General features: G+C 39.0%; 9 protein-coding genes across 9 annotated transcripts; 2 read left to right on the top strand and 7 right to left on the bottom strand.

Annotated features, from left to right (window-relative positions):
• Nucleotides 1–2,063: 2,063 nt before the first annotated feature.
• On the bottom strand, nt 2,064–3,035 carry LOC113036683 (olfactory receptor 1500-like). The gene has a single exon (XM_026193113.1). The coding sequence runs from the start codon at nt 3,033–3,035 to the stop codon at nt 2,064–2,066; it is 972 nt and encodes a 323-aa protein (XP_026048898.1).
• Nucleotides 3,036–11,609: 8,574 nt separating this feature from the next.
• LOC113036405 (olfactory receptor 52E8-like) lies at nt 11,610–12,643 on the bottom strand. The gene has a single exon (XM_026192736.1). It carries the CDS (start codon nt 12,587–12,589, stop codon nt 11,624–11,626), a length of 966 nt encoding a protein of 321 aa, XP_026048521.1. The 5' UTR covers nt 12,590–12,643; the 3' UTR covers nt 11,610–11,623.
• A 2,541-nt stretch (nt 12,644–15,184) lies between these two features.
• Nucleotides 15,185–16,232, bottom strand: LOC113036358 (olfactory receptor 52E8-like). The gene has a single exon (XM_026192675.1). The coding sequence runs from the start codon at nt 16,203–16,205 to the stop codon at nt 15,240–15,242; it is 966 nt and encodes a 321-aa protein (XP_026048460.1). The 5' UTR covers nt 16,206–16,232; the 3' UTR covers nt 15,185–15,239.
• Nucleotides 16,233–25,206: 8,974 nt separating this feature from the next.
• On the bottom strand, nt 25,207–26,646 carry LOC113037021 (olfactory receptor 2AT4-like). Its single transcript, XM_026193715.1, has one exon. It carries the CDS (start codon nt 26,501–26,503, stop codon nt 25,511–25,513), a length of 993 nt encoding a protein of 330 aa, XP_026049500.1. The 5' UTR covers nt 26,504–26,646; the 3' UTR covers nt 25,207–25,510.
• Nucleotides 26,647–31,165: 4,519 nt separating this feature from the next.
• Nucleotides 31,166–32,143, bottom strand: LOC113036529 (olfactory receptor 2AT4-like). The gene has a single exon (XM_026192938.1). It carries the CDS (start codon nt 32,141–32,143, stop codon nt 31,166–31,168), a length of 978 nt encoding a protein of 325 aa, XP_026048723.1.
• A 2,191-nt stretch (nt 32,144–34,334) lies between these two features.
• Nucleotides 34,335–37,379, bottom strand: LOC113036369 (olfactory receptor 2AT4-like). The gene is made up of 2 exons (XM_026192689.1): nt 36,455–37,379; nt 34,335–34,740 (listed from the first exon to the last, which is right to left on the bottom strand). The coding sequence occupies exons 1-2, from the start codon at nt 37,377–37,379 to the stop codon at nt 34,670–34,672; spliced, it is 996 nt and encodes a 331-aa protein (XP_026048474.1). The 3' UTR covers nt 34,335–34,669.
• A 3,684-nt stretch (nt 37,380–41,063) lies between these two features.
• On the bottom strand, nt 41,064–42,041 carry LOC113036530 (olfactory receptor 2AT4-like). Its single transcript, XM_026192939.1, has one exon. The coding sequence runs from the start codon at nt 42,039–42,041 to the stop codon at nt 41,064–41,066; it is 978 nt and encodes a 325-aa protein (XP_026048724.1).
• A 13,376-nt stretch (nt 42,042–55,417) lies between these two features.
• LOC113036581 (olfactory receptor 5V1-like) lies at nt 55,418–56,356 on the top strand. The gene has a single exon (XM_026192994.1). It carries the CDS (start codon nt 55,418–55,420, stop codon nt 56,354–56,356), a length of 939 nt encoding a protein of 312 aa, XP_026048779.1.
• Nucleotides 56,357–70,321: 13,965 nt separating this feature from the next.
• LOC113036580 (olfactory receptor 867-like) lies at nt 70,322–71,260 on the top strand. Its single transcript, XM_026192993.1, has one exon. The coding sequence runs from the start codon at nt 70,322–70,324 to the stop codon at nt 71,258–71,260; it is 939 nt and encodes a 312-aa protein (XP_026048778.1).
• Nucleotides 71,261–71,555: the final 295 nt, after the last annotated feature.

Consider the following 71,555-nt stretch of genomic DNA (forward strand, 5'->3'; position numbering starts at 1 on the left):
CAAGTGGAGGAGTTTAAGTGTCTCTGGGTCTCGTTCAGAAGTGCTGGGAGAAAGGAGCAGGAGATCAAAAAGCGGATTGGTGGTGCAGCTGCACTGATGCAGTGATGAAGATGATGTACTGGTCCGTTGTAGTGAAGAGAGAGTCGAGTGTAAAAATCGAAGCTCTCAATGTCCTAGTCGATCCACGCCTCTACCCTCACCTATGGTTGCAAGCTGTGGGTAGTGACAGAAAGAACGAGACCGTGGATACAAGCGGCAGAAATTAGCTTCCTTCGGAGGGTGGCTGGCTTCTCCCTTAGAAATAGGGTGAGGAGTTCAGTCATTTGGGAGGGGCTCAGAGTAGAGCTGCTACTCTTCCACATTGACAGGAACAAGTTGAGGTGGTTTGGCATTTCACAAGGATGCCTCCTGGGCACCTCCTGGGTGAGGTGTTCTGGGCATTTCCCACCGGGGGGAGGCCCTGGGGCAGACCCAGGACATACTGGAGAGATTATATCTCTCGGCTGGCCTGGGAACACCCTTGTGTTCCCCCTGACAAGCCGGATGAAGTGGTCGGGGAGAGGGAGGTCTGGACTTCTCTGCTTAGGCTCCTGCTCCCTCAAACCAGCCAAGGATAAGCAGAAGTGGATGGATGGATAGATAGTTCAAGCCAATATATATCTGAATTGCCCACTAATTGCAATCTAGTCAGATTTTTCAGTTCATCAGCTGCACATCTTATAACTATTTCCAGAATTAGATCAAAGTGTGCTAATGATGCTTTCAGTTATTGTGGTCCCATTCCTTGAAACAAGAGGCCCCTACATGGATTCAAAAACAGACTCAAAATCTTTTTATTCACACAGGCTTATACTTTGTAGGTGTTGTTGTTTTGTTTTGTTTCATTTCGCAGTTTTTCTAGCTTCAAGGCATCGTAAAACTACATGTTTTCTATGTTTTTGTCTTCTGTGAAAAGCACATAGAGTTAACATGTTATGAAATGTGTCAAAGTTTGAGAATGAGTATGGACAATTTTTGTTATCCCAGACAAGAATGATAAATATATGATGTTTGATTAGTTTCCGTTTGGAACTTAAGGCAACAAGAGACCTACCTTTCAAACCATTTTCAAAAGAACTACAATGGTGTGAAAAAGTCTTTATTTTTTTGTTTGTCACGCTTAAATGTTTCAGATCATCAAACAAATTTAAATATTAAACAAAAACAAAGGTAAACATAAAAAACATAAAATGAAGTTTCTAAATGAAGGTATTTATCAATAAGGCAAAAAAATAAAATCTTAACCACATGACCCTGTGTGAAAAAGTGATTACACCTACTAACTGGTTGGGAAACCCTTAGCAGCAACAACTGCAATCAAACATTTGCGATAACTGGTTATGAGTCTTTTACAGCACTGTAGAAGAATTTTGGCCTACTCATCTGCGCAGATTTCTAGAGGGTTAGAGAGGGTTTTCAAGCATAAAACATTGTCATGCCACACAATCTCAATAGAATTCAGGTCAGGATGTTTTCCCCCCTGATAATAAACGCCTTGGTTTAGAAACTGCATTTTGTGTTAACTTGTGTTTTCTTTGTCTAATATTTAAAGGTTTTGGTGAGATGAAGAATTTAAGTGTGACAAACCTTTAAAAATGAACGATCATCATATTACTCATATAAGGATTAATGCAGTTTAAGTGCGGAGAAGCGAAAAATTCAGTTTTAAAAAGATGCAAAAAAATTGATATCAGAAGAAGACTTGATAAAGTTATCACATTAAGACATGTCAGCAGTTAATGTTTCTCTGTTTCATTCTGTAAGTTAATTTGAGTATCAAAAACCTTTCTAAAAATATTATTAAACTAAACATTTGACATAAAAACACATTTTAAAATGATATATATTAATAAAGACCCAAATATTTCATTTGACAACTTACATATAATGCAATGAATGCAATTGCAATTAATAACTTATGAGCATCGTTATCAGTTGTTAGTATTCCTAAATAAAATTCTTAAATAAAATAAAATAATACAAAAAACATATTTGTTTTGTTGAAGCAGGAAAATATTAACAATTTATTTGCATTCAGTTTTTAATCCAGTGCTCACTTTTCCTTTTTTAAATCTCTGCATCAAAACATTTTTTATTTCTTTAGTCTTGAAACAGTATATGATTGGATTAACAGCAGCAGGTATGAGGCTGTACATCATTGTAATAATAATCCGAATAACAAGATTAAAATTGAATCCCACACCAGTAGCAATATAAACAAAGCATCTTGGCACATAGAAAAGGCTGGTAATAAAGAGCTGAGGGGCACAAGTGGACAGCACTTTGTGACGTCTCTCAGTTTGAGACATCCTCAGAACAGCTATGATGACAGAAAAATAGGATAAAATTATGAATGTTAAAGGAACCAGGAGAGTGAACATTGCATTAGCAAGTGCAACACTGTTCACATAGTCCCGCTCATCACTACAACTCAGCCTTGTTATTGATATGAGATCACAGTAACACTGCATGATAATATTCTGGTCACAGTAAGGTAAAGTTAAGGTAAGAAGCACAATTCCCAGCAAACGTATAAATGTTAAAACCCAGCACATGGTGCAAGCAATAGCCACTGCTTTGTTTGTAAATAAAATGGGATATTTGAATGGAAACCATATGGCAACAAAACGATCCAAAGCCATCATCAGCAAGTTTAAAGACTGAATAGCTCCCAAAGAATGAACAAAATACATCTGTGTAAAACAAGCTCCAAAAGAAGTGATCATGTCATTCCACCAGTATCTGGCAATGATTTTTGGAAGAGTCACCACGCCAAAGCAGATGTCTGTCATTGCAAGGTTAGAAAAGATTACGTATATTGGTTTGTGCAGAGTCCGCTCAAAAATGATAACAGCTATAGTGAAACCATTTCCAATTACAATAGCAAGGAAAACAAGAAGAAGAAGAACAGACACTGGACCATAATATTCAGGAGGAAGTCCAGGAAATCCAATAATAATGAACTCTTTTATAGTGGTAATATTGGTGTATTTCATTGATTATCACTTATGCATACACAAAGAAATAATCATAAACCAAAGGTAAAATTAAAAAAACCACATTTTAGTCCTATGACAAAAATGATACAAATGTTTGGATTAGATACTCTATTATAATAATGATTAATTCGCTCTATTCATATCATCAATACACCTCAGCTCTAAATATGCAAGAACATAACCCACTTTCCAAAACAGTGTTGATGGTTTTATATTGTAAATGTTTCCAACAGAGTCTGAACTAATGATGTGTGGGGTAAATAACACTCAGAGGAAACAGCTCCCATGTGCACTCAAACTTTTGAAGTGACTCGTTGCTTCTACTGTATAATGAAATGATTTGCACTGAAGATTGTCAGAGCTTCACTGTGCAAAACTAAAGAAAAAGTTTATTTAATCCAACAAATCACAGAAGAAATAACTTGATGTGTAGCTCTAAGTTTTATTAGAGACATGTTTGTCACATGTTGTCTTTGATCTGAATGAAGATTACTACTCTTGGGAAACACACGCACACACGATCATAGCATCATTGACATCACCCTTAAAGCCTGAATTATTCATTTCTTTTAGAACTGTAATTTTATTTCTGTTAAAAATTTGGGGAATTATTAGGTTCTTTTTTCTTTATGATTAAATGTTCTCACAAATCGTCTGTGAAGGTTCTCAGTCATCCAGGTCATCGTAGTCAAAGGAGCTTGCAAAGAAAAGCGTCTGGACTTCTTTAAGTTGCTTGAAGACGTTTCACCTCTCATCCGAGAAGCTTCTTCAGTTCTAAGGTCAAATGGTGGAGAGTCCCAGATATAAACCTAGTGGGAGTAACCCCCCACAGAGGGACAAAAGGACCCCCTGATGATCCTCTAATCGCCTGAGCCAAGGTGTGAAACTGGGTGTGGGTCCCAATCAGCCAGAGTTTCGGGTGTGTTCATTGTGAAACCTGGCCCCACCTTATCATGCGAATTCCTGAGGTCAGATGGCCCAGGATGTGTTAACGCCCACTCACACCTTGGCTCAGGCGATTAGAGGATCGCCTGAGCCTGAGCTTTTCTTTGCAAGCTCCTTTGACTTCTCACAAATCATGTCTGCAGTCAAAAGCTGTGTGTTGTCTGGTTAACAGCCCTTTGTGTTCACTGCTTGCTTTGTAGTGATGGGTCGTTCGCGAACGAAATAGCTCTTAGAGCCGACTCTTTGACGTGAACGACGCGAGCTGGCTCCTCATCGCGAGCCGTACGTGGGGTTTTTTTTTCTTTCTTTCTCTCACCCTCTCTCTCGCACTTTTTTCCCGCTTCACTCTGCACGCGAGCCTTGTGCTTTACGCTGCAAAGAGGGGGGGGGGACGGGCAGTTACACTCAGTAGCACAGGAACAGAGCCAGAGGGAGAGAGAGAGAAAGAGAGCCAGGGACAACAACATCACATTAGAAAGGTATAGTAATCATCCACAACTATTTTTGGTTGCAAATGATAAAAGATTCTGAAAGTTTATTCATGCGGGCCCATATGACAGAGAATATGCATGTTCTTTTTGTTTTCATATTATAATTTATATTTAATTGTGTTGTGGTTTGCATTGTTTTGTGTTGTTTTCACTTTAAATTTGTAAAAGGAAAAAGCTGAAAATTTAAATAGTTAAAAGTTGAAATGTGAATAGTTGATTTTTGTATTATATGATTTATTTATTACATTTTATGTGGAGTGAATAAATAAAAGTATATTTACGGTGGCGCCTAGAGACAAAGCACATACAAACTTCAAATCACATACGAACTCTGAAGCATGTACAAACTCCAAAACACGTAAAAAAAAAAACGTACAAACTCCAAAACAAGTAAAAACATGTAAAAACTCAGAAGCACATAAAAACTCAAAACACGTACAAAATACAACAGAAGTGCTTCAGGATGCTGGGCGCAGTGTTGAGCTTTTGTTATCTTGTGGCTACACAAGCCAGCAAGTACCAACAACCGGATTTGGTGTGTGGTAGTAACAGGTAAATGAACTTTTTTTTAAAATTATTTGAATATATATGAGTGCCTGTGTAATACACAAACAATACACACATGCTTTCAATTGTGTCATTTAAGTGATCTAGTAGCTCTGCTTTGGAAGTTCAGTTCATGCTAGAAATGTGTTTTGGAGTTTGTACGTGTTTTGTCTCTAGGAGCCACCGCATGTATTTATATATAAACATATATAAATAAAACCACTTTTTTTTACGTTAGTAATTCCTTTTGTGCATAATTTCATATTATTGTTAATAATAAATTAATTAAAGCAAGAAAACAACCTGAAGAGCCTGTTCGGAGCCGAAAGAGCCAGCTCTTTTTAGTGAGCCGAACCGAAAGAGCTGGATCTCTAAAAAGAGCTGGAAATCCCATCACTATTGCTTTGGATTCAGTTTGACTTTTTCTTGTGGACTCTTTGCTGGACTTTGCATCAGACAAAATAAATGCTCACTTTGTGTTACTCAGTCTGTTTGCACTTGGATTGTAACTGTGCAAAGCGTGATTTCATGACACAGCAAGTAGAAATCCAGTAGATGTCTACCAAGAGCTGTTAGTTAAAAACTTTACACATCCCTTCATGGTATGGAGTGTGTTTGTTGTTGTTGATTTTTTGGTTTGCTTGTGTAGTGGCAATTCCTTTTGTTTGACAGACCAAACATCCCACAATTAAAAGTCCACAAGCCACTGCTGCACTGAGATACTATTTCGTACGCAGGCAAAAGAAGGCCACTGTCCAAACTTGAAAGTTGCGTTTTTATGGTTTATTTTATCCAGTTTGGCAAGCAATAACAAGATCCGTTTTTTCTTACTTCCTGCTGCTTCTCCTGCTCTGGTAAAAAACCATAGGCCCACCCCAGTGCATGCTGGTCCTATACCAGTCTCTTTATTTATAGAAACAAAATGGCCCTACAGCTCTTACTGACTAATTTAACAAAGTAACATTAAACAAACAAAACATTGAAACAAATATTAACCTACAAATAAACTTGTAAATAAACCCCAAAATATAAGTAAACTAACAACAAACTTTAACTAATTTCAAAATAATAAAAATAAAGAACAGATAGCTCCAACAGCTTGTTTGCTTTAACACATTGCACAGAAACTACACTAGTAGAAGAAAAAGAGAAAAGGTGTCAGGCTTTAAAAAATAGATGAACAATATCCAAAAAGCCATAAGAAATACAAAAAAAAAAAACCCAGCATGGGCCATGGACAGGATCTGAGAGGTCCATCTGATCCCTCAGCTTATTTTGCTACCTGTTAGCGTACCTGGGTCGTTGACCCAGTGTTTTGAGTTTTGCATTATCATTTACCTTTGATTTTGCCATTATTTATCATTTCTAGTCTTTTGGTTTCTATGTTAGAGTTCTCTGTCTTCTGGTGTCTGTCTCTGTGTTCCATGGTTGCTCTGTCTCCCCTGTGAGCTGTATCCCCTTGTCACGTCAACATCTATGTGTTAACCATCCTGTTTAACCCTGAAAGTCTGTCTCTCATGTCAGTGTTTCTAGTGTTGCTGTCCCTGTCTCGTTAGGTCTGATTTGTCCCAGCTGTGTTTCCCATCTGTCTCCCACTGCCTCCTCTGTGTATTTAAACCCCGTGTCTTCCTTTGCCTGTGTTGCTGTCTCCCTCATCCGATGCTGTGTGTTTCTGCTAGTTTAAGCTTTGTTATAATTTCCAGTATAGTTAGTTTTCTGTTCCTTTTGCAATCCAGCAATAAAAGATGAGTTTTGAGTTTACATTTGCCTCTGTGAGTCTGCATTTTGGGGTCCACCGTGCCTGTCCACACACAGTACATGATACTACTGTTCATCGAAGCCTCATGAGAAACTGTTACAAAGCTTCTTGTAGACAATGAGCTATGTATAAAGGTGTGAGGGCAGTCAAACCAAGAAAGCACAGGCAATGTACACCTGTTATACTCATGTGTTTTCCTGAAGTCTCATTTTTTATGAAATTATTTATTTTGGATTTAAAAAAAATGTATTATTAACCTTAGAACACTATTGCTAAAAATAGTAACACCATCACTAACGCCGGGTGATTTTTACCCAATACAATATATACCCAACAAAAAGTACTTGTCATTAAAATATATGACAACACATGACAAATTAGAGTGGTTTTCTATTATTTTCAGCTGTGCCATATCTAACAAAATGGGGAAAAAAGTTTCATGGGGGACCCTAAAAAATGCTCCAAAATTTCTGGAAAATTAGTAGTTGGAAAACAAAACAAATCCTAAACAAAAATATAATGACGCTGGAAACTTGGTTTTGGTTCACCCATTCCTGGGATATTTGAGTCTTCCCTGGTAAAGGCACAGTCTCCTTGACACGCGAACAGCTGCAGGAGAGAGAAACAAAAAATAGCATTTTGTGAGTGGGTAAAAATGACCAGTTGACTAAAATTTTTTTTTTTACCATATGAATTCTTTTGGAAATCACCACTTGTTGATATTTATTCATAACCACTGCACTAAATAAGGATACCATGCAAATTCCAGGACCACTCTTACTTACCTATTCCTTACATGCAGTCAGTACACACAGGGTAGTAATGGCGTGGACACATCGGTCGACGACAGACATGGCACCTGTATTGCGTCTTCCTGTCCAAGCCTGTGGGGCAGTGTTACGAGTTCAAATTTGGGATGGACACAAGAGAAAAACCACAATAACAACACTGGTCCGGCCGGGTTGAGTCAAACGATGATTTTAATGCACACACGCGTGGGAGATGGACACTGTATGCAGACAGCCTCAGATCTCAAAATGGTGGAGCATTACTCAAACTCTTATAGCCTCTGGTGCCTCCACCTTATCATAAAAAGCCTAAACATTCACACTCAAAAGCCTAAACACTCACATGCTTTTCTCTCACACGACGCCTAAGCTACAACCTTGGCTCCCTGTTTATCTGCTCCTGCTGAGATGGGGCAGAAAACTCCAGTATACTCTCTCTTCTAATCAGACAAACAAGGCGATGACTTTCTGCGAACAGTATTTCTTATAACTCAGCAGTATAATGCATCATAAAACAATATCATTCATTCACAATAAATCAGCAGTCTACTTTAATGCAAATCAGTTTAACTAATGCAATAGTTGTCAGCTTCTTCTAATTCAGGAGAATAATGCAAACTAAAACTACATAATAATTCACAATCTTTAATTAGGGGTATAACATGGCATAAAATAATATTATAATCTAACAGCAGTCAGCACACCTCACTAAGGGACCACTGCTTTCTGCTGCCACTGGTCCTGCCTCACCTTCAAGAGTGCCAGGGGTAGGGATGTCGAGCACGCTACAGATCAGGACTCTGAGTTGACGTGACAGATTTGAAGAGGGGAACCTCTGCTCTGCCCATGGTTTGATGAGTGCCAATGCCAAAGCCTCCTCTGCATTTGGTTTTCACCTGTCTTCATTGCATTCTCATTGTGAATGATCCATGAGTTTATCACACCAGCATTGATCATGCCATAGAACACGCAAAGGGGCCATCTCTTGGTTTTTCTTCCATAACCATAGTGAGCGCACATCTGGTCAAAAGTATCGACACCTCCCTTTGTTTTGTTGTAAAATTCAATCACTTCGGGCTTACGAGTGGGTCTTATGCTTGGTTGTGTATGCATGGATGACAGGAGCAGTACAACCTTCTTTTCTTGAAGCTTTGTCAGGGAGGAAGGACACCAAGGTTAGTTCTTTGGTAAAAAGAAATGCACTGGAGCCTGGCACGTGATTTTCTTTAACTTTCATCACTTGTGGGATCTCCCTTTTGTTTGCTTTTATTGTTCCCACTAAGGTCATGCCACAGTTCTGCAGCAGATCAATCGCCAGTGGCACAGAAGTGAACCAATTATCAGTGGTCACATTCCTGTTTGTATGGTGATATTGTTTGGTCAGCTCCTTGGTGAAATGCTGGCCAAGACTTTGTCCATCCTGTCGTTGTGTTACAAGTTTCCCCAGGTATGGTATTCCTGTCAGCAGGTACTTGCTTTGGGAATCATTGGCAAGGACAAGCTTGATACCATATTTGGCAGGTTTGTTGGGGATGCACATTCTAAATGGACACCTCCCTCTAAATCCAAGCAACTGTTCATCTACAGTTATGTTTTGACTGGGCACATATAAGTTTTTACAGTTGTCAATGAATATTTGCCATATATTTCTAATGGGAGCAAATTTATCCATGGCCTGTCTTTCTTGCCGTGTGTCAGGGTCATCAAATCAGAGACAGCTAAGGAGGAATGAAAAGCGGCCCTCAGACATAGCAGCACGGTACACAGGTGCAGCAGTAGCAGGGTTCCACATTTCTTTAGTAGACAAATGGTTGTCCATCTGGCAACCACTAAAGATACAAATCCCCAGCATTGCACGCACCTCTGCTGGGGTTGTTCTCTGGAAAGTACCTGTTATCTTCCGATACTTCACAACTTCAGCATCAATACGGATGTTCGTCCATGTCACAATTTCGTCGATGATTTGCTCCTCAAAAAAAAAATGTGAAACACTTCTCAGGGGTGTCAGCATTTGATGCTTCTGGTGTTGGTCCTGGTGTAAAAGCAGGCATCGTGCAGCTGTCCTGGTAGCTGCCAATGTCTGAGGCCGAGAACTCCCCTGGAAACCAGAAGTACTCCTGTAAGACTTGTTTTGGAGTCTGACAATATAGGCCATGTCATCATTCACATGGCGGTGTCCTCTCCCCCTGTGACCCACATCAGGCGTGGCAGGGACCGCATCAGGCGTGGCAAGAACCACATCAGGTGTGGCAGGGGAAGTAAGATGGGCAGTAACCCTAGAGGCAAAAGGTCCTGAGGTGGGAATTTGCCTGGTGGTCAGTCTACTTGAATCACGATGTCGCATTTTTTTTCTCCGATGACTTGAAGTGCTAGGCTCAAAGCCATCACTATCACTGTCATCATCACCCGGTTTTGGAATGTAGTCCACGTCACTTTCGCTGTCATACATCTCTTCTGCTTCCACATGATCAACATCTTCATCACTGCTTTCCCTGAATAGAATCTCTTCTATTTCTTTTTGGGTGAAGTACTTCAGTGGTTTCCTTTTTGGCATTTTTTTCCCTAGAGGACTGCTAGAACTTCACCAGCTAGCTATCTTGCTAGGTATTTGCTGAAAGAAATAATGTGCACAGTTATCTAGCTAGCTTTTAGATAAAAAAAAAAGAAAAGAAAAAGAAATCTAATCAGCTAACAATTGCCAAGTTAAACAAACCTTACCTATGTGTTACTCACTAGCTGGGATGCCAGAAACACTAAACCTGCAACAGGGTGACAGCTGTAGTTGAAGAGGGACAGTAAATATGGTGAGCCTGAATGTTGTCACCCTTGAAATGCGGCAAGCTCGCCTGATTTTATACACTAACACTATCACCGGGTGAAATCCACCCAAAACCTACTTTATCCTCTATCACTATTGCCGGGTGAAATTCACCCAAACACATGCCTGTAGGAAAAAGCGGGATTTGGGGTAGGGAAACACCCACGCCTTCAAAGACAATGCTGAAACTACCCAGAGACCCACCACACTCAGACAAACGCAACATATTGAAAATTATGTAAATACATTTGCTCGGGTGAAAATCACCCGGCGATAGTGTTCTAGGGTTAAAAATGATAAACCCTGTCCAGCATGTTACTTAAAGAATATGGAATCATAACAGAGACGCTGTACACATATGTCTGTATTTAATTCTTTGTATGTCTACCTAAATACACAGTGACACATCATAACAGAGACGCTGTACACATATGTCTGTATTTAATTCTTTGTATGCCTACCTAAATACACAGTGACACATCATAAACATATACACCAATAGTTTGATCAGTTTCAACAATATGCTGAGTCTATGTCCGTAACATCACATACTATTTTATAATCATTACATCTTTATAATGAAAGAAAAAATTTAATTAGATTTTGCACATCTTAAAAATTAGATGACAGGATACTAATGAAGGCTTGACACATCATAAACATATACAGCAATAGTTTAATAAGTTTCAACAATATACTGAGTCTATGTCTATAACATCACATACTATTTTATAATCATTACATCTTTATAATGAAAGAAAAAATTTAATTAGATTTTGCACATCTTAAAAATTAGATGACAGGATACTAATGAAGGCTTGACTTGAAAAACAAAACAAAGACAAGTTAAAAAATGTGTCTTGCCTACATGCAAATGTGTAACTGTGGTTACGGGTTCAAGGCAACAGCTTCAACAAAAACCATCCTGATATGTCTAATTACTAATATGTACTAAAGTAGGAATATGTATGTATTTTCAATGATAGCAAAATTTGATTGATTTCATACAACCTATGTTTAATATTGTGGGTAAACAGCATACTTTTACACTTTTACAGATTTTGAGCATTACACCTTAAAAGAGAAGTAACATTTTTCAGTACAATTCGCCATAATTATGTACAAAATATATGTACATAAAATAACATTGTGAAAAGCGAGTAGTCTACTTTCATAAAAGTGTCTGAGAAAGAGATATCCTGATTTTGGCTTATCGACTTATTTCTCAGAGTTACATATTAAAGGGCAAGCTTTATCTCTAATCCGATTTTAGTTTTCTTCAGCCTCTTCATCAGCATGTGTTTAATGTCGCGAGTCTTGAAACAGTATATGACTGGATTAACAGCAGCAGGAAAAAGACTGTACAGCAATATCAACCCAATGCGGACATCTAAACTGAAAGAAAATCCAAAAGCATTAGCCACATAAACAAAACATCTGGGTAGATAAAAAAGACATGCGATAAATATTTGTGAAGTACAAGTGGATAAGGTTCTTTTGCGCCCTGCAGAACTGGACATTTTCATAATAACCACAATAATAGAAATGTAGGAAAACAAAATGAATGCAAGAGGAAGCAAAAGACAAAACATGGCTAAACAGAGTGAAGTGACTACAACAATTCTAACATCGTCTCCACAAGCCTGGCTTACTATGGATATGTGGTCACAGTAGCACTGAACAATGATGTTTGATTTACAGAAAGGTAAAGTTAGGGCATGGAGTACAACAGCTATCATCAAAGGCAGAGGTATGAACCAAGCAAACCCACACAACACAGATATGACACTGTTTGTAATTAGAACAGGGTAACGAAGAGGAATACATATTGCAACAAATCGATCAAGAGCCATTACCAGCAAGATGAAAGATGTTACTGATCCCAAATAATGAACAAAGAACATTTGCGTAAAACAGCCATAAAATGAAATAACACTATTGTCAAACCAATATTTTGACATGATTTTTGGCAGTGTCACAGTGCCAAATGTCAAGTCATTCAGGGCCAGGTGACAAAAGACCAGATATGTTGGCTTTTGCAGGGACTTTTCATAGGCAACAAATGATAAAATGAAAATGTTCCCCAATGCAATTGCTAGGTAAACAAAAAAAAGAAAAGTTGATATGGGTCCATAATACTGTGGTGAAAGTCCAGGAAATCCAAGGATGAAGAAGCTTTTCATCCTTGTTACATTGGTGATCATAATTTCAGTAACAAATTTGATTAGAGCTTTGAAATATTGATATGAGAATATACTACTAACATGCACTATAACATTTATACATTAATCATTTTTCAGAAATCATTAAAAAAAACCTATTTAAAAGGTGGTCTTAGAAAAAAGCAATTAATTAGATGATCTCTGTTACATACTTTGAGTATGGCTTTTGCTTCTGATTGCAGCTCTATATTCAAAAGAGTGTCTGGGTGGTAGGCAGCATCCATCTTTTATGAGGTCTGACCTGTTGTATCCTCAATGGACACCCTTCAGCACATCCTTCTCTCTTCCTGCTAAGCTAGCTTGTGATAAATTATTCTTGGTCAAAAAGTGCTGTTCCCTGAAGATTTGGCAGTGCATTGGCTGCAAAATTCCATGCCAATAACTGAAGTCTGGAGAAACGAGTACTAAACAAGAGTGTACATAAGTAAAGTAAGTCAGTAAAATTTTATTTATATAGCACCTTTCAAGATAAAATCACAAAGTGCTTCACCAAAGCTAAAACATAAAAACAAAAATCAGCCAAAGGCAAGTTTAAAAAGATGAGTTTTTAGCTGTTTTTTAAAAGAGGTGAGTGAGTCCACAGATCTCAAACTCAATAGGAGAGAGTTCCAAAGTCTGGGGGCCATAGTTACAAAAGCTCTGTCACCTTTTGTTTTCAGCCTCGTGTGCTGGACAACAAGCAAGCCCTCATCACATGACCTCAGGGGCCTGCTGGGGATGTAAGGATGTAAAAGATCACTGACGTATTTTGGTGCTTGTCCATGCAGAGTCCTGAATGTCAAAATCATAATCTTAAAGTGGACTCTGAATTTTATGGGGAGCCAGTGCAGCTGGATCAGCAGGGGTGTGGCATGGGAGTACTTGATAGACTTGGTCAAAGCCTTGCGGCAGCATTCTGAACATCCTGCTGATGTTCCAAGGAGGTATTACATAAACAGGTGAACAAGGAATTACAAGAGTCCAAATGAGAGGAAACAAATGCATGAATGATCATTTTCAGTTCAAAGCATGAAACAATAGGACTCAGCTTCGCAATGTTTCTTAAATGGTAAAAACAGGAGCGGACCAGAGATTTAACATGAGCGTCCAATGTCAGAGCTGGGTCAAAAGTAACACCAAGATTCCTAATAGAAGATTTTGCAAATAAACCAAGAGAGCCTAAAGATAGAAAGACGATGATTATTAAAAAGGTTTTATAATAAATCAACATTGTTATAGGAATGTAAAAATAAATTAACAACATCAGAAAATCAAAAAATCACCTTCCATGGCTCTAAAACATTGGAAGCATCAGTGCCTATCAGTAGCTCCACCTCTGCATCAATGTCGTGAAGTTTAACAGGTTTAAGATGAGGCCACTGATCAATGTTGCCTTGCTGGGGAATATTGACGGTAGAAACTGGCATGGTCTTTTGAGTCAAAACATCTGGCAGCGGCATGAAATCATTTGCTTCCAAACCAGACAGAACTTGTGCACTAACAATCCTATCTTGACTCATTATTCTCAAAAGGATATTGGTCTTTTTACCTTTTAGATTCAGTCTTTTTGCCAAGGTTTCTGTACAGAATGTACCTGAACTTCAAGGATCCAGGATTTCTTTTGTTTGACAGACCAAACATCCCACAATTAAAAGTCCACAAGCCACTGCTGCACTGAGATAATATTTCGTACGCAGGCAAAAGAAGTCCACTGTCCAAACTTGAAAGTTGCGTTTTTATGATTTATTTTATCCAGTTTGGCAAGCAATAACAAGATCCATTTTTGTTACTTCCTGCTGCTTCTCCTGCTCTGGTAAAAAAAAAAAAATACATAGGCCCACCCCAGTGCATGCTGGTCCTATACCTGTCTCTTTATTTATAGAAACAAAATGGCCCTACAGCTCTTAGTGTCCAGTCCAGCATGTTACTTAAAGAATATGGAATCATAACAGAGACGCTGTACACATATGTCTGTATTTAATTCTTTGTATGCCTACCTAAATACACAGTGACACATCATAAACATATACACCAATAGTTTGATCAGTTTCAACAATATGCTGAGTCTATGTCCGTAACATCACATACTATTTTATAATCATTACATCTTTATAATGAAAGAAAAAATTTAATTAGATTTTGCACATCTTAAAAATTAGATGACAGGATACTAATGAAGGCTTGACTTGAAAAACAAAACAAAGACAAGTTAAAAAATGTGTCTTGCCTACATGCAAATGTGTAACTGTGGTTACGGGTTCAAGGCAACAGCTTCAACAAAAACCATCCTGATATGTCTAATTACTAATATGTACTAAAGTAGGAATATGTATGTATTTTCAATGATAGCAAAATTTGATTGATTTCATACAACCTATGTTTAATATTGTGGGTAAACAGCATACTTTTACACTTTTACAGATTTTGAGCATTACACCTTACAAGAGAAGTAACATTTTTCAGTACAATTTGCCATAATATGTATGAAATATACACATAAATTAAAAAAAAAACAAGAGTGGAATCCATGTTTGGGAGGAAAAATACTGAAAAGGGGCTACATTGTGAAAATCATCACGTCTTTACTCTCATAAGTGTCTGAGAAAGAGACATCCTGCTTCTGACTTATCGATTCACTTTTCAGAGTTACATATTAAGGTGAAAGCTTTATCTCTAATCCGATTTTAGTTTTCTTCAGCCTCTTCATCAGCATGTGTTTAATGTCGCGAGTCTTGAAACAGTATATGACTGGATTAACAGCAGCAGGAAAAAGACTGTACAGCAATATCAACCCAATGCGGACATCTAAACTGAAAGAAAATCCAACAGCATAAGTCACATAAACAAAACATCTGGGTAGATAAAAAAGACATGTGATAAATATTTGTGAAGTACAAGTGGATAAGGTTCTTTTGCGCCCTGCAGAACTGGACATTTTCATAATAACCACAATAATAGAAATGTAGGAAAACAAAATGAATGCAAGAGGAAGCAAAAGACAAAACATGGCTAAACAGAGTGAAGTGACTACAACAATTCTAACATCGTCTCCACAAGCCTGGCTTATTATGGATATGTTGTCACAGTAGCACTGAACAATGATGTTTGATTTGCAGAAAGGTAAAGTTAGGGCATGGAGTACAACAGCTATCATCAAAGGCAGAGGTATGAACCAAGCAAACCCACACAACACAGATATGACACTGTTTGTAATTAGAACAGGGTAACGAAGAGGAATACATATTGCAACAAATCGATCAAGAGCCATTACCAGCAAGATGAAAGATGTTACTGATCCCAAATAATGAACAAAGAACATTTGCGTAAAACAGCCATAAAATGAAATAACACTATTGTCAAACCAATATTTTGACATGATTTTTGGCAGTGTCACAGTGCCAAATGTCAAGTCATTCAGGGCCAGGTGACAAAAGACCAGATATGTTGGCTTTTGCAGGGACTTTTCATAGGCAACAAATGATAAAATGAAAATGTTCCCCAATGCAATTGCTAGGTAAACAAAAAAAAGAAAAGTTGATATGGGTCCATAATACTGTGGTGAAAGTCCAGGAAATCCAAGGATGAAGAAGCTTTTCATCCTTGTTACATTGGTGATCATAATTTCAGTAACAAATTTGATTAGAGCTTTGAAATATTGATATGAGAATATACTATTAACATGCACTATAACATTTATACATTAATCATTTTCCAGAAATCATTAAAAAAAGCTATTTAAAAGGTGGTCTTAGAAAAAAGCAATTAATTAGATGATCTCTGTTACATACTTTGAGTATGGCTTTTGCTTCTGATTGCAGCTCTATATTCAAAAGAGTGTCTGGGTGGTAGGCAGCATCCATCTTTTATGAGGTCTGACCTGTTGTATCCTCAATGGACACCCTTCAGCACACCCTTCTCTCTTCCTGCTAAGCTAGCTTGTGATAAATTATTCTTGGTCAAAAAGTGCTGTTCCCTGAAGATTTGGCAGTGCATTGGCTGCAAAATTCCATGCCAATAACTGCAGTCTGGAGAAACAAGTACTAAACAAGAGTGTACATAAGTAAAGTAAGTCAGTAAAATTTTATTTATATAGCACCTTTCAAGATAAAATCACAAAGTGCTTCACCAAAGCTAAAACATAAAAACAAAAATCAGCCAAAGGCAAGTTTAAAAAGATGAGTTTTTAGCTGTTTTTTAAAAGAGGTGAGTGAGTCCACAGATCTCAAACTCAATAGGAGAGAGTTCCAAAGTCTGGGGGCCATAGTTACAAAAGCTCTGTCACCTTTTGTTTTCAGCCTCGTGTGCTGGACAACAAGCAAGCCCTCATCACATGACCTCAGGGGCCTGCTGGGGATGTAAGGATGTAAAAGATCACTGACATATTTTGGTGCTTGTCCATGCAGAGTCCTGAATGTCAAAATCATAATCTTAAAGTGGACTCTGAATTTTATGGGGAGCCAGTGCAGCTGGATCAGCAGGGGTATGGCATGGGAGTACTTGATAGACTTGGTCAAAGCCTTGCGGCAGCATTCTGAACATCCTGCTGATGTTCCAAGGAGGTATTACATAAACAGGTGAACAAGGAATTACAATAGTCCAAATGAGAGGAAACAAATGCATGAATGATCATTTCCAGTTCAAAGCATGAAACAATAGGACTCAGCTTCACAATGTTTCTTAAATGGTAAAAACAGGAGCGGACCAGAGATTTAACATGAGCGTCCAATGTCAGAGCTGGGTCAAAAGTAACACCAAGATTCCTAATAGAAGATTTTGCAAATAAACCAAGAGAGCCTAAAGATAGAAAGACGATGATTATTAAAAAGGTTTTTTAATAAATCAACATTGTTATAGGAATGTAAAAATAAATTAAAAACATCAGAAAATCTAGCAGCAGTAGAGGAATTTAAAATGCAAGAGCTAACCACATGTCAAATAGGAGAGAGAGACAGATGGAAAGACAGGAAAAAACAATACAACAATGTCCAAAATAAAAATGTCCTCAGAACTAATAAAATCACTGGTTAATCCTTGTCAGGGTTTCTGGGTCGTTGACCCAGTATTTTCAGTTCATGTTCACTGTTTATCTACTGCCTGTTCCACTTCCTGTTTTATTGTGTTAGCCTTGGTCTGTGTGCATTATGTTCAGTCCTCTTCCCATTTATCATTAGTTCATTATGTTCAGCTGTGTACTCACTGGTCTCTCATTATCATCATTATCATCAGTCTGTGTATTTAAGCCCTCTGTTTCTACTCGTTCACTGTCGTGTCATTGATGTTGATGTTATGTTGTCCTTCCCGTGTGTTCCCTCAGTTCAGTCAGCCATTCAGTTGTTCAGCCAGTCAGTGTCCGTTCACCCTCTGTTCATCCACTCCTTAAAATAAACCTTCACCAGTCTTCACCTACCTGCGAGTCCTGCATTTGGGTTCCTTCTTCCTCACCTCCACACAACACCTGACAATCCTAAGGTAAAAACAAGGTCCAGTGTGTGATTAAAATCCCTGACTATAACCAGTTTGGACAGCTTCAAAGTGGAGGATAAAAAGTCAATGAACTCCTTTAAAAATTGACCATTTATGCCAGGTGAGCACTACAGTGTCCTCTCTCGAGAGCGGGAGAGGGATAGGCCCTGACCGTCGACACTCCCGGCCCCTGGGCCAGGGACAGGGAGGTGTCAGAAGAGGTGGGTCCAGGTGCTGCCTACATGTCCAGAAGCAACCACGGAGTTTGTCTGGGGTCCACCCATGTGGCATGTGACAGTGACGCAGCAATCACGGCCGTGAATCTAAAAGAAGTCCTGGTTTTCATTGACGATCTCATTGTTTTTGCACCAACTCTTGAGGAACATGAAGCTTGCCTGATGAAAGTTCTCACCAGACTCAAAGATTTTGGCTTGAAGCTTTCACTTGAGAAATGCGTGTTCTTCCAGACATCTGTGAAGTATCTGGGCCATGTAGTGTCCCAGGCTGGTGTTGAAACTGATCCGGACAAGATTTCCACACTCACTTCTTGGCCAGTGCCAAAAAACTTGAAGGAATTAAGATCTTTCCTTGGTTTTGCTGGGTACTACAGACGTTTTGTCCAGGGATATTCAGCCATTGTCAAGCCGTTGCATGATCTCACTGCTGGTTATCCACCTTCCCAGAGGAAACTGAGACAAACTGTAAAGCCAGAGAATTACCTCAACCCCAAAGAGCCATTTGGAGGACGATGGACGCAAATGTGTCAACAAGCTTTTGAGTCCATTATTGACAAACTCACTTCTGCCCCAGTTCTGGCATTTGCTGATCCCAGAAAACCATACACACTCCACACTGATGCCAGTCCCACAGATCTTGGTGCGGTGCTGTATCAAGAGCAGGATGGAAAAAACAGAGTCGTAGCATATGCCAGCAGAGGTCTTTCTTGGAGTGAGTCAAAGTATCCCGCCCACAAATTGGAGTTTCTTGCTTTGAAATGGGCGGTGACTGAAAAATTCCACGACTATCTTTATGGTGCTCAGTTTACAGTTGTGACAGACAGCAACCCATTAACATACCTCTTATCATCAGCAAAACTTGACGCTACCGGTTACAGATGGCTTTCAGCGTTGTCCACTTTCACCTTCAAATTAATCTACAGAGCAGGAAAGCAGAACGCGGATGCTGATGGTTTGTCTCGCCGACCTCATGGTGAACTGTCTGATGATCCTTTGTCACAGAAAGAACGTGAGCGAATCTGGAGATTTGCATGGCAACATCTCAATGAACCAGATCATGTCTCTATTGACCAGCATACCATCAAAGCAGTTTGTGACCGTCATCTGGTGTACAGTTCAAGCACTGATCCTGATCTTGCTCTGGTGTTATCCATGTCTGTCAATGTCAACAGTCTGCCTGACAGTTTCACGGACGACATCCAGTTCACCTCCATGGTACTCCCCCAAATCTCAACAGCTGACCTTGCAGCCAAACAACGCCTTGACCCTGTCATCCGGCATGTCATAGCTCAGGTTGAGCGAGGAGAGTCCCCACCGCCATTCCTGAGGGAAGAACTTCCCGATTTACCTCTATTACTGCGAGAAGTAAATAAACTGGAGCTCCATAACACCCTTCTCGTCAGGAAGAGACAAGTGGGAAGTGACTTCACATACCAGCTAGTGCTACCTGAGGAATATCGACCAGTTGTACTACACCACCTACATGATCAAATGGGTCACATGGGAATTGACAGAACGCTGGACTTGGTCCGTTCCCGGTTTTATTGGCCTAAGATGACGAGTGATGTGGTCAATAAAATAAGACACTGCGAAAGATGCGTGAGACGCAAATCTCCATCTGAACGAGCCACACCTCTGGTCAATATCAAAACCTCTCATCCCATGGAACTGGTGTGTATGGATTTTCTCTCTGTGGAACCAGATCGTGGAGTCAAAGTCATAACTGACCATTTCACAAAATATGCCATTGCTGTGCCAACACCAAACCAGAAAGCCAGGACTGTTGCCCAATGTTTATGGGACAACTTTCTTGTGCATTATGGTATCCCAGAACGCTTGCACAGTGACCAAGGCCCTGACTTTGAATCCAGAATCATCCGAGAGCTTTGTGAAATGGCTGGGATCCACAAAATAAGAACCACTCCATACCATCCAAGAAGCAATCCTGTTGAACGGTTTAACCGAACATTACTGGATATGCTAGGAACACTCACAGCTCAACAGAAATCCCATTGGAAAGATTTTGTAAAACCCCTGGTGCATGCATACAATTGCACAAGAAATGATGTTACAGGTTTTTCACCATATGAGCTTATGTTTGGCCGCCAACCTTGCTTACCGGTCGACTTGGCCTTTGGACTACCCCTTGCCAAAGAAGGATCAACATCCCACACACAATATGTGGAAAAACTAAAGTCCCACCTAGAAGAAAGTTACAAGCTGGCCATCGAAAGCTCAGAAAAGGTGATGAAACGTAACAAAAACAGATTTGATAAAAATGTCACTGCATCACAGCTGAATGTTGGAGACAGAGTTCTTGTGAGGAACGTGTGGCTAAGAGGCAAACACAAGCTTGCAGATAAATGGGAGTCATCTGTGTACATTGTAGTGAAGAAAGCCGGCACTCTTCCTGTGTATACAGTTCGACCCGAAGGCCAAGACAAGCCCCTGAGAACTTTACATCGAGACCTCCTACTGCCCTGTGGGTATTTACCACCTGAAAAGGAAAGGCTTACTAAGCAGAAGAGAAAAATGCCTGTCTTACCCATGTCTCCTGTATGTGCTGATGCTGATGACAATGACGAAGAGGAACTCGTCTCATACCTACCTGTTCCTTTCTCTGCTGAACCAGTCACCTTCACAACAACCATTGACTTACCCAATACTGCGCAACCTGTTCCACTTATCAACCAGCCAGATGTCCCTGTAGTATTGGCTACAGAGGAAGAGAATGCTATTCTCTCAGAGGAACCTGTACCTATTGAAGAGGAACAAGTTATTGCTAACGGAACCTTGGAAGCTGGCTTTGAGCCAGTTGACCTTGCAGAAACTTCACACGATGAAGAAAGTCTGTCTTGTGATTCAGAAGCATCCAGAAATAACTTGTCACAACACTCACCTACTGAATCATAGCCTCTCAGTCCTGAGGCAGAACCACCCTTGAGGCATTCAACCCGCACCAGGAATCCTCCTGATCGGCTGCAATACATCAAGCCTGGTAAGCCTCTGTTAAAGAGCGTTCAGACCTTTCTCCATGGGTTAAGTTCTGTCTTCTCCTTCGCTCTTCAAGATGATGAAGAAGAGGAGACAATGCCTTCACACCTCAGCCAACCAGTCATTCGCTGCCAGCCTAGTCCATGTACGAGGACGTCCATGAGATTAGGGGGGGAGAGTGTAACCACGGTAACTTCTGACCCCACTTCCGCCAGTCCCTTTATTGTGGCGGGAATGAACCCTGTATAAGTTCCGGGTCAATCAGCTGCATGTCCCTGCTCCTCTGGCTGCTGTTGTCCCTGTGGTTGGCGTACTTGTCAGATATCGACAAATTTTACACTAGACCAGTTGACAGCGTGCAATAACCCGGCCGATTCATTCATCTTTACACTACCTCACAATCGACTCAACGGTGAGTTATTTGTTTGTTTTGTTTTGTCACAATTAATGAAAATGCGGAGCTGCGATCGCACATCCGAAATCGCCGGTAAGCTAATGCTAGGCTAGCAACAGTAAGTGCAATTACTAGTTTTATTTATTGAATATTGTTGTTTTTGTTTATTCCATTATGGCCGAATGTTGACTTAATGTATCTAGAGTTAACGAGTGATTTGATTTTTGTAGTTTTGTCCGTTTTGGATGTTTTTTGTTACTTTTCTGATGAAATGCCAAAATGGCCTATGAGATTTTGCATGGAGTTAAATTCCATTGAGATTATTGAATCTGTTGTGCAACACCTGTGATTAAATGAGTTTTGTAAATATATGTGAGTAACTTTGGATAATATTTATTAGCTTTATTGCTGATATACTTTGATGGGACCTATGAGAATGTTTTTCTATAATAGTATTTTGAATGAAATTCATTATAAGAGATGATGGTTTGTTGATTGTTGTATGAAACATGGCATTACTTGTCTTTGTTATTTATGGATTTATGTATTTATTTTGTCACAGCAGTAGAAAGAACTCTGCAACTGAGTTTTGAACAAACTGCAGCATGTCCAGGGCTTTAATAGGCAGACAAAACTGGACAGCTTTGCAGTAGTCCATGCTGGAGGTATAAGGCTGGAGTCTCAAGATGTTATTTAGATGAGAGTGGACAGTTGTAGAGAGAGATATTTAATATGAAATGCGAATTAATTCAGTGGTTATAATGGCTGTAGGATGTGATAGTGAGTGTTTGATTGTCTGTCTCTCTGTTATCCCTGTGATGGAGCGATGCCCTCTGCAGGGGTTGCTGCTATTTGCCTAGCGTCCCTGCAATGGTAAATTTGATGTGGTTAAAAAAAATGTTAATAGAGCCCAAGTTCATGTTCTTATTCTGATTGAGGATTGATTTAAGACTTTCCCATAATGAAAGTGATACAAGTGCTAATAGAAGACAAACAATTCACAGCAGAAAAAGTCTGTGGAGGTGTCTGAAATTTATGGTGCTTTGGAATTAAAAACAAAGTCAGAATAACATTTACTAATCTATAATATGCCAATTTGCTTATCAGATAAAGAGAGACATGTATGATGCAAAGCTCTTTTCCTCAAATAACATATATGAACACTATATACTTTCCTTAAAGTTGCTTCAGGAATTTGTTTTGTTTTATTTTGTTTGTTTGTTTTTTCTGAAAGGGTTGAATTATGAATTCCTGACTGAGAGAGGTAATGCTGCACTAATGAATTAGACTAACTATTCACTTTAGCTAAAGTTATTAAGTTAGCTAAAGAGTTGGGATGCTGTAAGACATAAATAAAGCTAAACTACAAAGGTTTGGACACTGTTTTGCATGTTTCCCTACTGTAGGGGTCTCTGCAAGCATACAGGGCTCTAAGAGGGTACAAGATGACAACTTTGGAATTCTACTAGAAACAGTCGAGCATATTTGTTTGTCAAAGCTGAATCCAGGGCGTATTTAGCTAAAAGCTACAATAAGCATAAAAGTTACTGTATGGCTATCATTTGTTAACATGACGCTCGTTCTTATACATGTAATACATTTATTACCAACCTGAGAGTTTATCCGCTGGTCATTCGACATGACTTCTGAAGTCTTAATTCAGCTCAAGATGCTGTAGATTCCCATCAGTGACACTTTCGGTCCACTAGTAAAACGTAGTTCTATTAATCTGCGCTCTGGTTCCGGTTCATACTCTTGAACCGGAACCGGATGCAAGTCACAGAAAACGGAATTTTGGAAATGAAATTGAATTGTAGAACTGAAACTGAATGGTGAGAAGTGAATCTGAAATTATTCGAGAACTAAATTTTTAAAGGATAAAATACAGTTTCAAAGCAAATGAATTCATTTTCAAACTATAAAATTGAAGTTCAATTTAGTGATGATAATTTTCAAACCAATAAATTGAATTTCAAATTAGGCTAATTCAAATTTAGTTTTTAAAAGCCTTTATTCAAGCTACAATTCAGATTCAGTCCGAATAATTCAAATTTAACTTATTCAAATTCAGTTTCTGATGGCACAGATTTCTGCCCATATAAATGACCGTCTTTCAGATGCTGTAGTTACCTCCACAGAGTCACCACCAGACTGGTGTTTAAAACTCCTTACGCAATTTCAAACACTTCAATTCAAGATTCCAAGAACACTGTGTTGATTTCTACTCTCAGAAGTCCTCACTTTATCTCAACTGTAGGTGTCATGATCCTGGGTCTTTTGACCCAGCGTTTTAAGTTTGAGTTCATTTTGTTCATTAGGTTATCTAAGTTCATTTGGTTATTAGACTCCTTGTGTTTTCTTCCCCTGTATTTAAGTTTCCCCTCAACCTTCGTGTTTCATGCTGCGTGTCATTTGTTATCAAGTTTGTATTATTATGCCTAAGTGTTTCTAGTTATTATTTCCCCCTCGTGTTTCCAACTATGGTAAATCTCCCCTGCTTTTCATGTGTTTCATGTCTGTGTCTTACATTGTGAAGTTTGGGTTGTCATGTCTACGTCTCATTATGTTTCTTGTTTTATTGTGAAGAGGTCTGGTGTTTCTGTGTTCAGTTTTACTCTTCCCCTGTGGCGTTGTTATGTTCATGTTGATCTACTGTGCCTTTCTGTTCCATGTTTCAGATCCCTATGTTCTGTCTCCCCCAGTCTGTTAAGTCCACATGTCTTGAGTTCCGTCAGTGTGTTTCCTGTTTTACTTTCACAGTCTGTTCTATGTTAATGTTTCTAGTTTTGCTTCCCTTGCCTCGTCCTGCTCAATTACTTTCCCACTGTGACGTCATCATGTTCATGTGTGCCAGCTGTTTCCTCATGTGTCTCCACTTCCCCTAATCACCTCCTGTGTATTTAAGTCCTCTGTTTTCAGTGTGTGTTTGTCAGGTCGTCTGTTGTTCACGCCATGTTCTCCATGCCATGTTTCTAGGTTTCATGTCCAGGTTTTTCCATGTTGTTTGTTTAGTTCTCCCAGTTTAGGTTAATGTTAGTTTTATTTCTGTTTGCCTTGCCCGTTATTTGTACCTTTTCTGCCAGCCTCATTAAACGGCTCGCTTTTTGTTACTCAAGTTTTGATCCAAGTTCCTTGGTGTCTGCATTTTGGGTCCACTCTTCACAATACATACAGTCTGCTCTCGCCAGACTGTGACAGTAGGTGTAAAAGGGATGGTGCTAAAGGGGGAATTTTAAATTTAATTGAAATTAAAATTTGAAATCATACACACATACATATATTAGCAAAATTTGTTATAAATGATGATTAAGCTGCATCATTATTTAAAACATAAAAATATCACAGTAAATAATAGAAATGATGCATTTTCCCCCTCTAATTTATTCAGTTGCATACCTGTTTAAAATGATTTAACAGACACTACAATTAATCCCTTCTATAATTACATTCCAATACAATTTCTCCTTAAAAAAATTATAAACAAAGTGAAGCATCCCAAAAACAGAAAAAGTAAAACATACACCTTAATATTATACAGCAAAGCTCTTGTTATTGTGTGGTTTTTAAATTAAAAAGCAAAACTAAGGAACTAAATGTTAAACAGCCAATTTGATTAACATAGAACTACTTTGTGCTCTGAGATTATTTTCTAGATTCAGTAGAAGCAATAAATAATTTAAGTCACATGCCAGGAAGTGTCGACTCTGTACCCTGCGAGAGATACCACTGAAAATCAACTATATAAAACTTTTCTATACACTAACCAAGCAAAAGACTCCTTAATGAAATACAAGAATCACTTTGGCTCCCCATTAGAATAGGATAATTTAAAGCATGTTAAGGTGATGTTTTTAACGAGTTACTAATAGCTGCAACCTGAGCTTTTTCTGGAACGATTCTTCTGCAGAATTGTTTCAACAAGCTTTCTCTCATGTCTTTTGCTCTTAAGCAGTATATGAGTGGATTGATCATTGGTGGGGCAAGGCTGTACAGCATGATGATCACTATTCGCACATCAGCACTAAATGTAATGCCAACATTTTGGGCTAAATATACAAAACATCTGGGTAAAAAATAAAGGGAGATTATAATCAGCTGAGTACTACAAGTGGACAATGATTTCATGCGGCTTTGCACATTTGCTATCTTATACACTGCTATAAGAATAGAGCCGTATGAGAAAATGATGAATGCCAGAGGCCCCAGTAGCACAACCATTGCAAATACAAAAGCAGGGATGGCATAAGGGGTCCTGTCAGTGCACGCAAGGACTGTTATACCAATATGGTCACAGAAGCAGTGAGTGATTATGTTTGAGGCACAGTAAGGAAGAGGATATGCTCTAATGACCATCATTAAAGGGGATGCCTTGGCAATAATCCATGCAGTAATACTAAGAATTAAAATATTCGATTTTGTAAGAATATGTGAATATCTGAGAGGATGGCAGATAGCCAAATATCTATCTAAAGCCATCTGAAAGAGAATGTATGCAACAGCTGTGCCAAAATAATGGACAAAGTACATTTGGATAAAACAGGCAGTAAATGAAATGCTTCCTGATCGAAACCAATATCTGCTTATTATCTTAGGTAAAGTGGTTGTGCTAAAGAGAATATCACATACACTCAGATTTAAAATGATAAAATACATTGGCTTATGGAGGCTGTGGTTGGTTGCAAATAAAAAAATAACCGTAGCATTTGCTATCAGAGTTATCAAATACACAAAAAACAATACAGCTGAGACAAGACCATAGTACTCTTGATGAAGTCCAGGGAATCCGGTAAGGACAAACTCCGTCACACTGCTTTGATTTTCCACAGGCATGATGGAGGGGAGACGTCCTTAAAACGCTAGTAAATATAATACTTTAGATAAAACACTTAAGGCTCATCATTTACATGATGACATTCAAACTCACAATAAAGTACAGCATCAAACCAATTCATTTAGATTCTTTTCACTGTACTGTTAACCCTATTGTACCATTTAATGCATTTATATTGCTAAGATTATGAATTATTGTTTTTAATCCTTTTTGATTACTTATTTCTTTTAACAAAGGATTTCGATCCATGAATGTTTGTATACAACCAAAGCTTTTTTGTGTTAAATTTTAACAATATAAATTAACATAGTAATGATTTAGACTTTAATTAGCTCAGTTTATATATACCTTTCTCATACAGCCTTGGGGTAGACTCTGCTGACTTGTCTCCTGGTTCTCTGCTTAAAAAGACTTCTTGCACTATATGGCCTTGTGATGAAGGTGTGCTATTGGCCATTTTTCTATTCTCTGTGGATCAGTCAGTGCTCAATATTCAGTCAGTCCATGAGAGCATCATTAATGGTATTTTTTAGTAAAGGAAAAAGTCCTTTACTACGGAGCCCCACAAGGGACATGGGAGAAAAAAAATTATGATGAACTTTTGCGAGATCTCGCAAAACAAACTCGGGATCTTGCAAAACTTTTACGAGATCCCGAGTTTGTTTTGCGAGATCTCGCAAAAGTCAGTCTTAATTTTTTTTTCTCCCATGTCCCTTGTGGGGCTCCGTACTTTACCAGTTACTCTTAAGATTAATTAAAAACTGTATACATGCTCAAAGTACTAATTGTGTGACATGCTTAAGTAAAAAAAAGTATATTTTAGGTATTTATATGTGTATCTATTTACATTTGGTGTCATTCAGCTTTTTGGACTTCAATAAAGATTATGCATAATTATTTAGTAGAAGCTGTCATGGTCCTGGGTCTGTGATCTGGGGATCATGTGTTATTTTTTTGAGTTTAATGAATATTATGAGTTTTATTCGTCTTTCTTAATCATTTATGGTTGTGGTGTGATCTGCTCCTGGTTCCTCGTTTCCCTGTGTGTTGTCGTGTCAGTTTTGCTGCCCGATCAGGACTGGAGAGTCCCTGCCTTGGAGCCAGCCACACCTGCAATAATCACTCACCTGTTGCTGATCTGCCTAATCAAGGGGCTCTACTTAAGAGAGCAGTGGAGCAGCAGTTGGCATGGGATTGTTAAACTAGAAATACAGTTAGTGTGGAGCTTGTGTTTTCAATACTCTCTTGTTGGAATGGTTAACGTGTTTAGTTGGCCGGTGGATGGGACAGTACTCATTGTGGCATCTCTTGTTTCCAGGTTGATTACGGAAACGTGTGCAGGGAGCAGTACACAGTTGAACACAAGCACCAGGGAGGACGAAGCACTACCACGCATCACGGAGAGGAATCACCGCACGGGGAATTGGAAAAGCACACACTGTGGATTGTTGGCACTTTTTTCTGTGTAAATAAACAAACTTTCTCCATTCTAAAAGTCCAGCATTTGGGTTCTCCTTCAGCCAACCTTGACAGAAATGAGCTAAATTTAGTCGTAAATAAGCTGAAAGCCATCTAGGATTGTTTTTGTTGTTGTTAGAAAATGATATTTCTTGCTTTGAAAGCACAACGTTTGTTTACAGTGTTGGTCAAGTTACTTGAAAAAAGTAATCAGTAACTAATTGCTAATTACTCCTCCAAAAAAGTACCCCATCACTTTACTGATTACTTATTTTCAAAAGTTCTTAGCTACTTAATTACATTTTAAAAACATGATACAAAACCTGATTACGTAATAAAGCAATAGAACTTTTAGCCCAGACCTTTCTACTTATTCTGCATAATCTATCATATAAAATGTAATCAAATGAAAAAGTCTCTTTTTAAAACTTGTTTTATTAGTTTTAATCTTAACTTTATGCACATTGCATCAAGCAAAAGTTATATGCAACAGTCTTTGACTTGAAGAAATTTGTTTAACATTTAAACCTATTTTCTGCATATTCCAGCATATAAAATAACATTTTTTGTTTTTACACTCACTCTTTCAAATAGATGCAAGTAAAACACAGCAGAAAATAAATAAAATCAAAGACTTAGTGGCACTAAGTCCTGTTGCTCATAATTCTATTTTCACCTGTTTAGCAGGAGTGGGGCATGTGGAGGTTTGCCCTGGTGCAGGTTTTTTTTTTTTTTTTGCTAACTTGTTGCCTTACAAAACATGTGATTTATTGCCTGTACTGTTTGGCAGTGTAGCAATCAGAACAGTTGTTTGAAGGTCAGAAAAAATGATCAACAGATTTATTTTCCCAACTGCACCATTACGGCTTTTACTATACTGGTCAACTTGACACAGTATTAATGATACACGCCATGTTTCGAGGCAGCAGTAAACTAATATAGTGTGCATTTGTAAGTACCTGTTTGTACACATGTGTGAAAACTTGTACGCTTGTGTGCACCTGTGTGTGTGAGCTTGTGCTCATAAGATTTCTCCATTTAAGTATCTAATAGTAGGTTTGGGGAGCCACAGCCTTGACCCCATTTCATAAAGCAGGCATGGAGGAGACCCAGGCCCCAGACATCCATAGCCCCCCTAGAGTACAAGAGCAATCACAGCACCCACCTAGAAAAGTGTTAAGGAGAGCCCTTGACAGGGATCACCCAGGGGCCATGGTGCAGAAGCCACAGGAGGCCTCAGCGGCGAGCCTGCGGGCTCCACAGGCAATCTGGCTAGCAGACTGTGTACCGGGCCCAGAGACCCCCAGCAGGGGCCCAATAGAGCCAGGCCCCACCAAGCAGCCATCAGGAGTGAGCCACTAAACAGCCAAACACCCACCCAGAGACACAGAGAACCACCAATGCAGCGGTGTGTGTTGGCACCAGCAACTCGCAGTGAGTGTGGTGGGGGGAAATAGGCCATCACACCTGAAGGAGCCTAAGATGTTCTGAGAGAGTGAGAGTGTAAGACCTGACCTGACACATAGACATATACAATCAGAATCAGAATACTTTATTAACCCCTAGGAAATTATGTCACAAGCATGCATTTCCAGCCTCATGCACACACATACAAATACTCACATGCTCGTCCAACATGGAGACACACAAAAATGTTGTTTGCTTTTCCCCCCATTGAACAGCAATTTTAGCTTTTTTTTAATGTGAATTTTCACTGGTGCTATAATTTAAATATAACACTATTCTAAATGTTGTCCTTTAAATTCAATAATAAATAGGTTAAAATCATGTTTTTAAAAAAAAATAATTTATTAACTGCATATTTTTTTACAGCCAGCAGAATTAATTCATTCCACAGTTACAGTGAAAAGATTTTCTTCTTAACAAAAAAAAAAAAAAAAACTCAACAAAAATTAAAGCCACAGAATGAAGCAAAAACAGGAAAAAACAAATGGATACCTTGTTACAAGGGCAGTCAGAAAACATTTTAAACTTGTGAAACAGTATAGATATTTGATAGATGTCTTTCATCATTCTGTTTACCGCTGTTAGTGTCCTTACTGATTTACTCTGAAGGAGGCTGTCAGTGCGCAATGCTGTTTTTGTTGCTGTTATCTGCTGTTAGCCAGCATTAGTGAAGCTTCCTTTGAAGTCGATCAAACATTGTTGCACTTGGAAACTTAGTGAATAAACTCTCATGTGATGTGAGAATACAGTCAAACTGCTTATCAGAGGGAAAAATGTGAATTTAGTACACTCGCAGCTAAGCTGTTCTTGTTGGTTAGTCAGCCATTTTCAGCTGTCAGGAAACTGGAGAGTCGCGTGTGTAATCTGATGACAATAAATAATTGCGATTGGGAATATGGAGGATAAATAAGCATGTTTATGGCCATTTTTTGAGTCCAGACTTTAGTTCAGAAGATGAAGCTTAAAGTGAGGAGAAAGTGGATGAAGTGGAAATAAGGCAGGAGAGAGCGCATGGTGAAAGGCATTATGAGAAAGATGCATATGAAGTGATCACATATAGTTTGAAAAACATATTTGGTATCCTAAAATTAAAAGTTACAACTTTTAAAAACTTACAAAGAGTACTGCGTATGTGCCTGGTCTCTAGCAACATACATAAAAATGTTATTAGGTAGAATGTCTTGGCCACTGTATTCAAGATGGTGGGGAAACTTCCACAAACCAGCACCTGCTCCTCTATATTTCCAAATAAATAATTGGGTGGTGTAATTACACATTAATTAAAGTATATTTATCAGGAAACTATTATTTTTTATATTAGATAACCTTAAGAAATTACTTAGTATAACTTTAAATTAAAAAAAAATGGACATAAAAAACTACTCGATTTTAATAACAAAGAGTAGGTAAGAAGAATTTTAAATTTGGTGAGGGCATAAACACATGAAAAAAAGCACGTGAGAAGTTCAAAGCCTGGTTTGTTTTATCAGTAGAAAAACGGGGTCAATAGAAGCAATAAACATATTCTGTCACATTCCAGGAAGTGCTTACAAATGTTTTTTTTAACGTTTGTTCCCCTGTTTCCTGCAACAGACACCACTGAACATCAACTACAGCAACTTTTTTTTACATAAATCCAGCAAAGGTTTCTTTCATAAATGCAGTACAACAAGACAATCTATTTGCCTTCCCTTTAGAATGATTTACATTAAGGCCTGTTTGAAAGATATGTTAACTTATGAGTTACTAATAGCTGCAACCTGAGCTTTTCGTGGAACAAGTCTTTTGCAAAATTGCTTCAACAAGCTTTCTCTCATGTCTTTTGCTCTTAAGCAATATATGAGTGGATTGATCATTGGTGGGGCAAGGCTGTACAGCATGATGATCACTATTCGCACATCAGCACTAAATGTAATGCCAACATTTTGGGCTAAATATACAAAACATCTGGGTAAATAATAAAGGGAGATTATAATCAGCTGAGTACTACAAGTGGACAATGATTTCAGGCGGCCTTGCACATTTGCTATCTTATACACTGCTATAAGAATAGAGCAGTATGAGAAAATGATAAACGCCAGAGGCCCCAGTAGCACAACCATTGCAAATACAAAAGCAGGAATGGCATAAGGGGTCCTGTCAGTGCACGCAAGGACTGTTATACCAATATGGTCACAGTAGCAGTGAGTGATTATATTTGAGGCACAGTAAGGAAGAGCATATGCTCTAATAACTGACATTAAAGGGGATGCCTTGGAAATAATCCATGCAGTAATACTAAGAATTAAAATATTAGATTTTGTAAGAATATGTGAATATCTGAGAGGATAGCAAATAGCCAAATATCTATCTAAAGCCATCTGAAAGAGAATAAACGAATTGACTGAACCAAGATAGTGAACAAAGTACATTTGGATAAAACAGGCAGTAAATGAAATGCTTCCTGATCGAAACCAATATCTGCTTATGATCTTAGGTAAAGTGGTTGTGCTAAAGAGAATATCACATACACTCAGATTTAAAATGATAAAATACATTGGCTTATGGAGGCTGCGGTTGGTTGCAAATAAAAAAATAACTGTAGCATTTGCTATCAGAGTTACCAAATATACAAAAAACAATACAGCTGAGACAAGACCATAGTACTCTTGATGAAGGCCAGGGAATCCAGTAAGGATGAACTCAGTCAGAACACTATGATTTCTCTCAGGCATGATGAAACAGAAATTTGTTTAAAACACTGGTAAACATACAATGCTTGAGAAACCACCGTTAAGCCTTATCAATTACACAATCTTAAATTTACAATACAGTATAGTATTAACTCAAAGATTTAATCCGACTAATTGTTATTGTTATTATTTTTCAATTCTTTTTCAATTCTTTTTCTTTATCAAAGCCTTTTGATCTAATCATGTTTCATGTGAAAAATAAACATTCCGTTTTATTGTAAATCTTTAACTATGCACATAAACATAAGGATGAGAAAGACTTTAATTAGCTCAGTTTATATGTACCTTTCTCATACAGGATGAGAGAAGGCTCCGCTGTGTTGCCTGCTGATTCACTGCTTAAAAAGACTTCTTGCAGTGTGGTATCATGATGGTGGTGTTCGATAGGTTCACTTTATATTCTCTGTGGATCAAGCCAAGCCTACTTTATTTATAAAGCACTCTAACTGAACACTGACCAGAGTGCTGAAAATAAAACAATAAAAAATAAAAATACATAAAATCAAAAACAGTGACAGTAAACAATATACAACACCAACATCAGAAAGACATTAAAATCCAAATAAAATTGGCCTTTCTATACGGTGTTAAAAGCCAAACCAAAAAGGTGCATCTTCAGACCAAAATGAAAGATATCAAATTGGAAAGACTTTGTAATTTGTAATGGCAGTGCATTCCAGAATTTGGGAGCCGCAATTGCAAAAGCCCGATCTGAGAGACCGACGAGGGGTGTGAAGGTGCAGTACTTAAGAGAGGTAGTGTGGGGCAAGACCATTTAAGGCTTTTGAAACCAAATTAAAGAACCCTAAAATGCACAGGTAGCCAGTGTAGTGAGCATAAAACAATAGTAATATGCTCCCTCCCTTCTCCGTTTACCAGTTAAAAACCGTGCAGCAGCATTTTGCACCAGTTGAAGACATGACAAGGGTGCCTGGCTACTACCAAGGTACAACAAGTTACAGTAATGCAGCTGAGTTGTAATAAAATAATGGATTACTGTTCTAAAATCAGCTATCTTGGAAAACCAAGATAACATGACTACCTAAAGTTGTAGCCAGGAGGGTGTCTTTAACAACTCTAAGCAACACACCGCATGGACAATGAAATGTCAAATAACACAAGCTTATGATCTGAAACACGGCATCTAAAATCATGAAGTTAGAAACAGGCCGATGATGGGATAAAACAACATACAATGTAATATCCACATACTTGTGTAGGTCCAGTCACTAGGACCAGGCATCATAGCGGCTAAGATGAACAGGGATATGACTCAAAACATGAGTGAGGCACAGTAAATAATTGGCAGGAATAACAGAGGGGTGAAACACCAGCTCCTGGTAGACAGAACAGTCTCGAGATTGCAAGACTAGAGTGACCAAACTTTGTACTGCCTGGATTGACTACAAGAAAGCCTATAACTCAGTGGCCCACACATGGATCCTGGAATGCCTAGAACAATAAAAGATCAACAGGACCCTAAGAGCCTTCATCGGGGATTCAATGGGGATATGGCGAACAATAGTAGAGGTCAATTTCAGACATCAAGGACAACTGCAATTACTTGGGAATCCCAAAGACATGTCCTGAGTAGTCAGCTGAATGGTAAGAACAAGATCCCTGCAATCAACACCTACGCCCTGCCAATGATCAGGTATCCTGCCGGTGATTAGGTTCCATGCTGGGATAATAAACTGCCCAAAGAAGGAGATCAAAGCCACTGACATCAAGACAAGGAAGCTTGGATTTTAACCCAAATGCACCACCACGAGACTGTGGGGACTGTACGCTAAGCAGAAGGAAGGAGGCCAAGGACTGGTGAGTGTTAAAACCACTATCCATGATCACATGATGACAACAAACATCCATGAGTACATCAGGAAGATGGCCACAACTGACCATGTATGTACTAAATACCTCAGGCAGCAGAAACCTGAGAAAGAAGAGGATCAATGAGAAGAACCATTGTAGAAGGACAGGCCCCTGTACTGTATGTACCACGGGGAGGTATAAGACGTGGCTGACATCAAGAAATCCTACCAGTGGCTGAACAAATCTGGACTGAAAGACAGCACAGAGGCACTAATAATGGCAGCACAGGAACAGGCTCTTAGCACAAGATCGATAGAGGCCAGGAGGGCCTCTAATTTTCTCTCTAATTTTCACAAACAGATTCTTCATTTTTGGAAAATGATGTTTACACACAACTTTTCTCCTCATATGTCGACCCTATGGAACAATAGAGTGATAACTGCTAACAAAAAATCATTATTTATCAGGAACTGGTTTGAGAGTGGTATCTTGTTTGTAACTGACTTGCTGGATTTGAGTGGTGCTCTATTGGATTACGTGTCTTTCTCAAAGAGACACAACTTTAATTGTCCATTAAAAGAATACAGAAAAGTTTGCTGTGCTATCCCTTTGGCCCTAAGGCAGCTGATACGCAACACAATGCTACACTCTGAGGTCAATCCAGCGCTGCCAAACCTAAAAATTGGTAACTGCATCCTAAATGATAGTAAATGTAACAATAAATTTATCAGTGTAAATTTTAAATCTATTCTTTTCCAGGGGTTTAACTCAGGTAGATATTTGCAGGCCCTTCATGGGGACCAGTCACTCATGGAAAAGGCGTTCTCAAAATTCATTCAGTGGCCTGTCTCCCCAAAAGTAAAAGAAACTCATTTCAAGATAATTAATAATATATATCCTGTGTCTGAATTTTTAAAGAGGAGGTTTAAATTTGAGGTTAACCAGTGTGCATTTTGTGATTCAGCCTGTGAAACATTACACCATTTGTTTTTCTCATGTCCTGTGTCAGCTGCCTTTTGGTTAGAACTACACAGCTGGTTATCCCTCAAGATCAACGATATTCCCCAGTTTAGTATTTCTGATATTATTTTCTATATGGCTAAACAACATCCATCTGTCTGTACTGTGATTAACATTGTCATCCTGTTAGGTAAATACCATATACATTGTTGTAAATGGAGGAATAGAAAACCATCCTTTACTTGGTTCATCAATGACTTTAAACATTATTTCATGTCACTTAAAAAACTGAAGTCAAGCAGATTTGCCGCAATCTATAATGACATTTCCCATTTGCTACTGTTTTGATTATTACCTATATTGTGTATCAACCTGTGCTCCTTTTAATTTCTTCCCCATTAATACTGTGGATCTTTTGTCTAGCCCCCTCCCCCCATATCCTTGCTGTTAGTTTTGTTGTATTGACTATGTTCTTTTTTTTAATCCTCCACGAGAGTTCATTTGCACTATAAGGTGTTATTTTGTTTGTGACTGTATTGTTCAGAAAAAAAAAAAAAAAAAAAAAAAAGATCGATAGAGGCAGGGGTTTAACACACCAGGCAATACCTTAGGTGCAGGCTGTATAAAGATGCCCCTGAGACAATCCAGCACAACAGCAGGGTACAAAATGATAGCAGTCAGGGCATACATGGAATACCATAAGCACGTGGCTGGCATAGTATGGAACATCTGTGCCGAGTACGGCCTGGAATTCCCAGATACAGGCAGACAAACTGGTGGTGGCTAACCAACCTGACATAGCAGTGGTGGACAAGCAGAGGAAGACAGCAAAATTTAAAATTATTTTATTTATTTATTTATTTCTACACACAACACAATAAATTTATTCTATAGTTACACATCAAGTGATTGTCTCATTAAGAAAAAACAAAGAATCCCCCCCCCCTTCCTGGGACAGTACAAATGTTGTGGTATGTTTTGACATTTACAAAAGAAAATTCTGCCCTCAGGTCAAAAATGAAATGTACATTATCTAAGTAACAATTTGATTCAATTTAATTTATATAGTGCTAAATCACAACTGGTGCCTAAAGGCTCTTTAACAAGTGGGTAAGACAAAATTTGAATCTATTCAGGTCACAAATACATGAAATGGAAAGCTGTGTGAGACACTGTGAGTGTGAAGCTCAGCCTGTTTTTTGAATATCGAACTCTGTTTGTGCTCCCTTAAAAACTTGACAGAACTCTGCATACATATCTGGGGTCAAGAGAACATATAAAGATACCGGGTTACAAGTAAGGAAATGCTTGCTAATGGTTTTATTTCATCTGTAACCTGCAACAAATAGCACTGGATCTCAAGTATATGTAATTTTTATATGTAATTTTTCTCCAACAACTCATGGACTTTTTCATGCAATACAAGAATCCCAATGACTTAAACTGTTTAAAAGATCTGTTATTTGTGATTTATGATATTAATAACTGCAACCTGTGCTTTTTGTGGAATGGTTCTTCTGCAAAATACCTTCAACAAGCTTTCTCTCATGTCTTTTGCTCTTAAGCAGTATATGAGTGGATTGATCATTGGTGGGGCAAGGCTGTACAGCATGATGATCACTATTCGCACATCAGCACTAAATGTAATGCCAACATTTTGGGCTAAATATACAAAACATCTGGGTAAAAAGTAGAGGGATATTATTATCAGCTGAGTACTACAAGTGGACAATGATTTCAGGCGACCTTGCACACTTGCTATTTTATGTACTGCTATAAGAATAGAGCAGTATGAGAAAATGATAAATGCCAGAGGCCCCAGTAGTGTAACCATTGCAAATACAAAAGCAGGGATGGCATAAGGGGTCCTGTCAGTGCACGCAAGGACTGTTATACCAATATGGTCACAGAAGCAGTGAGTGATTATGTTTGAGGTACAGTAAGGAAGAGGATATGCTCTAATGACCATCATTAAAGGGGATGCCTTGGCAACAGTCCATGCAGTAATACTAAGAATTAAAATATTCGATTTTGTGAGAATACGTGAATATTTGAGAGGATGGCAGATAGCCAAGTACCTATCTAAAGCCATCTGAAAGAGAATGTATGCAACAGCTGTGCCAAAATAATGGACAAAGTACATTTGGATAAAACAGGCAGTAAATGAAATGCTTCCTGACTGAAACCAATATCTGCTTATGATCTTAGGTAAAGTGGTTGTGCTAAAGAGAATATCACATACACTCAGATTTAAAATGATAAAATACATTGGCTTATGGAGGCTGCGGTTGGTTGCAAATAAAAAAATAACCGTAGCATTTGCTATCAGAGTTATCAAATATACAAAAAACAATACAGCTGAGACAAGACCATAGTACTCTTGATGAAGTCCAGGGAATCCGGTAAGGACAAACTCCGTCACACTGCTATGATTTTCCACAGGCATGATGGAGGGGAGACGTCCTTAAAACGCTAGTAAATATAATACTTTAGATAAAACACTTAAGGCTCATCATTTACATGATGACATTCAAACTCACAATAAAGTACAGCATCAAACCAATTCATTTAGATTCTTTTCACTGTACTGTTAACCCTATTGTACCATTTAATGCATTTATATTGCTAAGATTATAAATTATTGTTTTTAATCCTTTTTGATTACTTATTTCTTTTAACAAAGGATTTCGATCCATGAATGTTTGTATACAACCAAAGCTTTTTTGTGTTAAATTTTAACAATATAAATTAACATAGTAATGATTTAGACTTTAATTAGCTCAGTTTATATATACCTTTCTCATACAGCCTTGGGGTAGACTCTGCTGACTTGTCTCCTGGTTCTCTGCTTAAAAAGACTTCTTGCACTATATGGCCTTGTGATGAAGGTGTGCTATTGGCCATTTTTCTATTCTCTGTGGATCAGTCAGTGCTCAATATTCAGTCAGTCCATGAGAGCATCATTAATGGTATTTTTTAGGAAAAAGTCCTTTACTACTACTAAATTTAGTCGTAAATAAGCTGAAAGCCATCTAGGATTGTTTTTGTTGTTGTTAGAAAATGATATTTCTTGCTTTGAAAGCACAGCGTTTGTTTACAGTGTTGGTCAAGTTAGTTGAAAAAAGTAATCAGTAACTAATTGCTGATTACTCCTCCAAAAAAGTACCCCATCACTTTACTGATCACTTATTTTCAAAAGTTCTTAGCTACTTAATTACATTTTAAAAATATGATACAAAACCTGATTACGTAATAAAGCAATAGAACTTTTAGCCCAGACCTTTCTACTTATTCTGCATAATCTATCATATAAAATGTAATCAAATGAAAAAGTCTCTTTTTAAAACTTGTTTTATTAGTTTTAATCTTTTAACTTTATGCACATTGCATCAAGCAAAAGTTATATGCAACAGTCTTTGACTTGAAGAAATTTGTTTAACATTTAAACCTATTTTCTGCATATTCCAGCATATAAAATAACATTTTTTGTTTTTACACTCACTCTTTCAAATAGATGCAAGTAAAACACAGCAGAAAATAAATAAAATCAAAGACTTAGTGGCACTAAGTCCTGTTGCTCATAATTCTATTTTCACCTGTTTAGCAGGAGTGGGGCATGTGGAGGTTTGCCCTGGTGCAGGTTTTTTTTTTTTTTTTTGCTAACTTGTTGCCTTACAAAACATGTGATTTATTGCCTGTACTGTTTGGCAGTGTAGCAATCAGAACAGTTGTTTGAAGGTCAGAAAAAATGATCAACAGATTTATTTTCCCAACTGCACCATTACGGCTTTTACTATACTGGTCAACTTGACACAGTATTAATGATACACGCCATGTTTCGAGGCAGCAGTAAACTAATATAGTGTGCATTTGTAAGTACCTGTTTGTACACATGTGTGAAAACTTGTACGCTTGTGTGCACCTGTGTGTGTGAGCTTGTGCTCATAAGATTTCTCCATTTAAGTATCTAATAGTAGGTTTGGGGAGCCACAGCCTTGACCCCATTTCATAAAGCAGGCATGGAGGAGACCCAGGCCCCAGACATCCATAGCCCCCCTAGAGTACAAGAGCAATCACAGCACCCACCTAGAAAAGTGTTAAGGAGAGCCCTTGACAGGGATCACCCAGGGGCCATGGTGCAGAAGCCACAGGAGGCCTCAGCGGCGAGCCTGCGGGCTCCACAGGCAATCTGGCTAGCAGACTGTGTACCGGGCCCAGAGACCCCCAGCAGGGGCCCAATAGAGCCAGGCCCCACCAAGCAGCCACCAGGAGTGAGCCACTAAACAGCCAAACACCCACCCAGAGACACAGAGAACCACCAATGCAGCGGTGTGTGTTGGCACCAGCAACTCGCAGTGAGTGTGGTGGGGGGAAATAGGCCATCACACCTGAGGGAGCCTAAGATGTTCTGAGAGAGTGAGAGTGTAAGACCTGACCTGACACATAGACATATACAATCAGAATCAGAATACTTTATTAACCCCTAGGAAATTATGTCACAAGCATGCATTTCCAGCCTCATGCACACACATACAAATACTCACATGCTCGTCCAACATGGAGACACACAAAAATGTTGTTTGCTTTTCCCCCCATTGAACAGCAATTTTAGCTTTTTTTTAATGTGAATTTTCACTGGTGCTATAATTTAAATATAACACTATTCTAAATGTTGTCCTTTAAATTCAATAATAAATAGGTTAAAATCATGTTTTTAAAAAAAAATAATTTATTAACTGCATATTTTTTTACAGCCAGCAGAATTAATTCATTCCACAGTTACAGTGAAAAGATTTTCTTCTTAACAAAAAAAAAAAAAACTCAACAAAAATTAAAGCCACAGAATGAAGCAAAAACAGGAAAAAACAAATGGATACCTTGTTACAAGGGCAGTCAGAAAACATTTTAAACTTGTGAAACAGTATAGATATTTGATAGATGTCTTTCATCATTCTGTTTACCGCTGTTAGTGTCCTTACTGATTTACTCTGAAGGAGGCTGTCAGTGCGCAATGCTGTTTTTGTTGCTGTTATCTGCTGTTAGCCAGCATTAGTGAAGCTTCCTTTGAAGTCGATCAAACATTGTTGCACTTGGAAACTTAGTGAATAAACTCTCATGTGATGTGAGAATACAGTCAAACTGCTTATCAGAGGGAAAAATGTGAATTTAGTACACTCGCAGCTAAGCTGTTCTTGTTGTTTAGTCAGCCATTTTCAGCTGTCAGGAAACTGGAGAGTCGCGTGTGTAATCTGATGACAATAAATAATTGCGATTGGGAATATGGAGGATAAATAAGCATGTTTATGGCCATTTTTTGTGTTAGAGTCCAGACTTTAGTTCAGAAGATGAAGCTTAAAGTGAGGAGAAAGTGGATGAAGTGGAAATAAGGCAGGAGAGAGCGCATGGTGAAAGGCATTATGAGAAAGATGCATATGAAGTGATCACATATAGTTTGAAAAACATATTTGGTATCCTAAAATTAAAAGTTACAACTTTTAAAAACTTACAAAGAGTACTGCGTATGTGCCTGGTCTCTAGCAACATACATAAAAATGTTATTAGGTAGAATGTCTTGGCCACTGTATTCAAGATGGTGGGGAAACTTCCACAAACCAGCACCTGCTCCTCTATATTTCCAAATGAATAATTGGGTGGTGTAATTACACATTAATTAAAGTATATTTAACAGGAAACTATTATTTTTTTATATTAGATAACCTTAAGAAATTACTTAGTATAACTTTAAATAAAAAAAAAATGGACATAAAAAACTACTCGATTTTAATAACAAAGAGTAGGTAAGAAGAATTTTAAATTTGGTGAGGGCATACACACATGAAAAAAAGCACGTGAGAAGTTCAAAGCCTGGTTTGTTTTATCAGTAGAAAAACGGGGTCAATAGAAGCAATAAACATATTCTGTCACATTCCAGGAAGTGCTTACAAATATTTTTTTAGTTTTTGTTCCTCTGTGTCCTGCAACAGACACCACTGAACATCAACTACATGAATTTTTTTTTTTTACATAAATCCAGCAAAGGTTTCTTTCATAAATGCAGTACAAGAAGACAATCTATTTGCCTTCCCTTTAGAATGATTTACATTAAGGCCTGTTTAAAAGATATGTTAACTTATGAGTTACTAATAGCTGCAACCTGAGCTTTTCGTGGAACAATTCTTTTGCAAAATTGCTTCAACAAGCTTTCTCTCATGTCTTTTGCTCTTAAGCAGTATATGAGTGGATTGATCATTGGTGGGGCAAGGCTGTACAGCATGATGATCACTATTCGCACATCAGCACTAAATGTAATGCCAACCACACTGGCTAAATATACAAAACATCTGGGTAAAAAATAAAGGGAGATTATAATCAGCTGAGTACTACAAGTGGACAATGATTTCAGGCGGCCTTGCACATTTGCTATCTTATACACTGCTATAAGAATAGAGCAGTATGAGAAAATGATAAATGCCAGAGGCCCCAGTAGTGTAACCATTGCTGCTGTAAAGGCAGGAGTGGCATAAGGGGTCCTGTCAGTGCACGCCAGGACTGTTATACCAATATGGTCACAGAAACAGTGAGTGATTATATTTGAGGCACAGTAAGGAAGAGGATATGCTCTAATAACCATCATTAGAGGGAATGCCTTGGAAATAATCCAGGCAGTAATACTGAGAATTAAAATATTAGATTTTGTAAGAACAAGTGAATATCTGAAAGGATAGCAAATAGCCAAATATCTATCTAAAGCCATCTGAAAGAGAATAAACGAATTGACTGAACCAAGATAGTGAACAAAGTACATTTGGATAAAACAGGCAGTAAATGAAATGCTTCCTGATCGAAACCAATATCTGCTTATGATCTTAGGTAAAGTGGTTGTGCTAAAGAGAATATCACATACACTCAGATTTAAAATGATATAATACATTGGCTTATGGAGGCTGCGGTTGGTTGCAAATAAAAAAATAACTGTAGCATTTGCTATCAGAGTTACCAAATATACAAAAAACAATACAGCTGAGACAAGACCATAGTATTCTTGATGAAGGCCAGCGAATCCAGTAAGGATGAACTCAGTCACACTGCTATGATTTCTCTCAGGCATGACAGAGCAGAAATTTCCTGAGAACACTGGAAAACCCACAATGTTAAGATAAATGATAACATTTAAATTTATAATACCTTGAAATCATTGTGCTTTAAAGTAATTTTTGGTACTTTGTGCATATTGTTAAGAATATTTTAGTAAGTTTTAGTTCTCATTTGTTTTTCCTTTAGGTCTGGGAATTTATGTTACAACTAAACATGTTCCTGACTGCATAACATACATGACATAATCTTTTTTATGGGATGAATAACACATAACATAACATAATAATGACTCAGACTTCCTTTCGCTCACTTTAAACTTACCTTTCTCATACACCGTGGCAGCATAATCTGCTGAGTTGCCCGCTGGTTCTCTTTTTAAAAAACTTCTCGCAGTATGTTTTTGTGATGAAGGTGTGCTATAGGCCATTGTTATATTCTCTGTGGATCAGTCAGTGCTCAATATACAGTCAATCAGACCCAGATTAATGATTTTTTTTTCTAGGAAACAAAAAAGATCTTCAACAATAAGTCAGAAGATTAGGAAAAAGAATAGTTGTGTATTTGCTGAAGATTGTATGACTCGATCATATTATATAAAGTGCAGTTTTTGTTTGAGCTGGATTTAAGTTAAAGCACCTTCTTTGTTTTTTAAAGATCCTTGCTGAGGACCAGTGAGGCCCCAGTTTGTCAAACTAGAGATTCATGAACTTGTCCTGCATTTTGGAAAATTAAAAGTTAAAATCTTATTTTATGACATCTTAAAGTTTGTGGGTTTTTTATTGATTCTTTTGCCCATGGAACAGTCTTTATTTTTCAGAAAGAGATGGGTTTTCTGACTATTATTGTAGGGTCTTTACCTTACAGTATAGGGTGCCAGGGGGGTCAGTTGTAATTTAGTATTATATAATTCAAATGGAATTGAATTGAACTTAAAATCAACTGTACAACGGCTGATTATGCTCAACTCGCTACTTGAGCAAAACGGGTAAGGATAAGTAACAAAGTGCAATGGTCATATTACTTGTTGTGATTTATAATAGGAAAAAAAAAGACACAGACAGTCTAAGGAGGAAAACTTTACCCTACCGCTTATTAGCTCTGAAGCTAATGGATTATAAATCCCACAGGAGTAAACAACTGCACCTTAATGAAACCCCAATGTGCACCTAAATTGATACTGTGGTAGAAGTGCTGAAACCCCTTTGTGTTTAATGATGCTCTCTAATCACACATCTTAGATTGCTTCACAACATAAGGCCCAAGGTCATAAGCACATAACATGCACAAAATTGTAAGCCCGCGTAAGGGGCGCGAAACACACAATAATGTGTCTTCTTGTGTTCTTTCATTTAATACGATTAAAATTTATTGTAATTGCTTAGAAGATGAGTAGGCCCCGCAACAAAAATGATGAGGTTTTTTGCCCTAACACTGTTTCAAATTTTTTTAAATAAAGCTGAAAAACAGCAACACCTCTCAGTAAAAATGGTCTTTAAGAAACCTGCTGTTTAATATTTTGTGCTTTAATATTTTTTTTGACTTGAAAAAGGGTAAGAAAGCCAATTTTTTCTTTTTTCTATATATATGTGTGTGTGTGTGTGTGTGTGTGTGTGTGTGTGTGGTCTCGGTTCATTTGTTTTTGGCACTTTACAGCATTCATATTTCAACTTTTCTGTTGAACTTAACTAAAAGGTGAGCTAATGTTTATAGTTCTTAGATACTTTCAAATGCTAAACTTAAAAATAACCACGGCTGTTCAGGTGAAAACAACATTGCATAAGAGTGTTTTGAGAATAGAATACGGTGAGGAGCAAAGACAAATATAGAAGACACACACTTTAATTACACACATGAGACCACTGTTGCCATAAGATGGTAATTAGCTCCCTTGTGTAGCTCATTTGTGTTGTTGCTTCTGAGTATCTGTAGACTGAGGCAACATGTTTCTTTGCCCCAAAGACAAAACTTTTTTGATTGTTAACCAGCAGCTGAACACAACAACAGTTAATTGTATATTACACCTATAGCATTCACATAACCTAAAAAATGAGAAACCTAAAGAAAGTTTTCTTACTAAAAGTATCATATCAGTGATATATAATATCATTAGAGTGGACTAGATAACAGTGATCGACTTTTGAAAGTGATGTGCTGTTGTGATTTGCTGCTATATAAATAAAATGTGCCATTTATGATGGCAAGGTATTACATGTTACTGTAATCACATTATATTTTTCAGTAATGCAGTAATTTTAGATGTTACTGTACTACATTAAACAAATACATTAGAGTTACAATCATGTCATTATGTATTGCTGCAAAGGTTCTTTGGTTCTTTGGCTGCTAACACAACTTTGGCTGCACAGACGGCATGCTAACATAAAGCTAGCCAAAAACCAACAGTGAAGTTAAAGTTGAGTGCATGCTGACCACAGCCCAGCAGTCAGATTCTGAACTTCAACAGGTAGAACTGGTAATGATAAGTAGTCAGGCCTGCAAAATTGTAGCCTCAATTTGTACCTGTTTTTGTTTCTACAGTCTATCCCTTTAAGGTCTCTTTGGGATAGTTTTCAGCTTTGTTTTGCCTTGTATTGCCTTTTATGCTCATGTATAAAAAAGAAAGAGCCAGTGTGTTTTTGACTGACCACTGGAGAAGCTCAAAGAAAAGTGACTATTGCTTTGAGCACGTGAAAAATCCGCTGCTGTTTATAAGTGGATATGATATTTAATTCTCAAATTCTTTTACTTTGTCTGATAAAGTAAATGGCCTGACTGCGAATATCCTTGGGCCATCTGTTGTAAATCCTTTTGTGTACTGCCTTAGGACAAAAGAAATAAAAAATTAAATCTATATGATATTCAAAAAATTATTTATTCAGTTTTGTTAACCTTTAACTCTTAACTGGTAACTTTTTTTTCTTCTTATCAGAATTGTAAAGCACTGAGTCCCAAACAGTTGAGAATCAACAAATCATTAAATGCATTAATCATTTTAAACTGTCGACATCTGCAGAGTATGTACAGTGAATATATTGAGCAAAGGACATTGGTGGAGTTACTAGGCAGGAGGAAAAGATGACAGCCTCAAAGCAGGTTCATGGATGAAGTGAACAAGGACAGGCATATGGTTAGTGTGACAGAGGAGAAGGACCTAAAATGCAGGACTCGCGGAAGCGAAAGTGAATTAAGAAAAACCGGCTTTATTGCAGTGGTGACTGAACAGAAAACTAACTATACCGGAAAATAACTAAACTGGCATGCAGGTAAACAGAACACACAGGGAGGTAAGAGGGAGAACAGACGTTAACAATGTGACACCGAGTAGGGGAAGACACAGGCTGTGTCCCAATTCAGGGTCTGCACGCTTGAAGTACGCATTTTAAGTGCGGTTACGTCACCGCCACGCGACGATAGCTGTCCCAATTTGAAGTGTACTTCAAATGCATACTCCAAATGCGCCGTCGATTTCCCCAAATAGCGTGGTCCGGTGCACGCTTCGTGGTCCCATATATCCCACAATGCATAGCGCGGCGGTGGGTGTGGATAATTTTGCCGCAAAATACGGCAGAAGGGAGCGGCCGAAGAGGGGTTTTTTTTCTTTTCAAAACTTTATTGAAATTATAAAGCGAACAGTCAGTCATTCCAGTTCAGTTTGTACAGTAGACATACAAGGCAAATAAGAGTAACAATATACAGTACAATGAAATAAGAAGGATAAATAAATAAAGGATACAAAAGAAAAAAAGAAAAAAAGGGGGGAAATGTGACAGACTTCATAACAACTTTGTACTTGAAAGTTGTGACAGCTCATTTGTTAAACATTTCTGAATGAATTTCAATCAATGATAAACCTTTTTTTATTGGAAGTTAATTTAAGAGAGTTTAAGTAATATTCAACTTCAATCAAAAACAAATTAAATGATGGGGTTGAGTTTTGAAATTGACATTTATGTATGTGGAATTTTCCTAATAAGATGGAGCGGCCAAAGAGTGAACTGTCAAAAGTACTGAATATGACGTCACTTATTTATGTGCGAATGTTTAATAATTAAAGTCAGTCATATATCCACAAACACAACAAGCTGAAAGTCAGTGATTTTATATATATATAAAAAAAAAAAAACACCCAGCACGCCCCTGCGGGCGGTTTATCCTTCAAGCTCGGGTCCTCTACCAGAGGCCTGGGAGCTTGAGGGTCCTGCGCAGTATCTTAGCTGTTCCCAGGACTGCGCTCTTCTGGACAGAGATCTCCGATGTTGTTCCCGGGATCTGCTGGAGCCACTCGCCTATCTTGGGAGTCACCGCACCTAGTGCTCCGATTACCACGGGGACCACCGTTACCTTCACCCTCCACATCCTCTCAAGCTCTTCTCTGAGCCCTTGGTATTTCTCCAGCTTCTCGTGTTCCTTCTTCCTGATATTGCTGTCATTCGGAACCGCTACATCGATCACTACGGCCGTCTTCTTCTGTTTGTCTACCACCACTATGTCCGGTTGGTTAGCCACCACCATTTTGTCCGTCTGTATCTGGAAGTCCCACAGGATCTTAGCTCGGTCATTCTCCACCACCCTTGGGGGCATCTCCCATTTTGACCTCGGGACTTCCAGGTTATACTCGGCACAGATGTTCCTGTACACTATGCCGGCCACTTGGTTATGGCGTTCCATGTATGCCTTGCCTGCTAGCATCTTGAACCCTGCTGTTATGTGCTGGATTGTCTCTGGGGCATCTTTACACAGCCTGCACCTGGGGTCTTGCCTGGTGTGATAGACCCCAGCCTCTATGGATCTTGTGCTCAGAGCTTGTTCTTGTGCTGCCATGATTAGTGCCTCTGTGCTGTCTTTCAGTCCAGCTTTGTCCAGCCACTGGTAGGATTTCTGGATATCAGCCACCTCCTCTATCTGCCGGTGGTACATACCGTGCAGGGGCCTGTCCTTCCATGATGGTTCCTCGTCTCCCTCCTCTTTCTTGGGTTTCTGCTGCCTGAGGTATTCACTGAGCACTCGGTCAGTTGGGGCCATCTTCCCAATGTATTCTTGGATGTTCCTTGTCTCATCCTGGACTGTGGTGCTGACACTCACCAGTCCCCGGCCCCCTTCCTTCCGCTTAGCGTACAGCCTCAGGGTGCTGGACTTGGGGTGAAACCCTCCATGCATGGTAAGGAGCTTTCTTGTCTTTATGTCAGTGGCTTCTATCTCCTCCTTTGGCCAGCCTATTACCCCAGCAGGGTACCTGATCACGGGCAGGGCGTACGTGTTGATGGCCCGGATCTTGTTCTTACCATTCAGCTGACTCCTCAGGACTTGCCTGACCCTCTGCAGGTACTTGGTGGTTGCAGCTTTTCTAGCGGCCTCTTCATGGTTCCCATTCGCCTGTGGGATCCCCAAGTACTTGTAACTGTCCTCTATGTCTGCAATGTTGCCTTCTGGTAGTTCAATCCCCTCAGTTCTGACTACCTTCCCTCTCTTTGTTACCATCCGACTACACTTCTCCAGTCCGAACGACATTCCAATGTCATTGCTGTATAGCCTGGTAGTGTGGATCAGTGAATCGATGTCTCATTCACTCTTGGCATACAGCTTGATGTCATCCATGTACAGGAGGTGGCTGACAACTGCTCCGTTCCGTAGTCGGTATCCGTAGCCAGTCTTGTTAATGATCTCACTGAGGGGGTTCAGGCCTATGCAGAACAGCAGTGGGGACAGAGCATCTCCTTGGTAGATCCCGCACTTGATGGTGACTTGTGCTATGGGCTTGGAGTTGGCCTCTAGTGTTGTACGCCACATCCCCATTGAGTTCCTGATGAAGGCTCTTAGGGTCCCATTGATCTTGTACAATTCTAGGCATTCCAGTATCCAGCTGTGGGGCATTGAGTCATAGGCCTTCTTGTAATCAATCCAGGCAGTGCACAGGTTGGTCAGTCTGGTCTTGCAGTCTCGGCTGATTGTTCTGTCTACCAGTAGCTGGTGTTTTGCGCCTCTGGTATTCTTGCCAATTCCTTTCTGTGTCCCGCTCATGTATTGACCCATGTGCCTGTTCATCTTAGCCGATATGATGCCTGACAGGAGCTTCCATGTAGTACTGAGGCAGGTTATTGGTCGGTAGTTGGAGGGGACCGGTCCCTTCTTGGGGTCCTTGGGGATCAGGACCGTCCGGCCTTCAGTTAGCCATTCCGGGTGTATCTCGTTAACTAGCAGCTGGTTCATTTGTGCTGCCAGACGCTCGTGGAGTGCAGTTAGCTTCTTCAGCCAGTAGGCGTGAACCATGTCGGGCCCTGGTGCTGTCCAACTCTTCATACTGGAGACCCTTTCTTGGATATCTGCCACTGTGATGGTTACTGGACCCTGTTCAGGGAGGTCGCTGTGGTCTGCCCTCAGATCCTCTAGCCACTGAGCATTGCCGTTATGGGTTGCATCCTTCTCCCATATGCTCTTCCAGTATTGCTCCGTCTCCAGCCTTGGTGGTGCTGTTCTCTTATTGTTCCCTTGCCACAGAGTACACCTTTGCTGGTTCTGTGGAGAACAGCTGGTTTATTCTCCTGCCTTCTATCTCTCTGGTGTACCTCCTCAAGCGGCTGGCCAAGGCTGTGAGTCTTTGCTTGGCAGTTTCCAAGGCCTCAGGTATGGACAGCTTGCTGTATTTCTTAGGCACCTTATTTGTCGCACCTTTCTGCAACTCCGTTAGTTGGCTAACCTCCCTCCGTGCTACTTTGATCTTGCCCTCTAGCCTCCTTCATCATGGAGGGTACTGCCCCTTGTCGCTGTTCAACTTGTAGCCAAGCATCTCACTGATCACTGCTGCCGTATTGTAGATCAGCTTGTTAGTGTTGGTAATCGTGGTTGTAGGTATTGTCCGTAGTGCTGCATTAACATCATCTAGCAGACCTTCTGAGGGAACTTCACGTAATCTTGGTAACCGGCTACGGGGGATCCAGGTTTCAAGCTTGGCCATGATCCTATTTTCAGGTCAGTTCCTCTCGCACTCAACGATCCTTCTCCTATCGCACTTGGGGCTATGTACCCAATCTCGGGTGGGGATGATGATATCGCCCCCCTGACCTGGCGTCCTGACTCCTCCTTGCCGTAGCATTTGTGTTGTACCTCGTCAATCTCTAGCTGTGAGAGCAGTGATTGGGAGTTATTGCCCTTTCCCACTATGAGCTACTCGGCTTTACTTGACGCGGCTCGACTAAAAACTGAGTAGGTGCTAGTGGAAAGGGGCTATTAGTGCAGTGTAGAGATGTCTTAGTATCATTTCCAGTTATAATGAACACAGTCCTCCGTATGTAAGGAACACTAAGTCAGAAAAAAGCTGAATCCCTTTTTCAGCACATTTGATTCATCATCAACCCCTCTCCCATGTTTGTCCCCACTGTTGTACCTACAGCTACTGCCATCATAACATGGCGCCCCTGGGGAGCGCCCCAGCTCTACTCCCACCTCAGCTCCTCTTTGCACTTCCACTACATTCCCAGTGTGCTGCCCCTCCCCCTCAACCATGACTTTCAATAGAGATTGAAAATGTGACGTCACTCAGGGGTAAAACCGCAAAGAATTCTGGGAACTCGTGGCAAGAGGTACTAGCGCACGCAGGCTTTCAATTGAAATCAGTTATACAGCGATAAAAAGAAACACAAAAAATGGCAAGAAGCTGTTGCATTATTAACTGAAATAGCCGGTCGCATGACAGCCACAGGAAGCCGACGGGTAAAGAGATCGGTTGTTTTCGGATTACGTCGTTGAAGAGAAATTGTTCGAGCCATGTTTCCGAAGTAACAAAGAGGCGACTGGATTGCAGCCATTCAAAGATCAAATATAACGTCCCAGAACACTCCAGCTCACAGGTTAGTCTGCTCCAAGCATTCCCACAAAGGTCAGTCTGCTGTTGTAGTTAATGCGTCATTTTTCTTAACATAATTAGTGATATAGGTTACAAGCAAGTCTGGCGCTGAACAGAAATTGTCGCGCTATGCTCCTTTGTTTATTGTGCATAAATAGTGAATTGTCCTGACACAATATTGTGTTTCGCTTCTGTTATTACCATGGTACATTGACAAAAACATATACTTTTATTCACAGGATAAAACAGTTGTTTTGTATCACTAATTGCCCAGTGCAATTACAGCATACAATTTTATTGTCACTGCTACATTTCTGTAATGCGTACCAGAAATTATTTCCACTACTAATTAATTACCATTGAGCTCAAAGGTCCTATTAATAAACGGTTAACGAATGTGTATTTATGAAGACGATTTGTGAGACTAGTAAACTTATGATATGTACGATGGTCTTTACTTTCTACACGGTGCATTTCAAGGTCCTGTACCCATCTGTCGGTAAACTGTTCCTGGGCTTGTTGCAGTGACCTGAAGTTACTAAACTTCATGAGTGTATGCACTCACTCCAAGAACGTATAATTATAAATATGAGCGTGGTGAAAGTTGGGCAGCACGCTAACGTATTTTGTCCCTCTGTGTGCTCGTAAGGGTCTGACCCTTTCACTGGTTTGATTTTTTTCCTCGTATCTTTTCTTTGACTTTTCATCAAGTCTGTCTTTGTACGGACCGGCATTGTTCTCCTTCGTTTTGTACATACCTTTTTGGGGGGCAAAGAAAAAGCAAGAATTTATTGGAACTGAAGAATGAATGTTTTGCGGTGCTGCAAATACTTGCATTTGATGCGGTACTTGGATTGTTTTGCCACGAGTTCACGGCATGCAATGCGCGAAAGTCACGTGGTCTGTCAATCTCTATACACAGTTGCTCCCAGTTCCAACATGCAACCCGCAATAAACGAGGTAAAGTGTAAACTCAGGAGGATCAAAACAAGGATAGCAACAGATCCAGATGGCATCAGCTCTGAGGGGAATGGACATCAAGATCGTGAACGCAAATAAGTACCTGAATGTTCATCTGACCAATAAACTTGACTGGATTAACAACACAAATGCCATTTACAATGAAAAAAACTGAGCAGGCTGTATGTGCTATGGAGTCTTGGGCCATTTTTTAGTGCATGGTGAGCTTCAGAGTTGGCAAAAGTACAGACAATCTGTACTTAAGTAAAAGTACAGATACTATTGTTAAAAAATCCTAAAAAGTCGAAGTACTGATTCAACTTCTTTATTTAATTAAAAAAAAGTACAGGCACTGAAATCTACTCAAAGTAAGAAAGTAAAAAAGTATCTCTTTGGAGGATGTCTATGCTGTCCTCGCCCTGAGTCTCTTGGTTTCACCAGCTAGACAGTGAGATAACGATGCTCCAATAACCAGACTTATTTTCCTTTTTGCGCTGATTTATTGAAGAATGGCCTCTGACCATTGTCTTCTCTTTGACCATCGTAAAACTGAAAGTACAAAATACTGTATTAGCTAACTAACATTGTAAACTAGCTTGTTACACTCTTACTGCAAGCTAACAAGATAAAACTTTCAAATGTACAAATTATCGTACCATTTTTACACAAAACAAAAGATAATAATTATTTTATCGACACTCATACTTACAGACATATCTTGTCTAAGTCAACAACATTTTAAGGTCCGTATCAGCTTAGAACAATAACATTATGGTATCACTTTCCGCCATCTTTTATTTCTTCTTCACGTTCTCATTTTTTTCCTTTCCCAAAGTAACCGAACCCATATTACAAAGCAGCCACTAGAGGGAGCTCTAGGGCAGTTTATAACTATAATATCCAATTTAAGTTATAAAAGGCAGAACAATGTCTCTATTTTTATGCAATGAATCTGAAGAAAATGAAGGAAAATAAAACATATTTCCTGTTCCCTACATTGTAGAGAGTGGCTTTTCAGTAGTATACAGGCTGTTCTCTGTGGTTTTTGCTCCTCTTCAGTAGCACTAGTAAGATGCTCAAGTACCGTTGTGCCAAAAAAAACAAACCAAAACACAACAACGAAAAAATGGCCCACACGTTAACCCCTAACTTTGGTTTGAAAGGGTGGTATTTAGAATACAGTTACTTTGTTGAAATAAAGGGATTACACGGCGGTCTTTTCCTGTTTCATATGTTAGGCTATGCCGTCTCTATTTTTAATTTCAAACAAAACACACATTAAGAGGCTCAAATGCCTGTTTCTCAATCTCGCTTCTCATAATGACATGAAGAAACATTTTTTAAATGATTTAATATGAAGGCAATAGAAGAGTGTTACAGGCATTGCCCTAAAGAATGTACCCTCAAGGGCAGTGTAGTCCGTGCTGCAGGGAGAATGGACTGCCATACCCGTTATGTGTCTGTGAGAGCAAGGGAGGTTGAAAAGGGAGAGTGGAAAAGTACGACTTGTCACCGACCAGAAACGGGAGCTGGAAGCATGTAAATATAATAATAACCACTGCAGCCAAAAAGAGTGCCTGACGAACCCAGTTGAAAGGAAAGCTATTAAGACTCGACTGTACACTGTGTTCCTGTTTTGCTCTGAAACAATAAATTCCGCTGGAGCAGCCTTTAAATGCCTCTCTCTGTCTCTCGCTAGCAAAGTTGACCCAGACAACAAAGTAAAGCTAGTTTTTGGCTACGAGCCTGACACGGAACCCAACGTACTAGCCAAAGGTCCCTTTACTACGGTTCGGAGCTGCGGGCCTGTTTTATATACGCGCGGAATAGTTTTCTATATGAGATGACTGCAAAAAGTGCAGCCTTGCGTAATGTCCACCCTACTGTTACTCATTTTATATTAAGGTTTTAAAATCTAGTTGCTATTGGTATGGCGAGTAGCCTTCAGTAATAGTACTAAATCACACAGCAATAGGACATTCATTGGTTGTAAAAAAGCATGATAATATATTAAGTAATCCAAAGTATTCAGAATACGTTACTCTCATTGAGTAACAGAACGGAATACATTACAAAATACATTTTGGGTAATGTATTCTGTAATCTATAGTGGAATAGATTTTAAAAGTAACCTTCCCAACACTGTTTAAACAGGGATCAGCTGTTAGCCCTCAGGGCCTCCGCTGAGCAAGCCAACATTCCCTGCGAGGTGAGGAGGAAGAGACGCGGTACTCGGGCTGGGATCGGGTGTCGCAGTAAAGTTAGGAGGTACTGGCCAGCAATTCCATCTATTATTATGGGGAATGTGAGATCTCTCCCCAACAAAGTAGACGAGCTGGCGGCTCTTACCCGAATTCAGAGGAGCTACAGGGAGTGCAGCCTGATGTGCTTCACAGAGTTGTGGTTAACTGCGCTAACTCCGGACTCACACGTAACCATTAGGGGTGCAACAATATTCATATCGATATTGAACCGTTCGATACAGTGCTTTCGGTTCGGTACGCATATGTATCGAACAATACAAAATGTTTAATTTATTTTATCAACTTTTCTTCTGACGATGCTGACTGTGTTGAGAGCTCAGTGTTCGACTACTCCGCCTAGGCTGCACTGTCGAGTGCAGATCCACTGAGCGCAGCGCAAGCTAGCGAGACAGAAGTTGAGCTCGTTGCAACATGGCAACTTCCTCAACGCTACCCAAAATTGAACCTCCCCCACACTCATTCAGATCTGGCGTTTGGAACTATTTTGGTTTTCTTGTGAAGCATGACCCTGATGGTAAGTGTGTCATGGACAAAAGTAAAACCGTATGTTGGATGTGCCACGCAATGCTCAATTGGTGGGAACTAGTGCGTTAGCGCAGTTAGCTCGTTAACGTGTTGACGCCGTCCAGCCCCACGCACGGGGCGATCCGCAGTAACTCGTTAAAGGAGATTTGCGGCGTTAAGGCGTTAATGATATTTTAACGAGATTAACGCTGATAGCACTAGTGGGAACACAACGAATATGACTACACATTTACGCCGACATCATCCTAGTGCAAACACAAGTGGAAGCAGACAAAAACAACAAGCACGCATGATACAAACTTTACCCCAGTCATTTAGACAGCCGTTAGCGCAGCCATTGACATGTCGAAGAGGTTAACACGTGAGGAGCGGATCGAAATTGTGTTGATATCTGGTGAACGCAGTAACTGGATCATTGCAGCAGATTCCAATGCAAGACACCCTACGAGACCACTCATCTCCCATGCAAACTGCTTGCTAAGTTTCGTGAAACTGGTTCAGTGTTGTGGATGCAAGAAAACTGTCACTAATGAAGAAACATCAGTGGCTGTCCTAGCTTCATTCAGCAAGAGCCCTCAGCGTAGCACTCGCCGCATGTCACTGGAGAGTGGCATTAGTTGAACATCCCTTCGGCAGATATTAGCTACTCATAAATTGCACCCTTACAAACTCCAGCTACTCCAGCATCTCAACGAGGATGACCCAGATCGGCGCACAGAATTTGCAGAATGGGCACAACAAAAATTGGAACAGGACCCTCAATTAATGCAGAAGATTTTGTTCAGTGATGAGGCAAACTTTTATGTGAATGGTGAAGTTAACAATCAAAACCATCGCTATTGGTCTGACACTAACCCACATTGGATGGAGCCCTCCAAGACTGTTGGAACAACAAAAGTGATGGTTTGGTGTGGTATATGGGGTACAACGATAGTGGGTCCATTCTTCATCAATGGTAACCTCAAGGCCACTGGATATTTGAAATTGCTACATGATGATGTGTTTCCTCTTTATGCACTGAAGCTGGCACATTCCCTGAGTTTTTCCAGCAGGATGGTGCACCACCACATTATTGGTGCCAGGTCCGAGCATTCCTAGATGAACAGTTTCCTGGAAAGTGGATTGGTCATCGTGGGCCAGTTGAATGGCCCCCAAGGTCTCCCGATCTGACCCCCTTAGACTTTTATCTTTGGGGTCATCTGAAGGCAATTGTCTATGGTGTGAAAATACGAGATGTGCAGCACCTGAAACTATGGATACTGGATGCCTGTGCTAGCATTTCTTCTGCGGTGTTGCTATCAGTGTGTGAAGAGTGGGAGAAGAGGGTTACATTGACAATCCAACACAAAGGGCAGCACACTGAACACATTTTATAAATGGTCAGAAACTTGTAAATAACTCATGAAAGAATAAAGTTATGTTGAAACCAAGCACACCATTGTTTTTCTTGTGACATTACCAATAAATTTGATGTGTCACATGACCCTCTTCCTATTGAAAAAACAAAAGTTGTATCTAAGATGGCTGACTTCTAAATGGCCCACCCTGTATTCTATATCATCTTTTTGCAATATCTGATGCAATATAGACTAATTTGACTGGAAGAGGGAGCTCTCCAATCAAAACTTACTGTTCTTCCAAAGCCTTAAGATGAGAAGTTTAAATGTTGCCCAGTAAAAGCAAAGGTGTTTGACTGAGCTCAGAGGTGTCTGTGAAGTCTGATAAAGAAGATTTACCACGTATTTTATCCAGATTTGCTTTCCTTTTTTCCCTTCTTCTTCTTAAACCTCCAAACAGAATATGTCTTTACAGAATGCTTCAATCAATGTAACACACTTTATTATAGGTGGTTTTGACACACTCAGTAGACCTATTGCTGTTGGTGTGGTTATATTAATAGTCTATCTTCTTGCTGTTCTTGCCAATATGATAAATATCATGTTTATTATTTCTGACAAGAGATTACATAAACCGATGTATCTTCTGATTTGCAACCTTGCTGTTGTTGATATAATGTACACCTCCAGTTGCAGTCCAACAATGATTGGGGTTCTACTCGCAGGTGTTAATACTATATCCTATGTGGAGTGTTTAATTCAAATGTGTGTTGGCGCTTTGGGAACATCAATGGAGTCATTTGTTTTAGCAGTTATGGCATTGGATAGATTCATTGCAATAATTTATCCTTTCCAGTATCAAAGTTATTTAACAAACACACGTGTTCTTGTTCTTACATTTATCGTGTGGTTCGTTGCCTGGTGTTTTGTGTTTTATATGCCTGCAACTGTTGTCCTCCTCCCACACTGCAGCTCCAGGCTCAGGTACACTTTCTGTGACTTTGCTGCTGTATTAAGAACAACCTGTGTTAACCCAGAAAAATATTTCAATGAAGTTGCCATTGTCTCATTTTTTATTTTCTTTTTCACTTTCATTTTCATTTGTCTTTCATATTGTGGAATATTACTTTTTGTAAAATTATCTTCAAATAATGAAAAAAAGAAAATGGGGAGCACTCTTGTGAGTCACTTAATTTGTGTATTTGTTCATTACTGTCCTGCATTTGTTCGCAATATCTTCACCAGGTTTGGTGTGGTACTAACTCTTGAGGAACGCCAAGGTTTATTAATTGGTGCAGTCCTCGGTCCATGTCTTGTAAATCCTTTTGTGTACTTTCTTAGAACAAAAGAAATTAAACAAAAGTTCTATAAGATTTTCAAAAAGTTTCATACATCTGACTAAAGTCTTGTGAACAGAGTGTGACTTTTTTTTTTTGTTAAGATGAATACAGTAGTAGTCTTAATTGATGTTGGTGTAAAATTTCTGAACATTTTATCACAAAATGTTTGAAACACCAACCATTTACTTTGATTCTGGCACAGAAGTGAGAATTACTCTACTTTGTGGGTTTTACACAAGATATTTGCACCTTAACTTTTCAATAAAAAAAATACAAAATTTAGAAACAAAGGTTTTGATTTTTTTTTTTTAAATTTACTGAAACTGTTTTTGTGTTTGTGAGCAACAGTATGTTTTTTCCTGCTACGCTGTAAATAATCATATTTTATTCAACAAAAATTAATCAGCTTTAGCAATTATTTATTTGAACTGCCTCAATAATTCTTTTGCTTGTGTCCAGACCTTCAGTTGTGTCTGATCATGTGTTTTTGGAAACCAGCAATGAGTTTTTATTGCATTTCAAAAATGATCAAAATGAATGAATGTCTCCAAAAACAGCCTAACATAGTTGACATGGCTGCTACATTTTGACAGACATTTCAGTTTGGTCTGTTAAATGATTATACATCAGAGAGACGTAAAACAAACAAACAAATAAAGCTACTTTGTGAGGACACATCTGGAAAAAGTGACACGAGTAACTTGGCAAGATCCTTGCTCGTACTGATAACATCACCCTCTCTGCCAAATAGCTTAGCACTGCTAGCAGCAACTCTTACATCTGCATTGACAAAATAAGAGACACGTTTTTGGTAATATATTCAGCTTAATATGAATTAAATTGCTTCTTCAAAAAAAATCATTCCTCTAACAAATGGTCATTTGGCTCTTTTAAAACTACTCTTTGAAGAATTGTTTACATAAAATAAAGTTGTAAATTGAAATATAATTAGCTAAGGTAGCTGGGTCAAGTGATGGCTTTTTGATTAATGTTTTAATTACTGCTACCTTGAAGCCTGTGGCACATAGACCATTAATAGAGATGGCCCTATTATTTGGAATGGAACAATATTTAATGGTAGGTCTTTGAATCTAATCGAATCGTATAGACACATTGATGGTTTAAGGAAGTGTTTACTGAACAAGCATCAATCAGAGATTAAGACTATATAAATATCAATAGTAATGGAAGTTGCTGGACGTAATGATACATCTGTGAGACAGTTATTAGAATTTTTTTAAAATTTAGTGAAGAAACTAACAAAATCATTACTAGCTACGGTTAAAAGAATATTTGGTTAACACAGCTTACTCTTTTCAGTTTGGGTGCAGTGCTGAAGAGAAACCAAGTGCAGTTCTTATTTTCTTTAATATGATGAATAATAAGCATGCCTTAGCTTTACAAATGGCTTTGTTATAGATCTGCTATCTGCTACAGCTATGCATTTCATAGTTATACGAGGGAGTCAAGTACTTCTGATTTAAGACTTTGTTTTTCACAGTATCCAGAGCAGGGGTCTCAAACTCACGGCCCGCGGGCCATTTGCGGCCCATGTCACCTCTACTTGCGGCCGCATAATGACGTGAAGAAATATTTTTAAAAATTATTCACAAAAATGATTTAATATAAAGGCAATAGGCAGAGTGTTACAGGCATAGCCCTAAAAAATGTAGCCTCCGGCAGTGTAGTCCATGCTACATGGAGACTGGACTGCCATATCCGTTATGTGTCTGTGAGCGAGGGAGGGAGAAAATGAGTCGAAAAGTAAGAGATGTCACCAACCAGAAACGGGAGATGGAAGCATGTAAATATATATATATATACATGTTTAATACAAATTAAGTGACTCTTGTGAGTCACTTAATTTGTGTAATCGTTTATTACTGTCCTGCATTTGTTCGCAATATCTTCACCAGGTTTGGCGTGGTACTAACTCTTGAGGAACGCCAAGGTTTATTAATTGGTGCAGTCCTCGGTCCATGTCTTGTAAATCCTTTTGTGTACTGTCTTAGAACAAAAGAAATTAAACAAAAGTTCTATAAGATTTTCAAAAAGTTTCACACATCTGACTAAAGTCTTGTGAACAGAGTGTGACCTTTTTTTTTTTTTTTAGATGAATACAGTGATAGCCCATTCTGAACATTTTGTCACAAAATGAAACACAAACCATTCACCTCGATTCTGGCACACCTTGATTGGCACAGAAGTGCAAATTATTCTACTTTGTGGGTTTTACCCAAGATATTTTCCTTACCTTAACTATTCAATTCAATTCATAAAAAATTTAGAATGAAAGGTTTTGATTGTCTTTTTTCCATTTTGTGAAACTGTGTCTGTGAGCAACAGTATGTTTTTTCCTCCTATGCTGTAAATATTTTAATCAACAAAAACTTTAGTAATGATTTATTTGAACTGCTTCAATAATTCTTTTGTTTGTTTCCAGACCTTCAGTAATGTCTGATCAGGTGTTTGGAATACAAGGATAGTATTCAATACCTGAAAGCAGCAACACATTTTTATTACATTTCAAAAATGATGAAAATGAAAGAATTGCTCCAACATCGACCTAACATAGTTGAGATAGCTATAAATAACAATAAAAATTGCTCACTGTAGGCACACCTGGAAAAAATGACATAAGTAACTTGATGCCTTGTAAGAGAAGATGCATGTATGTCTTGGTATCACCTCCCTCTCATGCCAGATATCTGAGCACTGCTAGCAGAAACTCTTACGGCTACATGTGCAAAATAAGACACATGTTTTTGTTGATAAATTCAGCCTAATATGCATCAAATTGCCTGGCACAGACTTTAGTAATTCATGTTTCTATACAGCCTCCTCCCATAATTTTGCAATCTGAAAAGGAAACTTCTACACATAGATATGCAATAAGGTCAGACACAAAGACACCTTTGTGACAGATTTTTAAAGCCTCATACACAGCCTCTCTTATACACATGACTGACTTTTGAAAATGCATGATTGAAATTGTGAAATGTTTTTGTTTTTTTTGTTTTTTTAACAAATTTGTTAATTACTTGAAATCTGTTTACAGAAGTAGCTGTTGTTGAGGAATCATTGAGGATCTGGACTTGGGCACTGCTAACAATCACACTATATAAATTCCATACCCGAAACTTACTTAACTGTGCCTAATCCCACTTCTTTAAGACGTGGTTTACTTGTTATGTAGTTATTACTCATCTCCAGCTGAACCCCTTAGGTCACAACTTGCACGATCACATGTGGCAACTTTTTTGATTAATGGGGTTTACTCTCATGGCAATTTTTAGTTTTATTTAAAATACCTCTAAATGAACTTAAAATAATCATAGAAAGGATTTCCACATTGATAAATGCCTTTGTTTTAGCATTACGTTTTTTTCTTAGACTAACGTAATTTTGTATGGGTTGGATGGAGTGAATTAAATTAAACTGCACTCAACTGCAATAAATAAGTTGATATGTCATCAATTATTTAAGTTTGTCCAACTCAATTACCGTTTTTATCCTGTTACAGTCTTTATCCATAAGATGTTATATATTAAAGATGTAATTGATTTCTTATTGAATTGAATTGAATTGAATTTTATTTTTATAGCATCATATGACCCCCTATGAGCAAGCACTTTGGTGACAGTGAGGAGGAAAAACTCCCTTTTAACAGAAAGACACCTCTAGCAGAACTAGACTCAGGGAGGGGCAGCCATCTGCTGCGACTGGTTTGGGTGAGAGAAGGAAAACAGGATAAAGACATGCTGTGGACCAACGACAGAGATTAATGACAGGTACGATTCAATGCAGAGAGGTCTATTAACACATAGTGAGTGAGAAAGGTGACTGGAAAGGAAAAACTCAATGCATCCTGGGAATCCCCCCAGCTGTCTACATCAATTGCAGCATAACTAAGGGAGGATTCAGGGTCAGCCCTAACTATATGCTTTAGTAAAAAGGAACGTTTTAAGCCTAAACTTTACTGTCTCTCTCCCAAATCCAAACTGGGAGCCTGAAGGCTCTCCCTCCCATTCTACTTTTAAATACTCTAGGAACAACAAGTAAGCATGCAATGTGAGAGCGAAGGTTATTAAGATAAGATGGGGCCTGATTATTTAAGATCTTGTATGTGAGGAGCAGGATTTTGAATTCAATTCTGGATTTAACAGGACGCCAATACAGGAGAAATATTCTATCTCTTTCTACTCCCTGTCAGTACTCTTGCTGCAGCATTTTGGATTAACTGAAGGCTTTTCATGGAGTTTTTAGGACAGCCTGATAATAATGAATTACAGTAGTCCAGCCTGGAAGTAATAAATGCATGCCTTACTGGGTTTAAGGGACAACAATTCCTCCCACGGTTGGACATTTGGATGAAGAGGGTAGGAGGGGAAGAGAGCAGAAGTACAATGCCGTGCTTGAAAGTAACGAAATAGATGGGTAGCCATCTACCCATCTCTGTTTTCAGACCTGAACAAAGTTCTGAAATGTTTCCCTCCCCACAAAAATAATATCACTACCTGATCTAACTTTTTGAAAAAAGTACAAAATACAGGAATACTCCATCCATCCATCTTCATCCGCTTTATCTGGGACCGGGTCGCGGGGGCAGCAGCCTAAGCAAAGAGGCCCAGACCTCCCTCTCCCCAGCCACCTCCTCCAGCTTATCCGGGGGAATACCAAGGTGTTCCCAGGCCAGCCGAGAGATATAATCTCTCCAGCGTGTCCTGGGTCTGCCCCGGGGCCTCCTCCCGGTGGGACATGCCTGGAACACCTCACCCAGGAGGCGCCCAGGGGGCATCCTTGTCAGATGCCCGAACCACCTCAGCTGGCTCCTTTCGATGTGGAGCAGCAGCTGCTCTACTCTGAGCCCCTCCCGGATGGCCGAACTTCTCACCCTATCTCTAAGGGAGAGGCCAGCCACCCTTCGGAGGAAGCTCATTTCTGCCGCTTGTATCCGCGATCTCGTTCTTTCGGTCACTACCCACAGCTTGTGGCCATAGGTGAGGGTAGGGACATAGAACGACCGGTAAATTGAGAGCTTCGCTTTTACACTCAGCTCCCTCTTCACCACGACAGACCGGTGCAGCGTCCGCATTACTGCAGCTGCAGCCCCAATCCGTCTGTCGATCTCCGGCTCCCTTCTCCCATCACTCGAGAACAAGACCCCAAGATACTTGAACTCCTCCACTTGGGGCAGGAACTCATCCCCGACCCGGAGTGGGCACTCCACCCTTTTCCGGCTGAGAACCATGGCCTCAGATTTGAGGCCATGGTTCTCAGCTACAGGAATACTCTGAAACAAAAACGCTTTTAAATTAACATAGGGTTTAGAGATCAGGCACCTGTCCGGGACAGAAACAGGTTAACTGGTTAGCAAGGTTGGACATGGACAAATAAGATTTTAAAGTTGTCGAAATTGTGTAGGGATGACTGGTACCAGTGGAGGATGACGTAAAGTGTGTCATGGAAACGTTGAATAATGTGTCTTGGCATTTGGTGTCTTTTGTTATATGTATAAATGTGCGAATATATAGTGAAGTTTAAATTGTCCTTTGGATGCATGGGCAGAAGTGCATATTGTTTTGAAAGTGTGACAGAGAATGGTGTGATGTGTGTGAGAAGAGCTACTAAAAGACCTGAGTGAATTGTGCTAAATTGGTGCTCAAAGTATTGTGTGAATTGTGCTGCAGAGCTGAGCTAAGAGAATTGTGACGTGTGTTGAAAAACGGTGTTAATTGTGCTGAGGATGTGTGCCAAAGGAATTCTGCTAATCATGCTGAGGACTTCGATGTGAAGGATTTCTTTTTGTGGTAATGCTTGCAAGTTTAAAAACCTTAGTATATACTTGTGTGAAACTTTTCAGTTTTCTGTGTGTGGCTGAGGGTGCATTCTTTTTATATTAAAAGTGAGTAGAATTACAGAGGGTACAGTATACAGAGTGTGAACATAGAACAAGAGTTCGATTAGGCTGTAGAAACTGATCAAATTCAGTGAAGTGAAGAGGGTGTGTATGAAAACCGCTGTGTGTGTGTGTGAGACTGAGGGACCCACTGCTGCACATCATCTCTGAGGCTTTGCACCCCTGATGATCCACCAGGACAAACTCAGCAGTGTGGAAGGAAGAGGAGGAGGAATAGCCAGCAGCAGCTGACAGATGGAGAGAATAGACAGACTTTCCCCTGTTTGTGAAGGACTGCTAGGAAAGTTTAAAAGAACTAATTGTATGTCCTGAATCAGTCTTATTAGGTAATGTTCAAATAATTTTATCATTCCAGTGTTTTCAGTGTGGGAGAAAGTACTCAGGGCCTTCAAGTTAAACACTATGAAAGGCAGTAACAAGTTTAATATTCAGAAACCTAAAGTATATATCGGCAGCAGAATGGATCTAAAAATAAATGTTTGTTTCAGTTCTATGAAGCTTTGAGTATTTTGGATTTGCAGTACTGCTGTGTTTGTTGCATCATATTGCTGTAATTGTTTATATGCTTTATATATTCTGAGATATAGTGTTACATCATATTCTATAAGGATGTTATGTGTTTGTATACTTTCTGCCCAGTTTGACCCATTTAGCAGAAGTTAGCCTGTTTAAGGCTCTGATATCTATTCTGTATGACTTAAAGCAGTTATGAGATGGTATGATTTTCTCACCCAATAAAGGAATATTTAATATATCAGTCTACTTTTCATTGTATCAGCAACAGTTATCACAGCCAGGGTTTTAATAGTTTTGCAATTATCATTAGTTTTTATTTTTATTTAGATTTGACTTCAGATTTTCAATTTTATATCAGTTTTAATTAGTTTTTACCAATTGTTTGCTAGTTTAGTTTAGTTTTTATTTTTTTTGAAAATCCTTAGTTTCAGTTTAGTTTTGATTAGTTTCAGTTATAGGTTTAGTTGTGTTTGCAATAATTAAGTGTAACAAAATCCCAGTTTCATCATATCAGTCATTCTCTTCTGCTTATCCTTGGGTATGTTGCTATTCCAGCTACCATACCCTGCACCCTGGACAGGGCGCCTGTCTGTTGCAGGGCTAACATGCCGAGACAGACAACTCACATTCCCAGCTATGGGTTCTTTAAATAAATAAATAAATAAAGGCAGATGAACAACCATTGATACCAGGCAACTTTAAAATGTATATCTTGGCCCCAATGAGACTATTAACTCTTGCAGCAGTTCGTAATTTTGGTTCAAGTGAATTGATAAACTTTTTGAAAGCAATTGACTCACACAGTTGTGTAGATATCCCAGTCCTGTTGTCTCGGGATGCATCACGCTGCCTTGCCTGGGGTTAGCTTCTGTTTTCTGGGGATGAGGGTTGAGTGTGCTCCCTTACCTTCTCAAGGTAAGCTTGGTTAGCCTTCTTGTGTGAGCTTTTCAAGTGCACTTTAAGGTTTGTGGGATTTTTTTCCCTTTAGAAATGTCCCTCATAATTTGTCTCTTTCCACTACAAGACACTTGCTTCATCCAAAACACAGTCATATTCAAAGTAATCCCAAATTGGACTCTGGCGCTTTCTCCCGACTTTTCCTGACACGATTCTGCGCGTGGACGGAGGAGCAACACAGACGACTCGACTAACGTACTTGCCACCTGCTGGCATAATTAGACAGCAAGAAAAAAATCTGGAAACTAAACTTCATTTTCACCCTTGACTATTGTATGACACGCACAAATGAATGAAAACTAAACACATTTTTGCTATAAATTCATTTAATTTTAGTTAGTTTTGTGAACATTCATTACAGTTTTAGTTAGTTTTCCTTTTTTTGTTTTTATTTTTATTTCCGCTAACAAAAAAATTTTTTTACTTCTAGTTTTCGTTATTTCGTTAGTTTTCGTCAAGGATAATAACCTTGATCACAGCTCGTACATTTTGTTTTTACACATATGTAAGCACTAGGGGTGCAACGATACACAAAATTCACAGTTCGGTTCGATACTTTGGAGTCACGGTTCGATATTTTTTCGATACAAAAAAATGTTCATGCCTTTTTAATTTGTCATTTATTAAAATTATAAATATATATTTTAACTCAAAAGTACGTTTTTTTAAAATGTAATGTTGCTAAAACAACAAAATTTTTAAAAAAAATCTATCTGATTGAGGAATCACTCATCTTTGGAAAAGAGAGTTTATTACAGAGAAATGGCTCTTTCCAAAATAAAAGCTATACTATACGCTTCTTCTGGGCTATATTCTGAGCAGCATATTAAACATATCAGGTCCCCATAAGGAGAATCATGTGCTAACGGCTGTCTAAATGACTCGGGTAAAGTTTGTAGCATGCGTGCTTGTTGTTTTTGTCTGCTTCCACTTGTCTTTGCACTAGGATGATGTCGGTGTAAATGTGCAGTGATATTCGTTGTGTTCACACTAGTGCTGTCAGCGTTAATCTCGTTAAAATGACATTAACGCCATAACATAGCAAATCTCCTTTAACGAGTTACTGTGGATCGCCCCGTGCGTGGGGCTGGACAGCGTCAACACATTAACAAACTAACTGCGCTAACGCACTATTTCCCACCAATTGAGCATTGCGTGGCACATCCGACATACGGTTTTACTTTTGTCCATGACGCGCTTACCATCAGGGTCATGCGTCACATGAAAACCAAGATAGTTCCAAACGCCAGATCTGAATGAGGGTGGGGGAGGTTCAATTTCGAGCTTAGCTTCTGTCTTGCTAGCTTGCGCTGCGCTCAGTGGATCTGCACTCGACAGTGCAGCCTAGGCGGAGTAGTCAAACGCAGATTCACTGAGCAGTCAACACAGACAGCATCGTCAGAAGAAGAGTTGATAAAATAAATAAAATTTTTTGTATTGTTCGATACATATGCGTACCGAACCGAAAGCACTGTATCGAACGGTTCAATACTGATACGAGTATTGTTGCACCCCTAGTAAGCACTGAGCCAAATTTAGTATTGCCAAAATTTGTCTCTTATATATGATACATCTATACATACACTGTCAAAGATACTTGACTTTGAGTGAAGATTTAAGGTGATAGGAAATATAAATAACTGCAATCTAATTGAATAATAATTGAATCTTTGACACGGAGTTCAAGCTCACTGCTGTAATAACCAATAATGACTAATATAATAACTTTAACCCTCTGGGGTCGCCGGATGCGCTGGCGCATCAAAATCACATGACCAATTTAAGACGACACAGCTACAAAATGCAGCGATTCGGAGTCTCTATTTCAACTTGGGTCGAAAGTGCCGACTTCAAACTACATAGCAGTTTTTGAATTGTGTCGATGGGCCACGTAAAACCAGAGTTATGATAAAAAATACACGCAATGTTTTTTTCTGAACAAAACAGTGGTGTTTACAGTGGGAAGAACGGTAAAAACAGCGTTTTCTACAGACAGCGCTAGCAAACACTCTCCCTCTGCTAGTGAAAAAAGAAAAAGAAAAAACACCCCCTCCCTATTGGTGTTAGACTTTACCATGTCAGCCAATCAAAAAAATGATAAGGCAACATGTGGCACTTGGTTGTTTAGGGAGAAGGAGAAGTTTTTCGGAGTGACACCTGCGACGGAAAGCGGTCAAGCGAAAGAAAGAGAGCGAACGAGTTTTCATATGTGAGACATTAGTGACGTTTAGCGTGTTTGGAGGCTATAGTTAGTTTGTTGTGTAATTATTGTTTCGTATTGTGTGTCAGTTATACTGCTGAATTTCACATTTTCTCCAAAAAAAAGCCGTCAAAGACAGATTCCAGTGTAAACGCTGTTCCCACATGAAAAACTGGACTGATGCACCTCCTGCTGTCAGACCTGCAGGATTTAGGCCTTTGGTGTTCTCCTCTGTCTTATACTGAACACAAACTACATTTTTTGGACTGGCACAAATAATTTGTGTGCCTTCTTATTTGATGCAGCACACCTGATTGTTCTGTAAATAGATTTAAATGGTTATATCACAACGCCTGAGGCCTTGGCTGCATTTTTAGGTAAATAGTACCATATAACTTTGTTGTTTGCAAAACTTTGTATATTTCTAAAAATTATGCACATTTCTATTTGCATTTCAAATTATGAAAATGATTCGTTAAACATGTTTGTGGGTTTTACAGTAAGAAATATAACTTTTTTCTACTTTGATTTTAAATTTTTTGTCTTAATTTAGATCAACTGTGGCAATATAGTATACCAAAATGAAAAAATAACTCAAATTTCAGACATTTGAGGTTGTGCTGAAAAAAATGGTACCAAACAAGGCAAGAAAAACATATTTTAAAGGTGAAATATAGAGGTAAAATCAAAAGTAGTCAAAAACGGCCAATTATACCCTGGATCCCAGAGGGTTAATATTGGCCATATTATATTTATATTACCAAAGTGAGATGACTTAAGTCTCATGAACAATATTAGCTAATTGTTATTTACTAGCTAATCTTAAAATGACTGTTCGGTACAGAAATGAAGCCCAACAATCATGTTTTTACAGTCCTGTGGTCTCAGCCTTAGATACTTATCAAATCACACAAAGCTCATGTAGAAACAAACAAACAAATTAACAAAACATTGTGGCATGCAGAGGAATCTTAACAAAGAAGCTCACAGAGAGATATTGAGCTTGTTATTCAACCCCAAGCTGGTAGGGGGAGCTCTTTATTAAAACACTTGCCGGTGCTACAATGTGCCTCAAGGTTCAACAACAGCACAACAGAAGTCACTCATGGTACAGCACTCTCTCTACAAAACAACAACTGTCAGTGACTCTGCACCACAGCGTAAACACAACATTCAAGATAACAGTTAAAAGTAACGTAACCATAAACAATAAAACAAGAACATCTAAACAGCAGCACATGTCCCAAGGCATGATGGGAGAGAACTAGCTGCTATGTTCTCCTTCATTTCTGTCAAACAAAGCTGTATGAAATGTTTCCAGCTGTAAGTATCATGGTTGCTAGGCAACCTGGGCAGTGCGACGGAGGCTACACCGTCCCATTTCGCAAGCCTACAAGCCTCGCACTTCCGGCCTTAGCGGTCTTTGAGAATCAGAATCAGAATCAGAATACTTTATTGGTCCCTAGGGGAAATTATTTTTCGTTACAGTGCTCCATTATAAACAAACATTAACAGAGACAGACAATACACTAACTAAGAATAGCACAATATATACAGGCATATATATACATAAAAGTCACTTATTAATAAAAAGCTGAAAAAGAACATGTGCAAGAAGGGTGTAGCTGTTGCAGTAAACAGTGTGTTAAGTGGATGAGTTGTACAGAGAGATGGCCACAGGCAGGAATGATTTCCTGTGTCGTTCAGTGGTGCTTTTCGGTAATCTCAGTCTTTCACTGAACGTGCTTCTGTGACTGACCAGCATGGAGTGGGTGGGAGGTGTTATTGTTATCCAACATTGTCTTTATCTTGGACAGCATCCGCCTCTCCAACACCACCTTGAGGGAGTCCAGCTCCATACCCACAACATTACTGGCCTTACAAATCAGTTTATCGAGTTTGTTGGCATCTGCAACCCTCAGCCTGCTCCCCCAGCATGCAACAGCATGAGGATCGCACTGGCCACAACAGACTCATAGAAAATCCTGGGCATTTTCTGGCAGATGTTGAAGGACCTCAGTCGCCTCAAAAAATAGAGACGACTCTGGCCCTTTCTGTAAAGTGCTGTGGTGTTTTTAGCCCAGTCCAGTTTATTGTCAATGTGTACTCCAAGGTATTTATAGTCCTCCACAATGTCAACACTGACCCCCCGGATTGGAACAGGGGTCAAGTGTCTCCTGGTCTTCCTGAAGTCCACTATCAATTCCTTGGTCTTTGCCATGGTGTTGAAAGCACTGGAAAAGTCAAAAAACATGACCCTCACAGTGCTCGCTGGCTGGTCCAGATGGGTGTAGACACGATTTAGCAGGTAGATGATGGCGTCCTCTGTTCCGAGACGAGGCTGATATGCAAATTGAAGGGGATCCAGATGTGGGCTGACAATGGGTTGCAGCTGCTCCAGGATGAGCCTTTCCAGGGTCTTCATGATGTGGGAGGTCAGTGCCACGGGCCTGTAACCCTGGGGGCCACTGAAACGTGGCGTCAATATAAACAGAAAATAAGCACTAAGAATATATATTTTACCTTAACAGTACATTTCCATATTTTTATATCTATTAGATAAAATCTGATACTTGCGAGATTTTATTCAAGCATTACTTTCCAGAAAGGGATGTGCACAGGCTAAATCCTGAGCAGATCTGAAGCATTAGAAGCCAAAATGAGCATAACATAATCAGTCATACAGTACGTCACACATAGTCACAGATAGTTTCAATATAAACAACTCTGCAGTGTGCTCTGCCTAGTTTCACTTCCTCTCTACATCCTGTTGTTTCGCAGCGGTGCACAAAGCGTCGCTTGCAGTTTCCTGTCTTAAACAGTACTCTGTGACCTTTAGCACACATTGTAACTCAAAGTGGCGTTTTACTACACCGGCCTATATAAAACAATATAAACAGAAAATAAGCACCAAGAATATATATTTATTCCATGACATAGTTCTTATTTTCTTTAATATGATGAATAATAAGATTCCTTAGTTTTACAGATAGCTTTGTTATAGAGCAACAAACTCTTTATGAGCTAAATAAAATTTTTAAGTAGTAAGACGACATTTGATCTCAAGTTTTAGGGTTATCTGCTATAAGCTATGCATTTCACATTTATACGAGGGAGTCAAGTACTTCTGATTTAAGACTTTTTTTTTTCACAGTATCCAGAACTATACAAAGTGAGGATGTAACACTATTAAAGAGATTATTGACTTCTGTGCGGGCTTAGGTAGCTGCTCTTTAACAAATTGTAAAATCTAAAATTGTTTCATAAAGTTGCTTTCACTCTAATATGCAAGCAACTTTATGACACAATCACACATCAAATGCTTGAGGGTCCTGCTTGAGGGTCTTTGCTATTCCTATAACTGTGCTCTTCTGGATAGAAATCTTGGATGTTGTTCCAGGGACTTGCGGTTATAAACCAAGCGGTTTGCCCAAGGAGTGGACTCAAAAGCAGACACACTGGAAAACTATTTACTGAGATTTATTGAACTCCGATAATCACAGGGTAGAGGGGATCTGGAGTAGGAAAACCTAAAGGGGACAACAAGTTGACTGGCACTGGAGAGGGGATCATGAGGGCTGGATAACGGAAGGGAAAGTGGCAACAAAGAACAGGAATGAAGGATCTGCAAGAAGATGGAGAAGCTGTTATTGTTATGAGGTAAGGAGCAGGTAACAGAAAGGAGTTTCCTGGTGAGTTTGTTCTTTTGACTTGTAGGTCCCAGCTCAGAGGGCTCTGAGGAGGGAAACTCAGTGGAAGTGTTGAGAGGTAGTTGAGCAGGCAGAGTATCTGGGATGCAGTGGCAGGCCGGAGGGCAGGCAAGCAGGCAGGGAAGGCAGCCAGAGATTTCCAGAGTGGAGGAAAGAAAGATATAGCTACATAGACATTTCACTATAAAAGCTACCTAAAAGTTTTGTGGAAAAATTTCCTTTCCAGATGTAATAATAAATGGAATAAAATACTTTAACTTCCTGCTAATATTAGCTCCATCCTGGCCATGAAGAGGGTGAAATGTTAGATAGATGTAGCGGGACACTTTTAACATGAACCTGGATTTCTTTCATTTTGTGCTTTTTTTTGGTTTAATTGATCTAAATAGTCTGCTGAAAACAAACAAAATAAAGGTTATTGTAAGCATGTGAACATTTACAAGGGGATTTTGCGGGGATGACATCATCTTTTTGCAATATCTGATGCAATATGGACATTTCACATTCTTATGTCTAATTTGACTGGAAGAGGGAGCTATCCAATCAAAACATACTGTTCTTCCAAGCCTTAAAGTGAGAAGTTTAAATACTGCTCAGTAAAAGCAAAGGTGTTTGACTGAGCTCAGAGGTGTGAAATCTGATATAGAAGAAAATTGACCACATACTTTATCCATATTTGCTTTGCTTTTTCTTTTCTTCTTCTTCTTCAACTTCCAAACGGAATATGTCTTTACAGAATGCTTCAATCAATGTAACACACTTTATTATAGGTGGTTTTGACACACTCAGTAGACCTATTGCTGTTGGTGTGGTTATCCTAATAACCTATCTTCTTGCTGTTCTTGCCAATATGATAAATATCATGTTTATTATTTCTGACAAGAGATTACATAAACCAATGTATCTTCTGATTTGCAACCTTGCTGTTGTTGATATAGTGTACACCTCCAGTTCCAGTCCAACAATGATTGGGGTTCTACTCGCAGGTGTTAATACTATATCCTATGTGGCATGTTTAATTCAAATGTGTGTTTTCAATTTGGGAACATCGATGGAGTCATTTGTTTTAGCATTTATGGCATTGGATAGATTCATTGCAATAATTTATCCTTTTCAGTATCAACGTTATTTAACAAACACACGTGTTCTTGTTCTTACATTTATCATGTGGTTCATTGCCTGGTGTTTTGCGTTTTATATGCCTGCAACAGTTGTCCCCCTCCCACACTGCAGTTCAAGGCTGAAATACAGCTTCTGTGACTTTGCTGCTGTAATAAGAACGACCTGTGTTAACCCAGAGAAATATTTCAATGAAGTTTCCATTGCAGCATTTTTTATTTTCTTTTTCACTTTCGTTTTTATTTGTCTTTCATATTGTGGAATCTTACTTTTTGTAAAACTATCTTCAAATAATGAAAAAATGAAAATGGGGAGCACTCTTGTGAGTCACTTAATTTGTGTAGTTGTTCATTACTGTCCTGCGTTTGTTCGCATTATGTTCACTAGGTTTGGTGTGGTACTAACTCTTGAGGAACGCCAAGGTTTAGTAATTGGTGCAGTCCTCGGTCCATGTCTTGTAAATCCTTTTGTGTACTGTCTTAGAACAAAAGAAATTAAACAAAAGCTCTTTAAGATTTTCAAAAAGTTTAACACATCTGACTAAAATCTTGTGAACTGAGTGTGCTTATTTATTTTTTATTTTTTGTAGATAAACAGATGTCGGTGTAAATTTTCAGAACATTATTTCACAAAATGTTTGAAACACCAACCATTCACTTTGATTCTGGCACAGAAGTGAGAATTATTCTACTTGTCGGTTTTAGACAAGATATTTTCCTAACCTTAACTTTTCAATTCACTTCATACAAAATTTAGAACTAAAGTTTTTGATTTTGTTTTTAATTTAGTTAAACTGTTTATGTGTCTGTGAGCAACAGTATGTTTTTTTTCCTGCTATG

The sequence above is a fragment of the Astatotilapia calliptera genome, chromosome 14 (genome assembly GCF_900246225.1).
Source record: "Astatotilapia calliptera chromosome 14, fAstCal1.2, whole genome shotgun sequence".
Classification (NCBI taxonomy): Eukaryota; Metazoa; Chordata; class Actinopteri; order Cichliformes; family Cichlidae; genus Astatotilapia; species Astatotilapia calliptera.

Excerpts from the sequence above, each read along its gene's own strand:
- LOC113036683 (XM_026193113.1), bottom strand. The coding sequence starts at position 3,035 with ATGAAATACACCAATATTACCACTATAAAAGAGTTCATTATTATTGGA.
- LOC113036529 (XM_026192938.1), bottom strand. The coding sequence starts at position 32,143 with ATGCCTGAGAGAAATCATAGTGTTCTGACTGAGTTCATCCTTACTGGA.
- LOC113036581 (XM_026192994.1), top strand. The coding sequence starts at position 55,418 with ATGTCTTTACAGAATGCTTCAATCAATGTAACACACTTTATTATAGGT.
- LOC113036580 (XM_026192993.1), top strand. The coding sequence starts at position 70,322 with ATGTCTTTACAGAATGCTTCAATCAATGTAACACACTTTATTATAGGT.
- LOC113036369 (XM_026192689.1), bottom strand. The coding sequence starts at position 37,379 with ATGCCTGTGGAAAATCATAGCAGTGTGACGGAGTTTGTCCTTACCGGA. Across the intron at positions 34,741-36,454 it reads AAGCTTGTTGAAGGTATTTT|TTAAACCCCTGGAAAAGAAT; the intron begins GCAGAAGAACCA and ends TATCTACCTGAG.
- LOC113037021 (XM_026193715.1), bottom strand. The coding sequence starts at position 26,503 with ATGCCTGTGGAAAATCAAAGCAGTGTGACGGAGTTTGTCCTTACCGGA.
- LOC113036405 (XM_026192736.1), bottom strand. The coding sequence starts at position 12,589 with ATGATCACCAATGTAACAAGGATGAAAAGCTTCTTCATCCTTGGATTT.
- LOC113036530 (XM_026192939.1), bottom strand. The coding sequence starts at position 42,041 with ATGCCTGAGAGAAATCATAGCAGTGTGACTGAGTTCATCCTTACTGGA.
- LOC113036358 (XM_026192675.1), bottom strand. The coding sequence starts at position 16,205 with ATGATCACCAATGTAACAAGGATGAAAAGCTTCTTCATCCTTGGATTT.